Source organism: Somniosus microcephalus, chromosome 6, assembly GCF_052327205.1.
Source record: "Somniosus microcephalus isolate GS21.2 chromosome 6, FLI_Smic_1.0, whole genome shotgun sequence".
Lineage (NCBI taxonomy): Eukaryota > Metazoa > Chordata > Chondrichthyes > Squaliformes > Somniosidae > Somniosus > Somniosus microcephalus.
In genome coordinates, this window is record NC_140992.1 from 127,121,036 (window position 1) to 127,193,124 (window position 72,089).

A 72,089-nucleotide genomic window follows, 5' to 3' on the forward strand; every position below is an offset into this window, starting at 1 on the left:
AAAGAAAGCTTTTTGGGACCAGCGTCCCGCCCCGGGGAAGACCATCGGGAGATCGACGACCCAGGCTGGAGAAGAAGACACTCAGGGCCCGGCACTCCAGTGTCTCAACATCACATCGGTAATGGATTCACCCATGTGCATCCAGTTCTTAAAGTCACGTCGGTAACGGATTCATCCGTGGCGAGCGCTCACCAAGGCTGTATCGGCTGCCTCATCGCAGGAGAACCAAGAGGAAAACAAGCTGCGCCAGAACTTTCCAAACCCACGTGACGACGGAAAGCTGTGTCGAAAGGCTGCAAACCCCTTTTCGCAATTCTTAAAGTGGTGAGCATGATCCTGAGTTCCCCAAATCGAAACGTAGTTAGGTCTAGGGGAGGGGGTTAAGGGTGGTTGTAATGTGTTACCCCTTTTACGATGTGCCGTGTGTTCCCCATTTCCCTAGAGTTAAGTTTATAGATGTGTGCATGCTTGTAGTTGCTTTAATCTGTGCATATGACATGTATTTTATAATGCTGCAAACTGTTCAATAAAGGCATCCATTTCGTGCTATTCGACCTGGTCTATTGAGTTTTTCTGCACAACAGCTCCCTGCACCTAAGTCCAAGGTCGAGAACCGTAGGGGCGAGTGGGTCGAACCACTCACGGGTAATTATTGCAAGAAGCCTGGCAGGAGACCAGAGCAAGCAAGAGAAACCCCCTACAAGATCATTAATATATATTGTGAACAGCTGGGGTCCTAGGACCGATCCTTGCGGTACCCCACTAGTCACTGCCTGCCACTCGGAAAACGACCCGTTTATTCCAACTCTTTGCTTTCTGTCCGCCAACCAGTTCTCTATCCAAGTCAATACCTTGCCCCCAATCCCATGTGCCTTAATTTTGCATGCTAATCTCTTATGTGGGACCTTATCGAAAGCCTTCTGAAAGTCCAAATACACCACATCCACTGGTTCTCCCTTATCTATTTTACCAGTTACATCCTCAAAAAATTCCAGTAGATTAGTCAAGCATGATTTATCTTTTTTAAATCCCTGTTGACTTTGTCCGATCCTGTCACTGCTTTCCAAGTGCTCTACTATTACATCTTTTATAATAGACTCTAGCATTTTCCCCACTACCAATTTCAGGCTTACCGGTCTATAATTCCCCGCTTTTTCTCTACCACCTTTTTTGAATAGTGGGGTAACATTAGCTACCCTCTAATCCATGGGTACTGTTCCAGAGTCTATCGAGTTCTGGAAGATGACCAGCAATGCATCTACTATTTCTAGGGCCACTTCCTTAATACCCTGGGATGTAGATTATCAGGCCCTGGGGATTTATCGGCCTTCAGTCCCATCAATTTTCCTAACACCATTTCCCTACAAATACTGATTTATTTCAGTTCCACCCTTTCATCAGACCCTATGTTCCCCGACATCTCTGGGAGGTTATTTGTGTCCTCCTTTGTGAAGACAGAACCAAAGTATGAATTTAGTTGGTCTGCCATTTCTTTGTTTCCCATTATAATTTCCCCTGATTCTGATTGCAAGGGACCTACGCTTGACTTCACCAATCTTTTTCTCTTCACATATCTATAAAAGCTTTTACAGTCAGTTTTTACGTTCCCAGCTAGCTTACTCTCATGTTCTATATTCCCTTTCTTAATTAATCCCTTTGTCCTCCTTTGTTGAATCCTAAACTGCTCCCAATCCTCAGGATTATTGCTTTTTTCTGGCCAATTTATATGTCCCCTCCTTGGATCTTATGCTATCCCTAATTTCCCTTGTTAGCCACGGTTGAGTCACCTTTTTTGTTTTATTTTTATGCCAAACTGGGATGAACAAATTCTGTAGCTCATCCATTCAGTCTTTGAATGTTTGCCATTGCCTATCCACCGTCAACCCTTTGAGTGCCATTCCCCAATCAATCCTACCCAACACGCTCCTCAGACCATCGTAGTTTCCTTTATTTAAATTGAGGACCCTAGTCTCTGAGTCAACTATTTCATTCTCCATCTTAATGAAGAATTCTATCATATTATGATCGCTCCGACCCAAGGGGCCTCGTATAACAAGATTGCTAATTAATCCTTTCTCATTACATAATACCCAGTCTAAGATGGCCTGATCTCTGGTTGGTTCCTCGACATATTGGTCCAGGAAACCATCCCGTAAACACTCCAGGAATTCTTCCTCCACAGTATTGTTACTAATTTGGTTGGCCCAATCTATATGTAGATTAAAGTCACCCATGATGACTGCTGTGCCCTTATTGCACGCTTCTTTAATTTCCCTTTTAATGCCATCCCCAACCTCCGCCTTACTGTTGGGAGGTCTATATACCACTCCCACAAAAAAAAATTTCCCCTTAGTATTTCTCAATTCTACCCATACAGATTCCACCTCATCAGAGCTAATATCCTTCATTACAATTGTATTAATCCCTTCTTTAACCAGTAATGCTACCTCACCTCCCTTTCCTTTTTGCCTATCTTTCCTGAATATCGAATACCCCTGGATTTTGAGTTCCCAGTCTTGGCCATCCTTGAGCCACGTTTCCGTAATCCCAACCAAATCATATTCGTTTACCTCTATTTGCGCAGCCAATTCGTCCACCTTATTACAAATGCTCCTCGCATTAAGACACAAAGCCTTCAGGCTTGTTTTTTTAACGCTCTTAGACCTATTAGAATTATTATTTACTGTGGCCACGTTTGATTTAAACCGTTGATTCCTCTGACTGCCACTTTTGTTTTTCTCCTTCCTATCTTTTGCTTTTATCCCTGTTTCCCTTTCCTCTGTCTCCCTGCTCAGGTTCCCAACCCCCTGCCATTTTAGTTTAAAACTCCCCGAACAGTGCTAGCAAACCTCCCCGCTAGGATATTTGTCCCGTTCTGGTTCAGGTGCAACCCGTCCGACTTGTACAAGTCCCACCTTCCCCAGAAGCAGGCCGAGTGATCCAGGAAACTAAAGCCCTTCCTCCTGCACCAACTCTTTAGCCACGCATTCATCTGCTCTATCCTCCTATTCCTATACTCTCTAGCATGTGGCACCAGGAGAAATCCAGAGATTACAACCTTTGAGGTCCTGCTCTTTAATCTGCCACCTAGCTCCCTAAATTCTTGCTGCAGGACCTCATCCCTCTTCCTACCCATGTCATTCATCCCAATGTGAACCACGACCTCTGACTGTTCACCCTCCCCCTTCAGAATGCCCTGAGTGACAGGGTGAGGGAGCTCGATTGACATCAGTAGAGATACAGTCAATTACATAGGGTGCTGGAGAAGTGTTACTGAGTGACAGTATGAGGGAGGTGGATTAAATTCAGTAGAAATACAGGCAGTAACACAGGATGCTGGGGGGAAGGTTACTGATCAACAGTGTGAGGGAGTGGGATTAACACCAGCAGAGATACAGTGAGTAACACAGGGCGCTGGGGAGTGGTTACTGAGTGACAGTGTGAGGGAGCTGGATTAACATCAGCAGAGCTATGGTCAGTGGCACAGAGCGCTAGGCAAAGGGGATACTGAGTGACAGTTTGTGGGAGCTGGATTAACATCAGTAGAGACAGTCAGTAACACAGGGTGCTGGGGGGAGGGTTACTGAGTGACAGCGTGAGGGAGCTGGATTTACATTAGTAGAGATACAGTCAAAAACACCGGGCGATGGTGGAAGGATTTCCTGAGTGACAGTGTGAGGGAGCTGGATTAACATCAATAGAGGTACAGTCAGTAACACAGGGTGCTGCGGGAGGGGTTACTGTGTGAGAGTGTCAGGGAGCTGGATTAACATCGGTAGAGATACAGTCAGTAACACAGGTTGCTGCGGAAGGGGTTACTGAGTGACAGTGTGTAAGAATTTGCAATAATTTACAGCTCCGAATATTAATTTCTTTGATTAAAGAATCCCTGGGTGATACACCTTTAAAAATTTCAGGGATCAACAAATTGGCCGTCAGACCTCATGGCCAAAGACAAAGGACTTGGAAAAGAGCTTTCAATGGAGATGCCAATCAAAGGGGAGTCCACCCGCCCCCCCACCGGCAGCAGATAATCAATTTCTTTACAGAAACTGCTGCAAGAATGTTTGCACAAGGGATTAACCACTTGACTGCCGTTTAGCCTGACCACAGAATAATGGCCTTCTGTTTACACTCCTCCCAAGCTGTTTACATAATAATACAGCTCCATTCAAAACCCATCAGGATGAATGGAAATGGTTCAATAGCCCATCACACACAATGAAGACACATTTAAACTGCAGCTTTACATTCAAAGCTCAGCACAGTAGAGACATTTGAACTGAGAAAAGGAACAGTTTAAAATGAATGGGTTTGGATGAATCACCCATTACTGGACAATGGGGCAGTTGGATCCCTTTTGTTTTAGCCCAGAAACATCCGGAGCTGGGCGGGCCCCAAAAGGGTGTATAAAAGATAGCTTCCCAGAAGCTCTCTCTCTCTCTGGCCTCGCCTCTGTGTGCCTCTACAGTGTGGGAGTCTGCCTGTAGAAGCGAAACACCAGCAGTTTACTTTTAAAACACTGGGGTGTTTTTCACTTCGGGGCAGTGAAGATCTAAGTTCACAGGACACGGAGCAGGCATTTCCAGTGGTGAGCATACACTTTTCTGGCCTTCCACAAGGCAACTTAGGATAGGTATAGGGGTGGGAGTAAAGTGGGAATTTCATTAGAATTGTGAATTCAGTCAATTTCCTTCATTGTGTCCATTTCTCCTCCCCTATTTAAGCAAGACAGTGTTGCACCTAGCAGAGAAGTGCTAGAGTGAACATTGAATTCAGTATTTAAAACTGTATTAAAAAGGAGTACCTGTTTTAAGGTACTGTATGTAAAACTGTATTAAAAGGGGTGTTGCATCAAGCTGTAGTGCTGTGGTGAACGCTGTGTAGCTATTTTTTTAAGTCTATATTAAAGTGCTGTATTTGAAATAAGGTAGTGTTGCACTGGGCAGGGAGCGCTCTAGTGGACACTGAGCATACTGCGTGTATTAAATAAGGTAGTGTTGCACTGGGCAGGGAGCCCTCTAGTGGACACTAAGTGTACCCTGTTTAAGCAAAAGTGTTGTACCAGGCATAAGAGCCATTTCGATTTTTCTTTCTTTTTTTTGTTTTCAATAAATACTGGTCTGTTTTGCACCCAAACCAAGAGTCATGTTGTTATCTGTCTACATCGCCACCGAATAAGTCTGGGGGTCAGAACTCAGGAATAGGGGAGTGCTTCGAAACTGCAAGCGGGGTCCCTGGAGCAGCTCAGAGGCTTCTGACTGGCCAGAGACAAATAACCCCAGCCCCGCTAGTGTGTGTGCTAATTCCGTACGAAATGGCGACCACGGCAGGACCCTTGGCAATGGTGTGCGATGTGGCAGACAGTGGTTTGAGTCTGGAAAGAGCAGCAGTTATTGGTTTCCTTTTTATCCCACTAGTTTGTCTGTGGTTAGGTTCCCGCAGGCTTGGGGAAGTCACCTGCAGGCTTAGGGAAGCCAGAGCATAGAGTTGAGATAGGGAAAGGGAGGTTGAGGAATACCAGGCCAAGGTAGAGCGCCTGGTGTTCCAGTTTAGTGAGGGCGAAAGCCACACGAGGTACGAGTCAGTGTACCTGAAGTGCCTAGTTGCAGAGGCTAGTTGCAAGGAGATGAGGGTGCGGGAAGAAAACACTCGCCTCATGCAAGAAATAAAAGAGCAGGAGGAGAAGGTTAGGGAGGTAAAGGCAGCATATAAGCTGGCCTGCGAGCAAGGGTTTGAGGAAGCAGATCATGGCCCCTGTAGGGCAGAGATAGAAAGCCTGAGTATGGCTTTAAAAAGAGCAAAGGGGATGATATGTCTGATCAGCCCGGAGGCAGGTCCGAGCTTTCAGGAGCTCCAGCAGCAAAGGGGGGTGGAGGATGAGGTGGTAGAGACAGAAATTGCCCCCCCCCTGGGTTGAGTCACTATTGGAGGCAGTGCGGTCTCTTCTGACTGGCCAGGGGAGCGTAGCAGTCACCACCGGTGCTTTGACCCCATCCCACTCCCAGCAATGGCTAGAGCCAGCGCAGCCTGTTGACCTGTGTCCCCGCGAAAATGCTGAGGGGAGCAGGCCCTATGTTGAGATGGGGGAGGAGATGGTGCAGGGGAGATATTCGGTGTACACTGGAGCCTCCAGCATGGTGGTCCACTCGGAGGACCTGACCCAATCACCCCGGTCTAACAAGGTCCCATTTAGCTTAATGGGACCCACAGGGAAACAGGCAGCTGGGAGTGAACCTGAGAATAGTAATCCCCAGCCCACAGCAGGTCCAAGTTCACAGGCAGGTGCTGTGACTTGTGTGGGGGGAGGAGCCATTCATGATTTTGAACAGGATTACTGGCAGGCAGCCAGTTATATCAAACAATGCGGTTTGTTTAAACAGGGGGCAGGGGAACAAGCAGCTGGGATTGTAGAAGCTCCCCAGCACTTGGCCCGAGCGATTCCCCCTCTCTTGTGGGACTCCGGGGAGGAGACTGAACCAGGTTTTAGACCTGAAGGGGAAGGCTCTCAGCCACCGGTAGCCGGTGGCAAGGGATTGCCTGTCCCCAGCCCAGGTTTGGGGAGGGAGGGACCCGAAGGAAGAGGTCCCCAGCCAGCAGGGAGTGTGACCCGAGCTAAGGGTCTGCTTGCCAGGGTAGCCCCCCCAGCAACACTCCCTAGGAGATCTCTTCGGGTGCCCCAGCCCAAGAAAGTATGGTCACCCACTTTACAGTGGAGTAGGGCGGACTCCAGAACCAGAGAGAAGCCAAAGAGCAGAGGTCCCCAACCAGCAGCCATAAGCTGCGACGGACCAGAAGCTGCAATCAGTCCAGCCATGCCACAGGGAGCAGCCTGTGGCAGCCCAACCAGGGACTGAGCTGGCCGCCCGGAGACGGGCGGCGCTTGTATATAGTTTTGTTCAGTTAATGTGTGATTAACGAATTAAGGTAGGACATGCTATTAAGGTAGAACATGTATTAAGGTAGGACATGTTATTAAGGTAGAACATGTTCAGGTAGAACGTGTTATTAAGGTAGAACTTGTGTTAAGGTAGAACGTGTTAATTTTAATTTCAGTAACATATTAGTGTATAAGTTTTGAGTGTGGTATGGTTCCAGGATTGTACTGTGGATCCATGTCACGGGACCTGATTACACTTCCCCAAGCCAGGGGACCTGGCGAGATGTTTTGTTTTGTTTTCCAGAGTTCCGGAAGGTACCAGGGACCAACGAGTCATGGGATTAGTGAGAGGAAGCACCCCTAGTCCACGAAGGAAGGGGTCTGCAGGAATCAGATGCCCACAACATTTAAAAATGCTGCTGGAAATACAATTTAAGACAAAGAATTTATAGAACTGGTTAATTATTTCACTGATTGTTTGTAGTTAAAGGAAGCTCATTTGTCTTCCATCTATTGAGCAGAAATGTTGGCTGGATGACAATCCCTTTAAAGATGTTGAAATTATGTTACAAGCAGTGCAGGGGCGTAGCGCCCCCTCCATGCTTGACTTATTGTGAATATAAGTGGTGCAGGGGCACTGGACCCCCTCCATGTATTGATTATTTAATTAATTTTGGGTTTTCTGTCAATAGATGCCTGCCGTACTATGAATCTCTGGGCAGGGGAGATGGAGGTGCCGGGGGAGCAAAGATAGATTTAGTTAAGTATAAGGGAAGGTTGTTTGTAGGGGGGTCAGAAATTATTGCTCACTTTTGGCAAAGATAATACAAGCAAGTTTTAGTGTCCGATGGGGGACTGTAAGAATTCGCAATAATTTACAGCTCCGAAGATTAATTTCTTTGATTAAAGAATCCCTGGGTGATACACCTTTAAAAATTTCAGGGATCAAAAAAATGGCTGTCAGACCACATGGCCGAAGACAAAGGACTTGGAAAAGAGCTTTCAATGGAGATGCCAATAAAAGGGGAGTCCCCACCCCCTCCCCCCCGCAGCAGATAATCGATTTGTTTACAGAAACTGCTACAAGAATGTTTGCACAAGGGATTAACCACTTGACTGCCGTTTAGCCTGACCACAGAACAATGGCCTTCTGTTTACACTCCTCCCAAGCTGTTTACATAGTAATACAGCTCCATTCAAAACCCATCAGGATGAATGGAAATGGTTCAATAGCCCATCATACACAATGAAGACACATTTAAACTGCAGCTTTACATTCAAAGCTCAGCACAGAAGAGACATTTCAACTGAGAAAAGGAACAGTTTAAAATGAATGGGTTTGGATGAATCACCCATTACTGGACAATGGGGCAGTTGGATCCCTTTTGTTTTAGCCCAGAAACATCCGGAGCTGGGCAGGCCCCAAAAGGGTGTATAAAAGATAGCTTCCCAGAAGCTCTCTCTCTCTCTGGCCTCGCCTTCATGTGCCTCTACAGCATGGGAGTCTGCCTGTAGAAGCAAAACACCAGCAGTTTACTTTTAAAACACTGGGGTGTTTTTCACTTCAGGGCAGTGAAGATCTAAGTTCACAGGACACGGAGCAGGCATTTCCAGTGGTGAGCATATATTTTTCTGGCCTTCCACAAGGCAATTTAGGATAGGTATAGGGGTGGGAGTAAAGTGGGAATTTGGTTAGAATTGTGATTTTAATCAATTTCCTTCATCATGTCCGTTTCTCCTCCCCTATTTAAGCAAGACAGTGTTGCACCTAGCAGAGAAGTGCTATAGTGAACATTGAATTTGGTATTTAAAACTGTATTAAAAAGGAGTAGCTGTTTTAAAGTACTGTAGGTAAAACTGTATTAAAAGGGGTGTTGCATCAAGCTGTAGTGCTGTGGTGAACGCTGTGTAGCTATTTTTTTTAAGTCTATATTAAAGTGCTGTATTTAAAATAAGGTAGTGTTGCACTGGGCAGGGAGCGCTCTAGTGGACACTGAGCGTACTGCGTGTATTAAATAAGGTAGTGTTGCACTGGGCAGGGAGCCCTCTAGTGGACACTAACTGTACTGCGTTTAAGCAAAAGTTTTGTACCAGGCATAAGAGCGATTTTGAATTTTCTTTCTTTTTTTGTTTTCAATAAATACTGGTCTGTTTTGCACCCAAACCATGAGTCACGTTGTTTTCCATCTACATCGCCACCGAATAAGTCCGGGGGTCATAACTCAGGAATAGGGGAGCGATTTGAAACTGCAAGGGTGTCCCTGGAAGAGCTGAGAGGCTTCCGACTGGCCAGAGACAAATAACCCCAGCCCCGCTAGCGTGTGTGCTAATTCCGTAAAAGTGTTTGGGATCTGGATTAACTTCAGTAGAGGTAGAGTCAGTAACACAGAGCGCTGGGGAGGGATTACTTAGTGACAGCGTGAGGGAGCTGGATTAACATCAGTAGAGCTACAGCCACTCTGACAGGTTGCTGGGGGAGGGGTTACTGAGTGACAGGGTGAGGGAACTGGATTAACATCCGTAGAGATAAAGTGAGTAACAGAGGGCGCTGGGTGGAAGGGTTACTGAGTGACAGTGTGAGGGGGCTGGATTATCATCAGCGGAGATAGAGTCAGTAACACAGGGTGCTGGGGGAGGGGTTACTGAGTGACAGCATGAGGCAGCTGGATTAACATCAGTAGAGATACAGTCATTAACACAGGGTAATATGGGAGGTGTTACTGAGTGACAGTGTGAGGGAGCCGGATTAACATCAGTAGAAATACAGTCAGTAACACAGCATGCTGGGGGGAGGGGTTACTGAGTGACAGCGTGAGGCAGCTGGATTAACATCGGTAGAGATACAGTCAGTAACACAGGGTGCTGGGGAGGGTTTACTGAGTGACAGTTTGAGGGAGCCGGATTAACATCAGTAGAAATACAGTCAGTAACACAGCATGCTGGGAGGAGGGGTTACTGAGTGACAGTGTGAGGGAACTGGATTAACATCAGTAGAGATAGAGTGTGTAATAAAGTGTGCTGGGAGAGGGGTTACTGAGTGTCAGTGTGAGGGAGCTGGATTAACATCAGTAGAGATACAGTCAGTAATACAGGGCGCTGTGGGATGAGATACTGAATGACAGTGTGAGGGAGCTGGAATAACATCAGTGGAGATACATTCAGTAACACAGGGCACTGCCGGAGGGGTTACTGAGTGAAAGTGTGAGAGAGCTCGATTAACATCAGAAGAGATACAGTCAGTGACACAGTGCGCTTTGGGAGGGGTTACTGAGTGACAATGTGAGGGTGCTGGATTAACATCAGTAGAGATACAGTCAGTATCAGAGAACGCAGGAGGAGGGGTTATAGAGTGACAGGGTGAGGGAGCTGGATTAACATCAGTAGAGATACAGTCAGTATCAGAGAACGCAGGAGGAGGGGTTATAGAGTGACAGGGTGAGGGAGCTGGATTAACATCAGTAGAGATACATTCAGTGAAACAGGGCGTTGGGGGAGGGGTTACTGAGTGTCAGTGTGAGGGAGCTGGATTATCATCAGTAGAGATAGTCAGTAACTCAGGGCGCTGTGGAGGGGTTACTGAGTGCCAGTGTGAGGGAGCTGGATTAATATCAGTAAAGATAAAGCCGGTAACACAGGGTGCTGGGGGAGGTGTTACTGAGTGTCAGTGTGAGGGAGCTGGATTAACATCAGTAGAGAATCAGTCAATATCACTGGGCACTGGGGGGAGGGTTACTGAGTGACAGTGTGACGGAGCTGGATTAAAATCAGTAGAGATACAGTCAGTAACACAGGGTGCTGGGGGAGGGGTTACTGAGTGACAGCATGAGGCAGCTGGATTAACATCAGTAGAGATACAGTCATTAACACAGGGTAATATGGGAGGTGTTACTGAGTGACAGTGTGAGGGAGCCGGATTAACATCAGTAGAAATACAGTCAGTAACACAGCATGCTGGGGGGAGGGGTTACTGAGTGACAGCGTGAGGCAGCTGGATTAACATCGGTAGAGATACAGTCAGTAACACAGGGTGCTGGGGAGGGTTTACTGAGTGACAGTTTGAGGGAGCCGGATTAACATCAGTAGAAATACAGTCAGTAACACAGCATGCTGGGGGGAGGGGTTACTGAGTGGCAGCGTGAGGCTGCTGGATTAACATCAGTAGATATAAAGTCAGAAACACAGGGCTTTTTTGGAGAGTTTACTGAGTGACAGTGTGAGGGAGCTGGATTAACATCAGTAGAGATACAGTCAGTAACACAGGGTGCTGGAGTTGGGTGTTACTGAGTGACAGCATGAGGCTGCTGGATTAACATCAGTAGATATACAGTCAGAAACACAGGGTGCTGGGGAGGGATTACTGAGTGCCAGTGTGAGGGGGCTGGATTAATATCAGTAAAGATAAAGCTGGTAACACAGGGTGCTGGGGGAGGTGTTACTGAGTGACAGTGTGAGGGAGCTGGATTAACATCAGTAGAGAATCAGTCAATATCACTGGGCACTGGGGAAGCGTTACTGAGTGACAGTGTGACGAAGCTGGATTAACATCAGTAGAGATACAGTCAGTAACACAGGGTGCTGGGGGAGGGGTTTCTGAGTGACAGCGTGAGGCAGCTGGATTAACATCATTAGAGATGCAGTCATTAACACAGGGTAATGTGGGAGGTGTTACTGAGTGACAGTGTGAGGAAGCTGGATTAACATCAGTAGAGATACAGCCAGTTACCCTGTGGGAGGGTTACTGAGTGACAGTGTGATAGAGCTGGATTAACATCAGTAGAGATACAGTCAGTAACACAGGGCGCTGGGGGTGGGGGTTACTACGTGACAGTCTGATGGAGCTGGATTATTATCAATAGAGATACAGCCAGTTACACAGGGTGCTGGGGAAGGGGTTACTGAGTGACAGTGTGAGGGAGCTGGATTAACATCAGTAGAGCTACATTCAGTAACATAGGGTGCTGGGGTTGGGGGTTACTAAGTGACAGTCTGATGGAGCTGGATTAACATCAGTAGAGATACATTCAGTAACATAGAGTGCTGGGGGTAGGGTTACTGAGTGACAGCATGAGGCAGCTGGATTAACATCAGTAGAGATACAGTCATTAACACAGGGTAATATGGGAGGTGTTACTGAGTGACAGTGTGAGGGAGCCGGATTAACATCAGTAGAAATACAGTCAGTAACACAGCATGCTGGGGGGGGGGTTACTGAGTGACAGCGTGAGGCAGCTGGATTAACATCGGTAGAGATACAGTCAGTAACACAGGGTGCTGGGGAGGGTTTACTGAGTGACAGTTTGAGGGAGCCGGATTAACATCAGTAGAAATACAGTCAGTAACACAGCATGCTGGGAGGAGGGGTTACTGAGTGACAGTGTGAGGGAACTGGATTAACATCAGTAGAGATAGAGTGAGTAATAAAGTGTGCTGGGAGAGGGGTTACTGAGTGTCAGTGTGAGGGAGCTGGATTAACATCAGTAGAGATACAGTCAGTAATACAGGGCGCTGTGGGATGAGATACTGAATGACAGTGTGAGGGAGCTGGAATAACATCAGTGGAGATACATTCAGTAACACAGGGCACTGCCGGAGGGGTTACTGAGTGAAAGTGTGAGCGAGCTCGATTAACATCAGAAGAGATACAGTCAGTGACACAGTGCGCTTTGGGAGGGGTTACTGAGTGACAATGTGAGGGTGCTGGATTAACATCAGTAGAGATACAGTCAGTATCAGAGAACGCAGGAGGAGGGGTTATAGAGTGACAGGGTGAGGGAGCTGGATTAACATCAGTAGAGATACATTCAGTGACACAGGGCGTTGGGGGAGGGGTTACTGAGTGTCAGTGTGAGGGAGCTGGATTATCATCAGTAGAGATAGTCAGTAACTCAGGGCGCTGTGGAGGGGTTACTGAGTGCCAGTGTGAGGGAGCTGGATTAATATCAGTAAAGATAAAGCCGGTAACACAGGGTGCTGGGGGAGGTGTTACTGAGTGTCAGTGTGAGGGAGCTGGATTAACATCAGTAGAGAATCAGTCAATATCACTGGGCACTGGGGGGAGGGTTACTGAGTGACAGTGTGACGGAGCTGGATTAAAATCAGTAGAGATACAGTCAGTAACACAGGGTGCTGGGGGAGGGGTTACTGAGTGACAGCATGAGGCAGCTGGATTAACATCAGTAGAGATACAGTCATTAACACAGGGTAATATGGGAGGTGTTACTGAGTGACAGTGTGAGGGAGCCGGATTAACATCAGTAGAAATACAGTCAGTAACACAGCATGCTGGGGGGAGGGGTTACTGAGTGACAGCGTGAGGCAGCTGGATTAACATCGGTAGAGATACAGTCAGTAACACAGGGTGCTGGGGAGGGTTTACTGAGTGACAGTTTGAGGGAGCCGGATTAACATCAGTAGAAATACAGTCAGTAACACAGCATGCTGGGGGGAGGGGTTACTGAGTGGCAGCGTGAGGCTGCTGGATTAACATCAGTAGATATAAAGTCAGAAACACAGGGCTTTTTTGGAGAGTTTACTGAGTGACAGTGTGAGGGAGCTGGATTAACATCAGTAGAGATACAGTCAGTAACACAGGGTGCTGGAGTTGGGTGTTACTGAGTGACAGCATGAGGCTGCTGGATTAACATCAGTGGATATACAGTCAGAAACACAGGGTGCTGGGGAGGGATTACTGAGTGCCAGTGTGAGGGGGCTGGATTAATATCAGTAAAGATAAAGCTGGTAACACAGGGTGCTGGGGGAGGTGTTACTGAGTGACAGTGTGAGGGAGCTGGATTAACATCAGTAGAGAATCAGTCAATATCACTGGGCACTGGGGAAGCGTTACTGAGTGACAGTGTGACGAAGCTGGATTAACATCAGTAGAGATACAGTCAGTAACACAGGGTGCTGGGGGAGGGGTTTCTGAGTGACAGCGTGAGGCAGCTGGATTAACATCATTAGAGATGCAGTCATTAACACAGGGTAATGTGGGAGGTGTTACTGAGTGACAGTGTGAGGAAGCTGGATTAACATCAGTAGAGATACAGCCAGTTACCCTGTGGGAGGGTTACTGAGTGACAGTGTGATAGAGCTGGATTAACATCAGTAGAGATACAGTCAGTAACACAGGGCGCTGGGGGTGGGGGTTACTACGTGACAGTCTGATGGAGCTGGATTATTATCAATAGAGATACATTCAGTAACATAGAGTGCTGGGGGTAGGGTTTACTGAGTGACAGTGTGATGGAGCTGGATTAACATCAGTAGAGATACATTCAGTAACACAGGATGCTGGGGGGAGGGGTTACTGAGTGACATGTGAGGGAGCTGGATTAATATCAGTAGTGAATGCAGCCAGTATCACAGGGTGCTGGGGGAGGGGATACTGAGTGACAGTGTGAGGGAGCTGGATTAACATCAGTAGAGATACCTTCAGTAACGCAGGGTGCTGGAGGGAGGGGTTATAAGTATATAAGAACATAAAAACATAAGAAGTAGGAGCAGGAGTAGGCCATACGGCACCTCGGGCCTGCTCCGCCATTCAATAGGATCATGGCTGATCCGAATCTAGACTCACGTCCACTTCCCTGCCCTCTCCCCGTAACCCCTAATTCCCTTATCTGCTAGGAAACTGTCTATCTCCATTTTAAATGTATTTAATGTTGCAGCTTCCACAGCTCTCTGGGGTAGCAAATTCCATAGATTTACTACCCTCTGAGTGAAGAAGTTTCTCCTCTTCTCAGTTTTGAAAGGGCAGCCACTTATTCTTAAATTATGCCCCCTAGTTCTAGTCTCACCCATCAGTGGAAACATCCTCACCGCATCCACCCGATCAAGCCCCCTCACAATCTTATATGGCCCAGTAATTCCGGGCACAACGCGTGAGTAAGGACGGGGTACTCACGCGTGTGCCCGGATGAATTGCCGGTTTTCAGCATGCACAGCGCATGCGCTGAAAACCGGCATTTCCTGTCCTCTGACCCAAGGGGTTAAGAGGCTCAACGCATGCGCGGTATCGGGCAGCGCGTGTGACTTGGATTTCCTATGTTTTTAGAGAGTTGCGCATGTGTAAAGGCCTCCGGTCTTTACGCATTGAAAAACCACACGTAAGTACTTAGTTTTTCAGGTAAGTGGTCTATTAATGCAATTGAGATTTTTTTTTCCACAGGTTTGTTATTTTTTAAAGAATTTACAGTAAGGTAAGTTTAGTTTTAGCCCCGATTTTTTATATAATTTTTTTTTTCAAATTTTAAAATTATTGTTTAACATAGTTTTTCAGAGTTCTTTATGGTTCATTTAAGTAGTGCAAAGTTTTTTTTAATTTTCTTTCAGGTTTAAGTGGTGTTTTGGGGCCAGGAGTTTTCATGAGTTTGACAGCTCTTACTGTCAAACTCATGAATGAACTTTTGCAACCTTCCATTGGTTGGCCTGTGCTCACGTGATCCCAGCTGGCTCATCGCACTAAGTACGCCGCTGGGTCACGCACGCACAACGTGGCAGCACCTCAAGCGGGCCAGTCAGAGGAAATGCAATGCAGGCCAGAATTAAAATATCAGCGCGCTGGGTAAGTGAACATCGGGGGCTTGCACACGCGGCAAGCTCCCGATCCTAATTTCAGGGCCTATATGTTTCAATAAGATCGCCTCTCATTCTTCTGAACTCCAATGAGTAGAGTCCCAACCTACTCAACCTTTCCTCATACGTCAACCCCTCATCTCCGGATTCAACCAAGTGAACCTTCTGTGAACCGCCTCGAGAGCAAGTACATCTTTTCTAAAACATGGAAACCAAAACTGAGTGACAGTGTGAGGGAGCTGGATTAACATCAGTAGAGATACAACCATTAACACAGGGTGCTGGGGGAGGGGTTACTGAGTGACAGTGTGAGGGAGCTGGAATAACATCAGTAGAGATACAATCAGTACCACAGGGCGCTAGGGGAATGGTTTACTGAGTGGCAGTGTGAGGGAGCTGCTTTAACATCAGTAGAGATAAAATCAGTAACACAGCGCGTTGGGGGAGGGTTACTAAGTGTCATTGTGAGGGAGCTGGATTAACTTCAGTAGAGATACAGTCAGTAACACAGAGCGCTGGGGGAGGGTTACTGAGTGACAGTGTGAGTGAGCTGGATTAACATCAGTAAAAATACAGTCAGTAACACAGGGCGCTGTGGGAGGGGTTACTCTGTGACAGGGTGAGGGAGCTGGATTAACATCAGCAGAGATAAAGTAAGTAAAACAGGGTGTTGGGGAAGGGGTTACTGAGTGACAGTGTGAGGGAGCTGGATTAAAATCAGTAGAGATACAGTCAGTAACACGGTGCTGTGTGGAGCGGTTACTGAGTGACAGCGTGAGGGAGCTGGAGTATCATCACTAGAAATACAGTCAGTAAAACAGGGCGCTGTGGGAGGGGTTACTCTGTGACAGGGTGAGGGAGCTGGATTAACATCAGCAGAGATAAAGTAAGTAAAACAGGGTGCTGGGGAAGGGGTTACTGAGTGACAGTGTGAGGGAGCTGGATTAAAATCAGTAGAGATACAGTCAGTAACACAACGTGCTGGGTGAGCGGTTACTGAGTGACAGTGTGAGGCAGCTGGAATAACATCAGTAGAGATTCAGTCAGAAACACAGGGCGCTGGGGGGAGGGTTTACTGAGTGACAGTGTGAGGGAGCTGGATTAACACCTGTAGAGAGACAGTCAGTAACACAGGGCGCTGGGGAAGGGGCTACTGAGTGACAAGGTTTGGGAGCTGGATTAATATCAGTAGAGATACAGTCAGTAACACAGGTGCTGGGGAGAGGTTACTGAATGACAGTGTGAGGGAGCTGGATTAATATCAGTAGAGATACAGCCAGTAACACAGGGTGCTGGGAAAGGGGTTACTGAGTGACAAGGTGAGGGAGCTGGATTAACATCAGTAGAGTTACAGTCAGTAACTCAGGGCTCTAAGGGGAGGTGTTAATGAGTGACAGTGTGAGGGATCTGGATTAACATCAGTAGAGATACAGTCAGTAACACAGGGTGCTAGGGGAATGGTTTACTGAGTGACAGTGTGAGAGAGCTGGATTAATATCAGTAGAGAACCAGCCAGTAGAAAAGGGTGCTGGGGGAGGGTTTACTGTGTGACAGTGTGAGGGAGCTGGATTAACATCAGCAGAGATAAAGTCAGTAAGACAGGGTGCTGGGGCAGGGGTTATTGAGTGACAGTGTGAGGGAGATTGATTAACTTTGTAAGATTCGCAAAATTTCTGCATTTCCCCGAAGGCTGTTATTAATAAACGGGACCCTGCGTGGACATTTTAAATTGAAAAGGGTACCCAAGATGGCGCCCGTGCCTCATGGCAGAAGGCCTGTGGGATTTTAAAATGTATCCTGCAATGCAGACAGCTTGGGAGAAATCGAAACTAAAGCTGCAGGTTTTCTGTGAAGAGAACTTTGTATTTTGGAACCAGACAGGACTCTGAATTATGCATTAGACCGAATTGGAGACAAAATCTAAATTCAGTTTAGGCCTATAGTTAAGGCCATTAAATGGTCTGCATCTATTATCGGAAACAGATTAACACAGCCATCGAGGCTGGACAAGCCAATCAAGGAACTTTCATGACAATACAAGTCAATTATCGGGCAGGTAGATGTGATTACCGGCCATCTAAAAACCAGTTAGTATGAATTGCTACCATTATTTTAAACTAGCCCACCAAAAGTAAAATGAAGAACTAACCTGATTTGGTGCGCAGATAAGGGTTTTCAACGAAAGTATAATTGAAGGCCCCGGGTAGCATTGGGCTGGTAGGTTCGTGTGGAGAGTTCGTGAGTTGGTGTCCAAGATCGTCAGGCGCTTTCGTTGGTTGGTGTGCTTGTGCTGCTCTTCGGCCCCTCGCCCTTGGGGCTGCTGCTCTTTCCCCGTCCCGCGCTTACCCCCTGGCCTTTGCCCATGCCCTTTTCCCACTCCATCTGGAACCGCCCCAGCACCGGGTCGGGCAGACACGGGCAATTCAGGCCAGGCGAGGCGGGACGTGACGAGGGGAGGAGGGAAGACCACCGAGGGGCAGACCGGCTGAAGGAGACCAAACGAGGGGAGGCTTTGAATCATCGGGCCTTCAGCCTCGGCCGACCTTTGAATATCTGCACACCAACTCAAACTGGCGGCTGTCGATGAAGAATCATCCCTGCAAGGTAAAGTACCCAAACAGAGACTTTAACTTTGGGGTACGCGAACCTGGACAATGCCCTTGCAGCGCCCTAAAACCACGTGATGACGGCAGACTCCAGAGAACACCAAGAGCGAACCCCGAACCCAACCGCTGTTTTGAGTCTAACAAACCTTTTGATTGGTGAGCATGAAGTTCTGACCCCTCATAGCTTAATCTAGTTAGGTATAGGAGGTGGGATAAGGATAAGGGGATTGTTAAGATAGTTGTTTCCCCTCGATGTGCCTTGTGTTCCCCATTCCCTGTATATGTATATTATTATGATTCTCTTGTAATTTTTGCCTGTAGAATTGTACACTAGCAATTTTTTCCACAAGATTGTATCAAGTTTTCCTCTTCAATAAAATCTTGGTTTTGCTTGCATCCAACCATCTGTCTACTCGAGTCTCCTCTGTACCGCCACCTTGTACCTAAGTCTGGTGTCAAGAACCCAGGGGCGTGGGAGCGATTCGAACCGCTCACAGAACAGTCAGAGGCATAGCTGGCTGGGCGTACGTACGCGCCAAACACCAGCACCCGCCACCCCCTACAGAAATGGCGCCCACGGCGGACACCGGCAACAAGTTTGCGATACAGTAGACAATGGTTCGGATGAGCGACCCATGATGGAGGAAAGGATTTCTGATTATGTGCTTAGCAAGGTGAATATCACTAAGAAGTGGATCGCCACTCTGTTAAGGGCTGGGCGTCCGATAGATGCAGCAGCCAAGTGGACAGAGGGAAAGGAACACAAGAAGTCCTTAGAGAAGGCAGTTGGGCTGATGAGCTTTAAAAAGCAGGTCCAGCTCTTGGACGGGCTCGTTGTAGCACAGGCAGTTGAGTTAAGGGAGTCAGCCCTGGAGATCCGGGATAAGGCTCTCACAGGGGAAAAGTTATTAGTAGCTTTGCAGGCTTTAAACCAAGAGAGAGTACATTCAGTAGGAGAACACAAGGCCCAGTTGGAATACCTACGGTGCCAAGTCACCGAGGCCAAGGGAAATGAGTTAAGGTTGCGGGAGAAAAACGCCCGCTTGGCAAGGCAGATCAGGGAACAGGAAGAGAGAGTACAGGAGGTAAAAGCCACTTATAAGCTAGCGAATGAACAGGGGTTTGAGGAGGCAGAACACGGCCCCTGTAAAGAGAGGATAGAAAATCTGAGCCAGGCCCTCCGGAGGGCAAAAGGCATGGCATGCCTCATAAGCCCAAAGGCAGGCCAGGCAGATTTTATGGGGAACGAGGGGAGGACAGTTCCAACATCACCAGAGGTGCCTAGGGACGACCCGGTTGAGAGAGAGAAGACCTCACTGCCACCACCCGTCGCGCCAAGTTTCAGTGAGGTTTGGCAGCAAGTGGGGGTGGAACCGGTGGTGGAACCCGAAGTGGAGCCAGAGGTGGAGGCGGAGGTAGAGCAAGCCCCACCCGAGAGGCCAGAGCCAGGACCGATGTGCCCAGCACGGCATCGGAGGTTCGGTCCACCCGCCGATGGCGACAATGAGGGAGCCCTCCAAAACCAGTTCGTATTACCCTTTAACATCCAACAGCTCAGGGTTATGGTCAAACATATCCCGAAGCTCTCCGCCAAGGGAGACCCGCCGATCTACTTCAGGGAAATAGAGCAGACCGCCAGCGTCAATGACTGCGATGACGCTGAGAAGGCCAAAATACTGCTATTTTCCCTGGAGAGTAATCTCCTCCAATCCCTCTCTGACGAGTGTAAAAGGGGGCAGAGCGGGTACGAGGAGCTTAGAGATGGAGTTCTAGAGGCCATGGGGATGGATGAGGGAAGTCCCTTCTCCCGCGTGGAGAAGACGATCCAGCTTTCTGGGGAAACCCTGCAGGCTTTTGCGGACCGGCTGTGGCCGGTGTACCGGAAAGCTTGCCCGGGGACGCCAGGCCGGACGTTCCTGAACGGGGATTCCCTGATGCATTGGCTCCGTTGCCTGGTGACGAACAGCTTGCCACAGGTCCGGGCCAAGGCAGAAGCCTGGTTCGACCCCAAAGATCCCCAGACCACAGAGCTCACGGTAATTAGGCAGCTCACCCTAGCCTACAAAAACGGCAGGGGAACCGATGCACATCCACCCAAGGGGAAGGTGCATGAGATAAAACCAGGAGTGCAGAGTAGAAAGGAATGGCACCAGGAAGGGAGTAACCCCCCCAACACAAAGACCAATTGTTACAGGTGTGGGAAGGATGGTCACTGGCGGAAGGAGTGTAAGAACCCTTGGAAGGATAACAAGGGAAAGCATCCCTCAGCCCCAGCCCAAAAGGCGGGGGTAGGGACACCTTCCGCAGAGGTTGAGTCACTTTTGGACGCCATGAGGTCCTTACTGACTGGCCAGGGGAGAGTAGCAGCCGCCACCAGTGCTCTCACCCCGTCAGCCCCATCCAACACACAGCCGTGACTAGAACCAGCACAGCCTGTTTATCTGTGTTCGCTCCGATATGATGAGTGGAGGAGACCCCTTTTGGAGATGGAGGTGGACACGGGGGCATCGCGCACCGTGATCTACTCAGCTAACCCCATCACCTCACCTCTCTCCAGCGGGGTCCCATACAGTCTACCAGGGTTCACGGGTAGGGATCAGGCTGGCTCGGTTTCCATCCCGCTCGCCATTCGGGTAGGACCGCTCCGCTCCAAGTGGACGTGTGTCCTGATGAAATGGGACGTGGAGGATGGAAGAGGGTTCCTGGGGGCCGACTTTATCGTAGGTCATGGGATCCTGGTGGATTTGAGGAATCACTGCCTTTGGGGGGCAGGAAAAGTAAAGAACGGTGAGATCGTAGTTATCCCAGGTAAGGAAGGGTAGGGGACCCTCTGCACCATGTAGCCTAAAGAGGATTATAACCTCGGGCTCATGGTCAGCAACACCCCACCAGAGTTCCAGGCATTTGTGCAGGCCCACCTGGCTACATTTGCCACTCACAAACACGACTGCGGGAGGGTCACAGGGTTTGAGGTCAGAGTAGACGGGAACCCCATGGCCCGACCACAGAAACAGTATAACTTCCCCAGGGAAGCAGAGCCGGACATGGAAGCAGCCATGTCCTCGTTAGTGCAGCAGGGAGTTCTGAGACCGATAGCGACCCACGTGAATTCTCCGTTATGGCCGGTCAGAAAGCCGGACAATTCCTGGAGGGCCACGGTGGACTATCGGGTGCTCAATTCCAACATCCCAGCCTGCACACCCACAGTAGCAGCAGTTGCCGACCTGATCAGGAGTATTCCAGCATCCGCGACCACTTTCACAGTGCTGGATATTTCAAATGGGTTTTGGTCCATCCCTGTAAGGAGGGAGGATCAGTACAAGTTTGCCTTTACGTTTAAAGGGCAACAATACACGTGGAACTGTTTGCCACAGGGCTTCCACAACAGCCCCAGCATTTTCCATCAGTGTATGGCCGACAATTTGAAGGATTTTAGCCAGCCTAGACAGTTGGTTCAATATGTGGATGACCTGCTCCTGTTCACCGATTCGAAAGAGGAGCATGGCCCGTTATTGGCCAAACTGCTGGAGCTGTTAGAACAGAAGGGTTTCAAAGTGAATCCCAAGAAGGCGCAGATCGGCCAGCAGGAGGTGAAGTTCCTCGGTCTGACCGTGCGCACTGGAGAAAGGGCCATAGATAAGGCTGGGGAGGGAGAATCCCGGGACCCCTATCGGGTGGGTCCGGAAGCCGCAGTCCAGGACAAGGGAGGCACACGGGAGGTAGTTTTGGCCCCGGACCTAAAGCAGGTCCGAGCCCAAGATCCCGCCCGTAAGACCGTCCCGGTGAGGAAAAGGAAAGGGGAACCCCTAGAAGGTCCGTTTGGGGCAGCGGGCGAGCCTTCAGCACAGGTTTTAAAACAGGCCGCTGGTTACATCAACCAGTGTAAGCTGTTTACACCTGAAAGGGGAAAGCAGCCAGTTAGGAAAAGGTCTGAGGATAAAGATCCTCAGCCCGCAGCAGGAGTGAGTTCACAGACTGTTCAGGCAGGCACTGTGGCTTGCTTGAAGGGAGGGACCATCCCGCCCATCAATTGGGGCACTCCCCCACTCTTCTGGGATCCAGACGAGGGGGAGGGACCTGAGGGCGAAAACCCGGCCCCTAACCCAGGTGTAGAGAGGAAGGGACCTGAGGTCGAAAACCCCACCCCGGACCCAGCCATGGGACCTGGGGGCAGAGACTCTCAGCTCGCAGCAGCAGGCTGTGAAAAGTTACCTGCCCTCAGCCCAGGTTCGGGAGGGGTCAAGCCTGGGGGAGCAGCAGTTCAGGTAAAAGGCCCGGCGGCCAAGAAAGCCCCAACCATCAAAGCCCCCAGAAGGTCCCCACGGATGCCCCAGCTGAGAAAGCCATGGTCACCAGCCCTCCAGTTACCAAGGGCCGCCCCGCGAGCCAGGGAGAGGTCCAAGGACAGAGGTCCTCAGCCAGCAGCCACGGGCTGTGAGGGAACAACAGTGAAGGACGGTGCGGTCACGCCGGTGGTAGCGGCGAGCCGCAGTCCGACCAGGAATTAGCCTGGCTGCCCGGAGACAGGTGGCGGATGTATATAGTTTTGGTTTAAGTTTAAGTTTTAAGTAAGGTGTAATTATTTTGCTTAAATTTGGGTGTTTATAATTTAAGTTAAATAAGGTGATGGGTAGTTTTATGTCAGTAGTCTGTTAAGAGTGTATATTTGGGTCGAGGTCGCGGGACCCAACCATGCCTCACCAAGCCAGAGAATCTCTTTGGGACCTGGCTGCATGTTCTTTTACAACTTTTGCAGAAAGATTTTTGGGATGGAATGGATCGTGATCCTATTCGCCCTGATCGGGATGAGTGCGGAGAGGAGGGGCGACGTCCAAGACTCCCACATCTACGGGTGTTCGGGAGACAAGGCACCCCTGGTGATCGATGGGAACGGTGAACGGGATGCAGAGGAGACCGGCGTCTACTTCCACGAGGGAAGGTGGCCAGGATGGTTGGGGTCCAATTCGTCTCAGTACTCCAGCCAAACCGGATTCACGTACGGGGAAGCCTCCCTCCTGTGCCCCCGGGTGCGAGTCGTTACCACGAAGGTCAGCATCACCGTTGGAAAGCGAATATGTTTGTCGTGTAAAGGAAACATTCCATTGGATAGGTGGTGGTGGCTCAGGAAGTTGAGCAAGGACATGAGGAACCCCGAAGTCGAATGGGAACATTTGGGAAACAACACCCATCGGACAATTGCCGGGACTCATGGAGGACAAAGCGTGTGTTGGGACAAGTGGTGGGAGCCGGACCAAGGGATTTACATCTATATGTGAGGATCAGAGAAGGTCTGCCCCGCAGGCATATCCATCATGTTCCACCGGCAGTGGCACAATTCCGGGAAGGGGATAAGGTGGGATGCCAGCCGCAAGGTATGTGCGGTCCCGTATTCCCAGATTCCAGTCAACGCCACTGAGCTGGTAACCCGCCCCGTAAGCCCCTGCCCACGGCGCAGGCGGCGAGGTTATCCAGGAAAGATCGCCCCACCGCCACCAAGGGACCAGGGAATGGGTTGGTACTAGTTCCCACCGATCAGATGCTGTACCAGGGGGTACACTACGCGGTAGCCTCCGTGATTTTAAATCTCACGGAGGTACATTTACCGGAGTGGTGCCCCAAAGAAACAGAGCAGTTATACCAGGCCCTATTGAAGGACATGTTCAAGAAATTTTCCGAGTTCAATTTTGCCCACGTGGACAAGACCGAACTCTACACCACACACCGAGAAATTTTGAGTAATGCAGGGAGACAAAGAAGGGGTGTATGGAATGATGTTTTTACTGCATTTAATACTGGGTCCTCTGTCATCAACAGCTTGGATGACATAGAGCTGCAGACCCAGATAAACGGTTTAAAAACACAGTTAAAGAGGATATTGCTGGATGAGAACAAGGTAGTGGGCTCGGAGTTGCATGAGGACCAGGCCATGACGGTCCATTTAAAAGAGATCATAGCCGAGTTGGAAAAGCATGCAAAGATGGTAAATGCTCTCATAAGGGAGGACAGAAATGCTTCTGACCAAGCTGCGCAGAAAGAGGTGTGCGTGTTATACGGGGCATGGTTACTGGGCGAGGGCCGCAGTAATCTGGAGGATTTAAAACAAGGTTTGGTCCCCTCCTGGTTTAGCAACAAGCACCTCGCAGCCCTCCACCCTTTTGAGAATGCATTGAGCCCGTGCCAACTCCGGCTAGCCTCCGAAGCCTATCCAGTCCCCATGGATTGTGGGCGGTCCAACCACACAATCATGGGAGTAGTAGTTAGGATGCCGGTCATGGGTAGGACAGCCCGACCCGCACCGGTGTACAGGGTTGAGAACATTGGACTCATTCAAGGGCGTGCACACATTCGTTTCACTGCAGTCCCGCCTTACGTCATTAAGTGGGAGCACGCTATGACAGGTATCGGCCTCTCAGGGTGCCGGAGCCGGGGAGCACACATAATCCTGTGTTCCCAGCACTTGAATGCCTATTCAAAACCGCAGTGTGGGTCCAAAGCTGCTGGCGCGAAGCCTATAAATTGTACCATGGAGGCAATGGCACAAGGCCATGTTCCCCCGCAGGTAGCATATATAGGAGATGGGACATATTGGGCCAGAAATTCCAGGCCAGAAGCGTGAGTACGGTCGGCTTACTCACGCTTCTGGCCGTTGGAAATGCCGGCGTTCAGCATGAACAGCGCATGCGGGGAACGCCGGCATTTCCAGACCTCGAGCGCGTGCGACTGCACAGGCAGCGCTTGCGCAGTTAACTTCGTGGATTTCATTCATGAAATCCGCGAGGTTAAGTCCTTAGAAGTTACACTTGAAAAAAGCAAGTGTAAAGTTGTTCATTGGCTGCGGAGGAAGATATATTTTATCGTGGAGCTTTTGAAATGCAATATTTTTGTTTGGGAAAGGGAGGGAAGTTATTTTAAGAAATTTTAAGTAAGTTTAAAAGTTTAAATTTTTTTTTTAAAAGGGTTTTCAGAACGGTAGGTAGAAGGAGCAATTGTGGCTGTGTGAATGGAATGTGAGAATGAGTTATGTATGTATGTCCACATATATTCCTTTACGTATATGTATGTATGTTTTATATTCCTTTACTAATGTGTATGAATGTATGTTTTTAATTATGATTTTCCAATAAGTTACTTTCTCTGAAAGTCATAATTAAATAATACATTCATACACATAAGTAAAGGAATATATACATAACACGCAAAGGAATATATACAGACATACATACTTTCAGAAGCTCCACGATAAGAAATATCTTCCTCTGCAGCCTCTGTAGCAACTGTACCCATGCTTTTTTCATGTGTAAGTTGTAATGACTGGACCTCACTGAAAGCATTAATGAAAGCGGCGAATTATACTGCGCACGCGCTGCCTGTGCAGTCGCACGCGTTCTGCCTCTGAACCCCTTCATTCAGAGGACAGGAAATGCCGGTTTTCCCCACATGCACTGTGCATGCTGAAAACCGGCATTTCATCCGGCCAGATGCGTAAGTACCCCGACCGTACAAGCGCATTTGGAAGGGAATTATTGGGCCAACATTTTACATGTCAATAAAATAAAAAATTTAACAATTGCACGACTTGCCCCCTCGCATCTGCGACTGAGGGTCCAAGGAGGTGCATTGCGCAAGAGGTCATCATCGGACGTATCCTCACACTGTTCCCTTTGGGGAACTGTATGAAGTGGTGGAAGGATTTATGGCCGTGATTAACGCTCATTCCGTGACCGTAACCATCTTTGAACCAACCATTAGGGTGGTTAGTCCTATGGCGGGAGGGTTTTACGGGCTCCCACAACCCATCTGAGGAGGGGGGGGCCACCAACACCCACGGACGCAAGTATCCCGCTGGATGTCCACCCAGAATTTAAAGTTGGATCTCCGACTCCACTTGCCGGGACTGTCTGGAGTGGGGTTCAAAACCCTACTCCTTCTGGCCCAGCGGCGGGGATGCTTACTGCTACGCAAAAGGCCCACTCCGCACAAAAGGTGACACCCATACGTTTCCTGCGCCTTTTCCCTCCCCGTGACTGGAGCCCTATGCTGCCATTTCACGTTGCTAATCGGATTGGTCCTTTGTCATAGCGGTAGGATCCCCGCCGCTGGGCCAGATCAGGGTAGGGTTTCGAACCCCGCTCCAGACAGTCCCGGCAAGTGGAGTCGGAGCTCCGGCTCTAAATTCTGGGTTGACATCCAGTGGGATATTTGCGTCCGTGGGTGTGGGTGGCCCCCCCTCCTTGTATAGCTTGTGGGAGCCCGTAAAACCCTCCCGCCATAGGACTAACCGCCCTAATGGCTGGTTCAAAGATGGTTACGGTCACGGAATGAGCGTTAATCACGGCCATAAATCCTTCCACCACTTCATACAGTTCCCCAAAGGGAACAGTGTGAAGACACGTATGACGACGACATTGCTAAATAAATAAATGGAATTTAAAAAATTCTTTTAGGGCTTTTAAAAGTCTTTAAATTGCTTTAATTCTCTTTAAAACTACTTCAGATTACTCAAAATAATGTAAACATTTTAAAAAGTTTATAAAAGTTACCAAAATCTTCAAAAAACTTCCAAAAACTTATTTAAACTGCTGCTTTGCATGTAAAAAAGCAAAGCAGCTTGACAGAAACATTGGGGGCGTGTCCAGTGAAACTGAGACCTCAAGGGGCGTGTCTCACTTACACTGCACGCTCCTGGCTCCGCGCTGGCTGCACTCCTGGGCGGCGTGACGTCATACGCTGCCCGGGATTCTTCTTTCAGTTTCTGCAAGTGCAGGCGTCCCTGGAGCTGATCGGCAGGAGCGCGGGGTAAGTGCAAATACGGGGCTTGCACACGCTGCAAGCCCATTGTGTCACCACCGGCGCGTCCCACTACCAGCATGGACAGCGTAGCTGGTGTCCGGTTAGTGACAGCAGTTTCTCTTTCAAACTCAAGGCAGAAGTTCAAGTGGCCCAGGAGCGAATTATCCCCACTGTTCACCTCACTGTGCAGGAGAATTTTACGAACTTGCAAAAGTACATAGCGCACTTTGGCTATGAAACTCCCCCTCTCCCTGAACATCTGACCAAAATACTCAAAGCCGTTATAGTTTCGCAGAAACATTTTTATACACTCGAACAGAAAACAGTAGAGATAGGGACGAAGATATTGGATAATTTGACTCCACCCTGGTGGAACCTTTTCTGTAATATAGAGGTCCCTTCGTGGATCAGACTGGCTTCCCACATTCTCGTGGTTTGCCAGTTAGGGATAGTGTTGTATTTAGTTTGTTTTCAGTGTAAGGGAAAAGGTCAGTGGTCAGAATTCTGAAACCAGAGGTTTTGGAAAGAGCATTATGTAAAGGTGGAGGAAGATACGCCGGTTTAAGTCTTTTTCCCTGTATTTTGATTAAAGAATTGTTGTTTCTTTGTGTTTGTTATTTTTAATTAAAGGTTTTTCATTTGTTTTTTTTTGCAACGCGGTTTAATAAAGATATGTGTACCAAGTGGTGCAGGGGTGTTAGACCCCCTCCATGCTTGGATGAGTGTGAAAAGTCTGTAATTTTACTCTCTGTATGCTGATGTACACTACATTTTCGCGGAATGGGAAGTGCATGTGTCGTGGGTATATTAGATAGATAATTACAGGTGAAGGTTGACTATGGAGGGTCAGAAAAATTTTGCTCACTTTAAAGTTTGATACTTCAAGCAAGCTTTAGTATCACAGGGGGGAATGTAAGATTCGCAACATTTCTGCATTTCCCCGAAGGCTGTTATTAATAAACGGGACCCTGCGTGGACATTTTAAATTGAAAAGGGCACCCAAGATGGTGTCCGTGCCTCGTGGCAGAAAGACTGTGGGATTTTAAAATGGATCCTGCAACGCAGACAGCTTGGGAGAAATCAAAACTAAAGCTGCAGGGTTTCTGTGAAGAGAAACTTTATATTTTGGAACCAGGCAGGGCTCTGAATTATGCATTAGGCCGAATTGGAGACAAAATCTAAATTCAGTTTAGGCCTATAGTTAAGGCCATCAAACAGTCTGCATATATTATCGGAAACAGATTAACACAGCCATCGAGGCTGGACAAGCCCATCAAGGAACTTTCATGACAATACAAGTCAATTATCGGGCCAGTAGATGTGATTACTGGCCATCTAAAAATTCAGTTAGTATGAATTGCTACCATTATTTTAAACTAGCCTGCCAAAATTAAAACAAAGAACTAACCTGATTTGGCGTGCAGATAAGTGTTTTCGATGAAAGTATAATTGAAGGCCCCGGGTAGCATTGGGCTGGTAGGTTCGTGTGGAGAGTTCGTGAGTTGGTGTCCAAGATCGTCAGGCGCGTTCGTTGGTTGGTGTGCTGGTGTTGCTCCTCAGCCCCTTGCCCTCGTGGCTGCCGCTCTTTCCCCGTCCCGCGCTTACCCCTGGCATTTGCCCGTGCCCTTTTCCCACTCCATCTGGAACCGCCCCAGCACCGGGTCGGGCGGACATGGACAATTCAGGCAAGGCGAGGCGGGATACGACGAGGGGAGGAGGGAAGACCACCGAGGGGCAGACCGGCTGGAGAAGGCCAAATGAGGGGAGGCTTCGAATCATCAGGCCTTCAGCCTCGGCCGACCTTTGAATATCTGCACACAACTCAAACTGGCGGCTGTCGACGAAGAATCATCCCTGTAAGGTAAAGTACCCAGACAGAGACTTTACCTTTGGGGTACGCGAACCTGGACAACGCCCTTGCAGCGCCCAAAAACCACGTGATGACAGCAGGCTCCGGAGAGCACCAAGAGCGAACGCCGAACCCAACCGCTGTTTTGAGTCTAACAAACCTTTTGATTGGTGAGCATGAAGTTCTGACCCCTCATAGCTTAATCTAGTTAGGTATAGGAGGTGGGATAAGGATAAGGAGATTGTTAAGATAGTTGTTTTCCCTTGATGTGCCGTGTGTTCCCCATTCCCTGTATAAGTATATAAGTATTATTATGATTCTCTTGTCATTTTTGCCTGTAGAAGTGTACACTAGTAATTTTTTCCACAAGATTGTATCAAGTTTTCCTCTTCAATAAAATCTTGGTTTTGTTTGCATCCAACAATTGTCTACTCGAGTCTCCTCTGTACCGCCGCCTCGTACCTAAGTCCGGTGTCTAGAAACCAGGGGCGTGGGAGCGATTCGAACCGCTCACAGAACAGTCAGAGGCATAACTGGCTGGGAGTACATATGCGCCAAACAACAGCACCCGCCACCAACTACAACTTCAGTAGAGATACAGTCAGTAACACAGAGCGCTGGGGGAGGGTTACTGAGTGACAGTGTGAGTGAGCTGGATTATCATCAATAGAGATACAGTCAGTAACACAGGGTGCTGGGGGAGGGATTATTGAGTGACAGGGCGAGGGAGCTGGATTAAGATCAGTAGAGATTCTGTCAGTAACACAGGGTGCTGTGTGGAGCGGTTACTGAGTGACAGTATGAGGGAGCTGGATTAACATCAGTAGAAATACAGTCAGTAAAACAGGGTGCTGTGTGAGTGGTTACTCTGTGACAGGGTGAGGGAGCTGCATTAACATCAGTAGATATACAGTCAGAAACACAAGGCACTGGGGGAAGGGGTTACTGATTGAGAGTGTGAGGGAGCTGGATTAATATCAGTAGAGATACAGCCCGTAACACAGGGTGCTGGGGAAGGGGTTACTGAGTGAAAGTGTGAGGGAGCTGGAGTAACATCAGTAGAGATACAGTCAGTAACAGAGGATGCTAGGGGAAGGGGTTACTGAGTGACAGTGTGAGGGAGCTGGATTAACATCAGTAGAGATACATTCAGTAACTCAGGGCTCTAAGGGGAGGTGTTACTGAGTGACAATGTGAGGGAGCTGGATTAACATCTGTAGAGAGACAGTCAGTAACACAGGGCGCTGGGGAAGGGGTTACTGAGTGACAAGGTTTGGGACCTGGATTAATATCAGTAGAGATACAGTCAGTAACACATTGTGCTGGGGAGGGGTTACTGAGTGACTGTGTGAGGGAGCTGGATTAATATCAGTAAAGATACAGCCAGTAACAGAGGGTGCTGGGGAGTTGTCACTGAGTGACAGTGTGAGGGAGCGGAATTAACATCAGTAGAGATACAGTCAGTAACAGAGGGCGCTAGGGGTAGGGGTTACTGATTGACAAGGTGAGGGAGCTGGATTAACATCAGTAGAGATACAATCAGTAACTCAGGGCTCTAAGGGGAGGTGTTACTGAGTGACAATGTGAGGGAGCTGGATTAACATCTGTAGAGAGACAGTCAGTAACACAGGGCGCTGGGGAAGGGGTTACTGAGTGACAAGGTTTGGGAGCTGGATTAATATCAGTAGAGATACAGTCAGTAACACATTGTGCTGGGAGGGGTTACTGAGTGACTGTGTGAGGGAGCTGGATTAATATCAGTAAAAATACAGCCAGTAACAGAGGGTGCTGTGGAGTTGTCACTGAGTGACTGTGTGAGGGAGCTGGAGTAACATCAGTAGAGATGATGCGCCTCAATAACTTCAAGGCTCAAAGTTAACTGGATAAAACAAGGCTTTTATTAGCAAAGAAAGATGCCTGTGTCTTCACCTAGCTTCACCTAGCATTCTGCTGTTCTGCTGCAAGACAAGCCTGGGCTTGTCTTAAGTAGGGCCAGGTATGGGCGGAGCCGACACATCCAATGGGGAGAAAGGGGGCGGTGCACTATATACAATACAAGGTAAAACACAGGAGCAGGCAATACAAACACAGGAGCAGGCAATACAATATATGTAGTTAAATATATACAGAGTCTGATGAATGACATATTTCATCACATTCACCCCTTCTACAGATTTAGTCTGTCCGGGGCTGTGATAGTCCTCTGTGACCGACGTAATGGTTGCGGTGCCGCGGGTGCCGGCTGGGTGTCCCAGGTGACCTCCTGGGTCTCTGCCGGGGGCGCCACCGGGGTTGTTGAAGGAGTAGGTGGTGGGGGTACCGTTGGCTGGTGTTCTTCCGGGGGTGATGAAAGAATATTGGGTGGAGTGGGTGGGTAATAGTTGTTGTGGTTGTTGTCGTTGTTGCTGTTGTTGTTGTAGTCATTGTCGTTGTTGCTGTTGTTACCGGCTGGGGCGAGGTCTTTTATGGACACAGTGTCCTCCCGTCCGTCGGCGTGCCGGACATACGCATATTGTGGGTTGGCGTGGAGCAGGTGCACTGGCTCCACGAGAGGGTCCGTCTTGTGGCCCCTCACATGCTTCCACAAAAGTGCCGGACCTGGGGTGGAGAGCCATGACGGTATCGATACGCCTGAGGTGGATTTCTGGAGAAACACAAACATTAGCTCATGAGGCGTGGCATTAGTGGCGGTACACAATAGTGACCGTATTGAGTGGAGCACATCTGGGAGGACTTCCTGCCAGCGGGAGATAGGGAGGCCCTTGGTCCTTAGAGTTAGAGTGACTGCCCTCCATACTGTCCCATTCTCTCGCTCCACCTGACCGTTACCCCGGGGGTTGTAGCTGGTGGTACGACTCGTGGCAATCCCCTTGGACAGCATGTACTAGCGTAGCTCTTCACTCATGAAGGACGCCCCCCTATCCGTATGGATGTAGCTCGGCATACCGAACAGGCAGAACAGGCTGTTGAGGCATTTAATGACCGTGGCGCTGGTCATGTCTGGGCAGGGGAAGGCGAATGGGAAACGGGAGTATTCGTCCACAATGTTCAGGAAGTAAACATTGCGGTCGACGGACGGGAGGGGGCCCTTGAAATCTAAGCTAAGCCGCTCAAAGGGACATGTAGCTTTGATTAGGTGGGCTCTATCAGGGCGGTAGAACCGAGGCTTGCACTCAGCGCAAGTGCGGCAGTTCCTGGTCAGAGGCCGAACTTCCTCAATCGAGTAGGGTAAGTTGCGGGACTTTATGAAGTGGAACAGCCGTGTGACCCCTGGGTGGCAGAGGTTATTGTGGAGGGTCTGTAGCTGATCCCCGGTGGCGTTGGCACACATCCCTCGTGAGAGGGCGTCGGGGGATTCGTTAAGGGCCCCCGGCCGGCATATGATGTCGTACTCGAAGGTGGCGAGCTCGATCCGCCACCTAAGAATCTTATCATTTTTAATCTTCCCCCTCTGTTTATTATTGAACATAAATGCTACCGACTGCTGGTCGGTAAGTAGGGTGAAGCGTTTGCCGGTTAGGTAGTGCCGCCAGTGGCGCACTGCCTCCACGATGGCTTGGGCCTCCTTTTCCAGGGAGGAGTGTCTGATCTCGGGCCCCTGGAGGGTCCTCGAGAAGAAAGCTACGGGCCGCCCCGCCTGGTTGAGGGTGGCCGCCAAGGCAAAGTCAGACGCATCACTTTCCACTTGAAAGGGAGTGTTCTCGTCCACTGCCTGTAGCGTGGCCCGCTCAATATCCTGCTTAATGCTTTTGAAGGCAGCATGGGCCTCAGCAGAGAGCGGGAAAGAGGATGCTTTCAAGAGGGGGCAGGCTTTATCGGAGTAGTTAGGGACCCATTGGGCATAATACGAGAATAACCCCAGGCACCTTTTCAGGGCTTTGGGAGTGTTGGGCAGGGGCAGCTCCCGTAGGGGGCGCAATCGGTCAGGGTCTGGTCCGATTTCCCCATTCTCCACCACGCTGCCTAGTATGCAGAGGCGCGTGGTGTTGAAAACGCACTTGTCCTCATTGTAAGTGAGGTTGAGTTTTTGTGCGGTTTTCAGAAACCTCGCGAGGTTTGAGTCGTGGTCCTGTTGGTTGTGGCCGCAGATGGTGACGTTGTCGAGATAGGGGAAGGTTGCCTGCAAGTGGTGGTCATCGACCATGCGGTCCATCTCCCTCTGAAAGACCGAGACCCCATTCGTCACCCCAAAGGGGACTCTGAGGAACTGGTAGAGGCGTCCGTTTGCCTTGAAGGCGGTGTACGAACGGTCCTCTGGTCTGATAGGGAGCTGGTGGTACGCTGACTTGAGGTCGATAGTGGAGAACACCCGGTATTGGGCAATTTGGTTCACCATCTCGGATATGCGGGGTAGCGGGTAGGCGTCTAGTTGGGTATAGATGTTGACTGTTTGACTATAGTCAATCACCATCCATTTCTTCTCGCTACCCCTCACCACCACCATTTGGGCGCGCCACGGGCTGTTGCTGCGTTCAATAATGCGCTCCCTCAGGAGCCTGTCTACTTCGGTCGCGATAAACCGCCTGTCCTCCCAGCTGTACCTCTTGCTTTTGGTCGCTATTGGCCGGCAGTTAGGGGTAAGGTTCGCGAATAGCGAAGGCGGCTTTACCTTCAGGGTAGCCAGACCGCACACTGTGAGGGGCGGCTGGGACCCACCGAAATTGAGCGTGATGCTTTGGTGGTGGCACTGAAAATCCAGGCCCAAGATCACGCTCACACATAAATCCTTCATAATTAACAGTTTAAAATTATTATATACAGTGCCTTTAACGGACAATCGTACCGCGCAGTAACCCGCAATAGTCGATATCTGGGCTTTGTCGGCCATAGAGATCGTGCCCTGAGTAGGGACTATAGTTAGAGAGAGTCGTTGTACCAGACCAGGGTGAATGAAGCTCTCCGTGCTCCCGCTGTCAATTAAACATTTAACCTTGCACCCGTTTACCTCGATGTCCACCATCGATTTGGATAGTGGGTGCGGTCTGGACTGGTCCACTGTGATCGACGCCACTGTAGGGCCCTGATCGGGACAAGATGGTGGGCCACACGAGGCCGGGTAAGATGGCGTCCACGATGTCTGCTCGCGAGATGGCGGACCCCACGAGGTCGGACAAGATGGCGTCCAAGATGGCCGCTCCCACGGCGCGCACGCGGCGGTGGCGGGTTTGCCTGCGGGGTTCCCTCTGCACACCTTCCCAAAGTGCCCCTTCTTACCACACTTACAGCAGGTGGTGCCTTTCGCCGGGCACAGGTTCCTGGTGTGCTTCGGCTGCCCGCAGAAGTAGCATTTGGGGCCCCGATGTGTCGCGGCGGTCGTAGGGCTTCTGGGGGGAGAGCAGGGCCCCGACGGTGTTGGGCTACCAGGCGGGGAAGATGTCTTCCAACATGTCGGTGCCCTTGGTGCGTACGAGGTGGCGTGGGCCGCGCGGCCTGAAGAGTAGGAGTCAGAGTTCTTCTGAGCCACATCCAGCGATCGCGCTGTGTCCACAGTCTGTGTCAGATCTAGGCCCGTTTTCTCTAACAGTCTCTGCCGGATGTAATTAGAGCTAAGGCCTGCGATAAAGGCATCCTGAATAAGCTCGTCTGTGTATACCGTGGCCTTCACGTCTTTGCATTTGCAGTCTTTGCCAAGCACTTTTAGGGTGACTAGAAAGTCCTCTAGCGACTCTCCGGGTCGCTGTGTGCAGGTAGCAAGCAGATGCCTGGCGTACACCTCGTTGGTAGGCCGCTGATAGTGGGCCTTTAGAATGTTGCAGGCATCCAGGTAGGTGGCGGCGTCTTGGATGAGTGGAAAAACCCGGTGGCTTACCCGATTCTGCAGGATCCCGAGTTTCACATCTCCGGTGGCTTTAGAGGCTGTGGCGGCTTCGGAGTTGGCCATAAAAAATTCCAAGCACTGGAACCAGTGTCCAAACCGTGCCGATGCATCCGAAGCATGCGGGTCCAAATCCAAGCGTTCCGGTTTCAAAAGTTGATCCATCGTTGAAAGTTTGCTAATAAAATTGATGCGCCTCAATAACTTCAAGGCTCAAAGTTAACTGGATAAAACAAGGCTTTTATTAGGAAAGAAAGATGCCTGTGTCTTCACCTAGCTTCACCTCGCATTCTGCTATTCTGCTGCAAGACAAGCCTGGGCTTGTCTTAAGTAGGGCCAGGTATGGGCGGAGCCGACACACCCAATGTGGAGAAAGGGGGTGGTGCACTATATACAATACAAGGTAAAACACAGGAGCAGGCAACACAAACACAGGAGCAGGCAATACAATATATGTAGTTAAATACAGAGTCTGATGAATGACATATTTCATCACAAGAGATAAAGTCAGTAACACAGGGCGCTGGGGGAAGGGGTTAATGATTTACAGTGTGTGGGAGCTGGTTTAATATCAGTAGAGATACAGTCAGTAGCAAAGGGTGCTGGGGGAGTGCTAACTGCGTAACAGTGTGAGGGAGCTGGATTAACACCAGTAGAGACACTGTCAGTAAAACACGGTGCTGGGGGAGGGTTAGTGAGTGACAGTGTGAGGGAGCTGGATTAATATCAGTAGAGATACAGCCAGTTAAACAAGGTGCTGGGTAAGTGCTAACTGTGTGACAGTGTAAGGGAGCTGGATTAACACCAGTAGAGACACTGTCAGTAAAACACGGTGCTGGGGGAGGGTTTACTGTGTTGCAGTGTGAGGGAGCTGCTTCAACATCAGTAGAGATACAGTCAGTAACACAGAGCGTTGGGGGAGGGCTACTGAGTGACATTGTGAGGGAGCTGAATTAGCATCAGTAGAGATTCAGTCAGTTACACCGGGTGCTGGGGCAGGGGTTATTGAGTGACACTGTGAGGGAGCTGGATTAACTTCAGTCGAGGTAAAGTCAGTAACACAAAGTGCTGGGTGAGGGTTACTGAGTGGCATTGTGAGTGAGCTGGATTAACATCAGTAGAAATACAGTCAGTAAAACAGGGTGCTGTGGGTGGGGTTACTGAGTGACAGTGTGAGGGAGCTGGATTAACATCAGTAGAGATACAGTCAGTAACACAGGGCATTGGGGGAGTGATTACTGGGTAACAGTGTGATGGAGCTGGATTAACATCAGTAGAGATACATTCAGTAACACAGGGTGCTAGGGGAGGGGTTACTGAATGACAGTGTGAGGGATCTGGATTAATATCAGTAGAGATACAGCCAGTAACACAGGGTGCTGGGGAAGGGGTTACTGAGTGACAAGGTGAGGGAGCTGGATTAACATCAGTAGAGATACAATCAGTAACAGAGGGCGCTAGGGGAATGGTTTACTGAGTGACAGTGTGAGGGAGCTGCTTTAACATCAGTAGAGGTACAGTCAGTAACACAGAGCACTGGGGGAGGGTTACTGAGTGATATTGTGAGGGAGCTGGATTAACTTCAGTAGAGATACAGTCAGTAACACAGAGCACTGGGGGAGGGTTACTGAGTGATATTGTGAGGGAGCTGGATTAACATCAGTAGAGATTCAGTCAGTAACACAGGGTGCTGGGGGAGGGATTATTGAGTGGCAGTGTGAGGGAGCTGGATTAACTTCAGTAGAGATACAGTCAGTAACACAGGGTGCTGGGGGAGGGATTATTGAGTGGCAGTGTGAGGGAGCTGGATTATCATCAGTAGAGATACAGTCAGTAACACAGGGTGCTGTGTGGAGCGGTTACTGAGTGACAGAGTGAGGGTGCTGAATTTACATCAGTAGAAATGCAGTCAGTAACACAGGGCGCTGGGGACGGGGTTACATGTGTGAGTGTGAGGGAGCTGGATTAACATCAGTAGAGATATAGTCAGTGTAAGATTTCCAAAATTTGTGCATTTCCCCGAAGGTTATTATCGATAAAAGGGACCCTGCATGGACAATTCTTTTGAAACTAAAAATGGTACCCAAGATGGCATCTGTGCCTCGTGGCAAAACGCCTACCGGTCTCCCAAAATGGATTCTGCAGCCCAGGCAGTTTGAGGTAAATCGAGACTAAGGCTGCAGGTTTCCTGTCAAAAAAACTTTGTGTTTGGGACCCAGACAAACTGTGAATTATGTTAGGCCGAATTAGAGGCAGATCCAAATTCAATGAGGCCTACAGTTAAAGCCATCAAACAGTCTGCATACATAATCGGAAACAGGTTAAACACATCCATCGAGGCTGGACAAACCCATCAAGGACCTTCAGGACAATACGAGTCAATTATCGGGCTGGTAGATAGATGCAATTACCGGCCATCTAAAAACCGTCAGTATAGATTGCTACCATTATTTTAACTGGCCCGCCAAAATTAAAATAAAGAATTAACCTGATTTGGCGGGCAGATAAGGGTTTTCGACGAAGTTATAACTGAAGGCCCCCAAGTAGCAATCGGAAGAAGAAGAAGGAACTCCTGCTCGGCTGCTCTGCTGCTGTTGGTATTGCCGCTCCCCGATTCTTTGGCCCCTCGCCATCGTGGCTGCCGCCCTTCCCCCCTCCTGCGCTCACCACCTGGCCTTTGCCCGTGCCCTCTCCAACTCCATCTGGACTCGCCCCGACACCGGGTCGGGCGAACACGGGCAATTCAGGCCAGGCGAAGTGGGACGCGGCGAGGGGAGGAGGAGGGAAGACCACCCGGGGAAGGCCAACTAAGGGTAGGCTTCGAATCATCGGGCCTTCAGCCTCAGCCGACCTGCGAGTATCTTCATGCAAACTCAAGTTGTCGGCGAAGAATCATCCCTGCAAGGTAAAGTACCGAAGCAGAGACTGTAACTTTGGGGTACTCGAACCTGGACAATGCCCTTGCAGCACCCGGAGCCCACGTGACGATGGCAGGCTCCAGAGAGCACCAAGAGCGAACCCCGAACCCAGCCGCTGTTTTGAGTCTAACAAACCCTTTTTTTTTGATTGGTGAGCATGAATTATGACCCCTCATAGATTAACCTAGTTAGGTATAGGAGGTGGGATAAGGATAAGGGGATTGTTAAGATAGTTGTTTTCCCTCGATGTGCCGTGTGTTCCCCATTCCCTGTTTTAGTATAGTGTTATTATGACTCTCTTGTAATTTTTGCCTTTAGAAGTGTACACTAATAATTTTCCATAAGATTGTATCAAGTTTTCCTCGTCAATAAAATCTTGGTTTTGTTTGCATCCAACCACCTGTCTTCTCGAGTCTTCTCTGTATCGCTGCCTGTATTTAAGTCCGTTGTCCAGAACCCAGGGGGCGAGTGATTCGAACCGCTCAAGGAAGGTAGACAGAAGCAAAGCTGACTGACTCGAACACGCCTGTGCAAAACCCCCTACAGGAATGGCGACCGCGGCAGGACACCGGCAACAAGGTTGCGATATGGTAGACAGTGGTTCAGATGAGCGAACCGTGATGGAGGAAATGATTCCTGATTATGTTTCTAGCAAGGTGAATATCACTAAGAAGTGGATCACCACTCTGTTAAAGGCTGGGCATCTGGTAGATGCAGCAGCCAAGTGGACAGAGGGAAAGGAACACAAGAAGTCCTTAGAGAAAGCACTTTGCCTGATGTGCTTTAAAAAGCAGATCCAGCTTCTGGATGGGCTCGTTGCCGCACAGGCAATCGAGTTAAGGGAGTCAGTCCTGGAGATCCAGGATAAGGCTCTCGCGGGGGAAAAGTTGTTAGTAGCTCTGCAGGCTTTGAACCAAGAAAGAGTACATCTAGTAAGGGAACACAAGGCCCAGTCGGAATACCTACGGTGTCAAGTCACCGAGGCCAAGGGAAATGAGTCAACGTTGCGGGAGAAAAACGCCTGCTTGGCAAGGCAGGTTAGTGAACAGGAAGAGAAAGTCCAGGAGGTAAAAGCCGCTTACTAGCTAGCTAATGAACAGGGTTTGAGGAGGCAGACCACGGCCCCTGCCAAGAGAAAATAGAAAATCTGAGCTGGGCCCTCCGGAAGGCAAAAGGCATGGTATGCCTCATAAGCCCAAAGGCAGGTCAGGCAGATTTTATGGGGAACGAGGGGAGAACAGTTCCAGTGTCACCGGTAGTGTCTAGGGACGACCCAGTTGAAAGACAGGAGACTTCACAACCACCACCCATAGCGCCAAGTTTCAGTGAGGTTTGGCAGCAAGTGGGGGTGGAGCCCAGAGTGGAGCCAGAGGTGGAGGCGGAGGTCGAGCAACCCCCGCCCGAAAAGTCGGAACCGGAGCCGATGTGCCCAGCATGGCGTCGGAGGTTCGGCCCACCCGCCAATGGCGAAGATGAGGGACCCCTCCAAAACCAGTTCGTATTACCCTTTAACACCCAACAGCTTAGGGTTATGGTCAACCATGTCCCGAAGCTCTCCGCCAAGGGAGAACCCTCGATGCACTTCAGGGAAATAGAGCAGGCCGCCAGCGTCAATGATTGCGATGACGCTGAAAAGGCCAAGATGCTGCTATTCTCCCTGGAGAGTAATCTCCTCCAATCCCTCTCTGAAGAGTGTAAGAGGGGACAGAGTGGGAACGAGGAGCTTAGAGACGCGGTTCTGGAGGCCATGGGGATGGATGAGGGAAGTCCTTTCTCCCGCGTGGAGAAGACGGTACAGCTCTCAGGGGAGACCCCGCAAGCTTTTGCGGACCGGTTGTAGCCGGTATACCGGAAAGCCTGCCCGGGGACGCGGGACCGGGGATTCCTGAACGGGGATCCTCTGACGCATTGGCTCTGTTGTCTAGTGGCGAATAGCTTGCCACAGATCTGGGCCAAGGCAGAAGCCTGGTTCGACCTCAAAGATCCCCAGACCACAGAGATCACGGTAATTAGACAGCTCACTCTGGCCTATAAAAACGGTAGGGGAGCCGATGCACACCCACCCAAGGGTAAGCTGCATGAGGGAAAGAGTGGCACCAGGAAGGGACTAACCCCCCCAACACAAAGACCAATTGTTACGGGTGTGGGAAGGATGGTCACTGGCAGATGGAGTGTAAGAACCCTTGGAAGGATAGCAAGGGAAAGCATCCCACAGCCCCGGCCCAAAAGGCGGGGGTAGGGGCCCCTTCCGCAGATGTTGAGTCGCTTTTGGACGCCATGAGGTCCTTACTGACTGGCCAGGGGAGAGTAGCAGCCGCCACCGGTGCTCTCACCCCGTCAGCCCCATCCCACCCACAACAGTGACTAGAGCCGGCGCAGCCTGTGTATCTGTGCTCGCTCTGATATGATGAGTGGAGGAGACCCATGATGGAGATGGAGGTGGAAAAGGTAACGGGGACCTAACTGTTGGACACGGGGGCATCACGCACCGTGATCTACTCAGCTAACCCCACCACCTCACCTCTCTCTAGCGGGGTCCCATAAAGTCTATCGGGGTTCACGGGTAAGGAACAGGTTGGCTCGGTTTCCATCCCACTTGCCATTCGGATAGGACCGCTCCACTCCACGTGGACGTGCGTCCTGATGAATTGGGAAGTGGAGGGTGGAAGAGGGGTCTTGGGGTCCGATTTTATCGTAGGTCACAGGATCCTGGTGGATTTAAGGAATCACTGCCTCTGGGGGGCAGGAAAGGTAAAGAACGGTGAGATCGTAGTCATCCCGGGTAAGGAAGGGAAGGGGACCCTCTACACCATGAAGCCCAAAGATGATTATAACCTCGGGCTCATGGTCAGCAACACCCCACCAGGGTTCCAGGCATTTGTACAGGCCCACCTGGCCGCATTAGCCACTCACAAACACGACTTCGGGAGGGTCACAGGGTTTGATGTCAGAGTAGACGGGGACCCCATGGTCCGACCACAGAAACAGTATAACTTCCCCAGGGAAGCAGAGCCGGACATGGAAGCAGCCATGTCCTCGTTAGTATGGCAGGGAGTTCTGAGGCCGATAGCCACCCATGTGAACTCTCCGTTGTGGCCGGTTAGAAAACCGGACAATTCCTGGAGGGCCACGGTGGACTATCGGGTGCTCAATAGTAACATCGCAGCCTGTACACCCACAGTGGCAGCAGTTGCCGACCTGATCGGGAGTATTCCAGCATCTGCGACCACTTTCACGGTGCTGGATATTTCCAATGGGTTTTGGTCCATCCCTGTAAGGAGGGAGGATCAGTACAAGTTTGCCTTTACGTTTAAAGGGCAACAGTACACGTGGAACTGCTTGCCTCAGGGCTTTCATAATAGCCCCAGCATCTTCCATCAGTGCATGGCAGACAGTTTGAAGGATTTTAGTCAGCCCGGACAGTTGGTACAATATGTGGATGACCTGCTCATATTCACCGATTCGAAAGAGGAGCATGGCCCACTATTGGCCAAACTGCTGGAGTTGTTAGAACAGAAGGGTTTCAAAGTGAATCCCAAGAAGGCGCAGATCGGCCAGCAGGAGGTGAAATTTCTCGGTCTGACCGTACGCGCTGGAGATAGGTGGTGCAAGAACTACCGGTCCCCAACACAGTAACGGGTGTGAGGTCTTTCCTGGGGCTCACCGGGTACTGTAGAGACTTCTTTGAGGACTATGCAGCTACCGCAGCCCCTCTGCTCCGACTCCTACACAAGGGAGTGATGTGGTTGTGGGATGAGGGTTGCCAGGCAGCATTTGTCAGGCTCAAGGAAGACTTGCAGACCGCGCCAGCTTTAGGAGCCATAGATGGAGGGAAAGAGTTTTTCCTGGAGGTAGCAACCAGCGGGGACAGCTTGAGTGCTGTGGTGCTCCAAGAGCGGCATGGCCGGCTGCGGCCGGTGGTCTACTCCTCCAGAATACTCACAGATGTGGAAAGGAGCTATTCCAATTGTGAACGGCATCTTCTGGCCACACATTGGGCTGTGAAAAGATCTTTGATCTTCACAGGCACCTCTCCCATCAACCTCCTCACCCATCACACACCCACCCAGATGCTTCTGGACGGGAGGATCAAGGATGGGACAGAGAGCAGTGCCCGCATTACCCGCTGGACCTTGCTCCTTTCACAGGTGGATCTGAAGGTGAAGGGTCTCTGTGAGCCAAAGCTCGCAGCCAACATGGTATATCCTGGAACAGCCCATCGGTGTTCCGTAGAAGGGGTTTGGGAAGTGAACATAGGTTTACGGGCCGGGATACATCCCACAGGCCGGGAGATTTATGTAGACTGTTCTAGCACGGTATCGGCTGGCAAGTGTCTCACGGGGTGTGGAGTTTACGACCTGTAATGATATCAGCAAATAGTGATGTTATTTGCCTGTTTGATTATCATGCCTTACCAGCATAGTTGCAGGCATTGATTACTTATGCCTGACCAGCAGAGGTCATGTGACCAAGACAAGCAAGGCAGTTTAGTTTAGTTTCAGTTTCGTTCTAGATGCATCACTAGCATGGTGTCTCCTGAAATGCTGTATAAAGAGTTGAACAGACTTTAGATTGAAAGACATTCTCTTTCATAAATGTCTCGTCATTGAACTCACAAAGAAATCAATACATTGCGTCAGAAGTGATTGAAAGAGATGAAGAGAAAAAAATCTGAAGTTAAATCAGCTCTCCACAAATTAGCAAGCCAAAAGTGAACATCGTTGCTTACCATTGGAGAATAGCTAACGAAGTGAAAAATGGAAGGTTTACACCCACCGGCGACGCTTCAGTTGACAGGTAATGTGGCTGAAAATTGGAGGAGATTCAAACAACGTGTAGAGTTGTATTTAGCGGCAATCGGAGCTGACGAGAAAAGTAATAAAAGGAAATCGTCACTGTTCTTACATGTCGTGGGTGATGAAGCGCTGGAGGTGTATAATAATTTCACATTCGCTGCTAATGGAGACAAAATGAAGCTAGATAAAATAATGGAACAGTTTGAGGCCTACTGCATACCTAAACGTAACGTGACGTTTGAGAGGCACAGATTTTACACATGTGTACAGAAAACGGGAGAGACTATTGATCAGTATGTGACTGAACTGAGAAACAGAAGCAAATCGTGTGAATTTGGGGGACTGACAGACTCGCTGATAAAAGACAGACTGGTGTGTGGTATTCCAGATAATGGTCTAAGGGAAAGACTGCTAAGAGAGCAAGATCTAGACCTGGGAAAAGCCACAGCACTGTGTAGGGCTACAGAGACTGTGAAGTTGCAGGCAAAGGAGCTGTTCAGTGACAATAGCTGCAACGTGGATGCAGTGAGAATGAACGGACACAAACCGGTTAACAAAAAGAGCGCCAATGTGAAAAAAGAGGCGTGGCCAGCGAACGAAAATGTAAGGGACAATCGAAAGTCATGTAGTCGATGTGGTACACAGCATCCACCAAGAAAGTGTCCAGCATATGGTAAAACATGCAATAGTTGCAACAAGAACAACCATTATGCCCGTTGCTGTAAGAACCAAGCGCAACAAAGCAAGGTCCATACAGTAGATGAAAGCGAGATAGAGGAGTTCAATGTAGATGTTGTGTCTGAAAACAAAAAAGAAGAAAGAGACTGGATGTTGACACTAAAAGTGAATGACATACACATTCCATTTAAATTGGATACTGGAGCACAAGTTAATGTGATATCAGAGACCGATTTTAAGAAAATTAGACCCAGGCCAAAGATACATGGAATAAAAGTGAAAGTGACAGGATACACAGGTACTGAAATACCAGTGAAAGGAAGATGCATTGTCAAAGTAACACACAAGGACAGAGAGCACACGCTAGCATTAATCATGGTGCCAAATGATGTGCAAGCCATACTAGGTTTAAAAGCCTGTGAGAGACTGAACCTGGTAAAGAGAGTCCTCGTTGTGGAAAGCGAAGGAGAGACAGTCTATGATGAACTGAATGTTGCGTACACACTGGGTAAGCTGATGTATACAGCAGACACGTTGTCCAGAGCTGTTGACCCAGGAGAGCCCGCAAACACAGTGAAAAGACTGATGTACAAGGTAAAAGACAGTGGAACTGACTTCTACCAGAGCATGCTTGTATACCGCACAATGCCGCTCGAGTGTGGTAAGTCACCAGCCCAACTCCTGATGGGATGTCGGCTAAGGTCAAACCTACCCATCCCGGAGAACCTCCTGAAAACAAAAGAGGGGGAGAAAGTGAGGAAGTTCAAAGAACAACAGAAAGAAAAGCAAAAGTACTACTATGACAGAGGAACACAAAACCTACCTGAACTCCACACTGGTGACCAAGTAAGGTTCAAAGACAAAACAAACACATGGACTCAGAAGGGAACTGTCCTGAGTGAAGTTCAACCAAGATCATACACCATTCAGACAGATGGGGTGCTGTTCTGAGACGAAATCGTCGAGATCTTCTCATGGGACCAGACACAGCAGGTCAAGAGACTGATACTGTTGAACAACCTGATCACACAGCTGAGAACCAATCATCTGAGGCAACAACTCAGATTCAAGGACAATCAATCAGAAAATCCTCAAGACATGTGAAGCCTCCTGAGAGACTCATTGAGCAAATTTAAGGACTATTGTTATAGAAGGAAGTAATGTTATCTTATTCTTTCTGCAAGTTCTAGTGTATTTACATATTTCATGTGAACACACAAAGCAAGGTTAAAAAACCTTGATCATGATAATGATAATGTAAGTTCATTAAGTGTTACAGTTAAAATGCAGATTAATACAAAGAAAACATGTTGTTAGTTAAAAGTAAAATACTTTTGTTTTAAGAAAAGGAGATGTAACGATATCAGCAAATAGTGATGTTATTTGCCTGTTTGATTATCATGCCTTACCAGCATAGTTGCAGGTATTGATTACTTATGCCTGACCAGCAGAGGTCATGTGACCAAGACAAGCAAGGCAGTTTAGTTTAGTTTCAGTTTCGTTCTAGATGCATCACTAGCATGGTGTCTCCTGAAATGCTGTATAAAGAGTTGAACAGGCGGGATGTGAGCCGGGACTCAGGGACGATGTCCGCGAGTTCTGCACAGGCTGTCTTGTGTGCGCCGCAAACAACCCTGACCCCCACAAAAGGAAGGTCCCCATGGGACACGTCAGGAGGGTAGAGGGACCGTGGCAGTCGATACAAGTCGGCTACATCGGGCCCCTGCCCACCGCCCAGGGAGGCTATAAGTACTGCCTAGTCCTGGTGGACGTGTTTACCAAGTGGGTAGAGGCTTTTCCCTGCAGAACTGCCACAGCTCTGGGCACTGCCAGGATCCTGGTCCAGGAAGTGTTCTCGAGGTGGGGACTGCCACAATTCGTGGAGTCCGACCAAGGGAGTCACTTCACCGGACAGGTGATGCAGAACACCCTGATGCTGCAGGGCATCGAGGGGAAATGGCACGTAGCCCACAAACCCCAGTCATCGGGGATCGTAGAGCGTATGATCCGGACCCTAAAGGAAAGGTTAAGAAAGGAAACGGTGGACTCGCCCCGTAAATGGGCCGAAGTCCTACCGTTGGTTTTGATGGGGATCCGAGCCAGCCAGTCTAAAAGCACTGGGTATTCCCCGTACGAGCTGATGACTGGCAGAGTTATGCGGACCCCCACCCATGTACTAGCCCCGGTGATCATGGAGGGTCAGCTCAGGGAGGTAAACCGGGACAAGTTCGCCCGAAACCTTTTTGAGCACCTGAAGCAGGTCCATGAGCAGGCGGCCGGGAACATGGGAAGGCAGCAGCGGAGCAACCGATTGCTGCTCGAGCCAAGGAAGCACCACGAGTGGGAGATAGGAGATCAGATCATGGAAAGAAACTAGGCCCGAGTGGGTAGTTTGGAACCATTGTTTATGGGGCCGTACAGTATTGTAGACAAAGCCAGCCCCATGGTGTACGCCGTGAAGATGCCCCGGCGTACAAAATGGTTTCACATCAACCAGTGCAAACTGTTTCAGCCTGAAAGGGGGAAACAGTCAGTTGGGGAAAGGTCTGAGGATAAAGATCCTCAGCCTGCAGCACGAGAGAGTTCACAGACCACACAGGCAGGCGCTGTGGCTTTCTTGAAGGGAGGGGCCATCCAGCCCATCGATTGGGACACGCCCCCACACTTCTGGGATCCAGACGAGAGGGAGGGACTTGAGGGTGAAAACCCCGCCCCTAACCCAGGTGTAGAAAGGGAGGGAGCTGAGGTCGAAAACCCCGCCCCGGACCCAGCCATGGGACCTGGGGGCAGAGACTCTCAGTTTGCAGCAGCAGGCTGCAAAAAGTTACCTACCCTCAGCCCAGGTTCGGGAGGGGGTGAAGCCTGGGGGAGCAACGGTTCGGGTAAAAGGCCCAGCGGCCAAGAAAGCTGTTGAGTCTGTGTTTCCAAATGTAGTTATGCTGAATAACTGAACACAGACTGCAGAAATAATTAAACAGGTCTTTAGTAATTGAGGGTCAGGGCTGAACTGGAATACACTTTGCTCCACAGGGTTTATATACCGGTGTGGTCACCACCGGTACTACAATGTACAGGAGCCATCAAAAAGTAGTCCATCACCTTAAGGTATCCTCTTAAGGTGGTACAGGTTACATACACTACAAAAGCCCCACCCCCAAAGCCCCCAGAAAGTCCCCGCGGACGCCCCAGCCGAGAAAGCCATGGTCACCAGCCCTCCAGTTCCCAAGGGCCGCCCCTCGAGCCAGGGAGAGGTTCAAGGACAGAGGTCCTCAGCCGGCAGCCTCGGGCTGCGAGGGTCCAACATTGAAGGACGGTGTGGTCACGCCGAGGGTAGCGGCGGGCCACAGTCCGGCCAGGGATTAGCCTGGCTGCCCGGAGGCGGGCGGCGGATGTATATAGTTAAGTTTAAGTTTTAAGTAGGTGTTGTGGCGGAGCCACCAAAGGACTCAGAGCGGTTGTACATAATTCCTTTAACAGCAATGTAGTTACTGTCTGTGCCTGTACCTTTAATTACACTGTTTGACTGTACAATGTCTAGTTACCTTTACAGCGCGGTTTCAACGTGATGACGTCATGCCGTTAGTCACGTGATGCCCCAATGGCGGGAAGAACGTGATGACGTCATGACGTCAGTCTTGTGACCAGGGGATCAGTCCTCGTGGAGCCCTCAAGGAGAGTAGACCTGTAGTTGATGTATTCCAGCAGTTTCCAGTTAAAACCTGTTTTGATCCATTAAAGTTCATTGTTTTAATTGCCTGAGTCGAACTCAGTCTTTTCGATAGGAACCCCTGTTCCTACATTGGTGACCCCGAATTCTACGAACAATTTTCGTGGAAGATTCATCATGGACACGAGCGCCGTCACGCTGAAACTGCCACAATTCTGGGAGCAACAGCCAGACGCCTGGTTTATCCAGGCTGAAGCCCAGTTCACCATTAGGAACATCGTCGCGGATCAGGCCCATTATTATTAAGTGGTCTCCGCCCTCGACAGCGCAACTGCCTCACGGATCATCAGCCCCCTCGGTAGTCCTCCTACTGACAGCAAGTATGATGCGATTAAGGCGCGGCTGCTTCAGGTTTTCGGGCTCTCAAAGTCGGAGCGCGCTCACCGGCTCATCACGCTGCCCGGCCTCGGGGACTCCAAACCGTCTAAGCTCATGAGCCAAATGCTCACGCTCTTGGGTGCCGAACCGGAATGTTTCCTCTTCCGGGAGCTTTTCCTCTATCAAATGCCTGAACAGGCTCAGGCTGCCCTAGCCAGATCCGACATTACAGACTGCGCTGAGCTTGCTGCCGAAGCCGATAAGATTTTCACGGTAACCCAGCAGTGCTGCGCAGCCACGAGGCGCCCATCCCCCACAGACGCGGTTCCAGCTCCTCCTACAGCGGGCTGGTGCTCCTACCACACCCGTTTTGGCGCGAAAGCACGATGCTGCCATTCCCCCTGCAGTTTTTCACCCCAAAAAAAACAACAAAGCTCCTGCGGCATCCCTGGCAAAGGAGGACCGGGTCTAACGGGCGCGCCGCGGTGGCGATGGCCGTCGGATCTACAGGGAAACTCCTTTATATCACCGATTGCCTATCAGGCCGACGTTTTCTTTGTGACACCGGGGCGCAGTGTAGCATTCTACCTGCGTCGAAGCTCGACATGCAGATTGGGAACCTCGGTTTTTCCCTCATGGCGGCTAATGGCGCAGCAATTCAAACTTTGCGAAAGCGGCGGGTCGAAGTCTGTTTCGGCGGTCAGCGCTTCTTTTGGGAATTCGTCACGGCCACAGTCTCACAGGCCATCCTAGGGGCGGATTTTCTGTGTGCCAACAGCCTCCTCGTCGATGTCCGGCACCGCCGGCTGATCAACGCAGCCACCTTCCACTCGATTCCATGCTACCACGGTACCTCCGTGTCGCGCTCTATTGCCTGCGCTTTCCCTCCGCCGGATGACTTCACTCGGCTCCTCGGGGAGTTTCTGGAGCTGACAAGGCCCACTTTCTCCTCTTCGGCAATGAAGCATGGTGTTGAATATCATATCACCACTACTGGCTCCCCGGTTTATGCGCGGGCTAGAAGGCTCGAACCCGGCAAGCTCGTGGCTGCGAAGGCGGAGTTCAACACGATGGAGCGGCTCGGGATCATTCGGCGAGCCAATAGTCCCTGGTCCTCGCCTTTCCACATTGTGCCGAAACCGGGCGGCGGCTGGCGGCCATGCGGTGACTACCGATGCCTGAACGGCGCCACTACTCCTGATCGGTACCCGATTCCGCATATCCAGGATTTGCCGGCCCATTTGGCGGGAAATTCTATCTTCTCTAAAGTCGACCTCGTCCGTGGATATCACCAGGTTCCCGTGCACCCGCAAGACGTCCCAAAAACCGCAGTCATCACCCCTTTTGGCCTCTTTGAGTTCCTGTGGATGCCGTTTGGCTTAAAGAATGCAGCACAGGCGTTCCAGCATTTAATGGACTCCGTTCTTCGAGACCTACGTTCACCTTCGTCTACCTTGACGACATTCTCATCGCCAGTGCCAGCAAGGAGGAGCACATCTCCCATTTGCGTTCCCTCTTTACGCGCCTCAGCCAGCACGGTTTAATCATCAACCCGGCCAAGTGCCAGTTCGGCCTGCAGCAGATCGATTTCTTGGGACACCGCATAACATCGGACGGCGCCGTCCCTTTAATGACAAAGGTGGAAGCGGTTACCTCTTTCCCGCAGCCGCCGACAGTCAAGGCCTTGCAGGAGTTCCTGGGGATGGTCAACTTCTACCACCGTTTTGTCCCTAAGGCGGCTCAGCTTATGCAACCCTTGTTCGGGGCCCGCAAGGGCAAGTCCGGTAAGGATCCAATCAGCTGGACAGCTGAGATGGTCCAGGCGTTCGGCAACACCAAGAGCGCTTTGGCCAACGCAACCATGCTGGCGCACCCATTTCCAGGTGCCACCATCGCCCTTACCACCGACGCGTCAGACTATGCCATCGGTGCAGTGCAAGAACAGTGGGTCAACGGCACGTGGCAACCGTTGGCATTTTTCAGCCGTCAACTACGGAAAAATGAAAAAAAATACAGCACCTTCGATCGGGAGCTACTGGCTCTTTTCCTCGCCATTCACCATTTTCGGTTCTTACTGGAAGGGCGTCCCTTCACGGCTTTTGTCGACCACAAACCTCTTACGTTCGCCATGGCCAAGACCGCCAAACCATGGTCCGCTCGTCAACAACGTCACTTGATGTTCATTTCCGAATTTACCACGGACATTCAACATGTGTCTGGTAAGGACAACCTGGTGGCGGATTGCCTCTCCCGTGCAACGGTCCACGCGGTGCACCTGGGGATCAACTACGCCCTCATGGCTGCAGATCAGGCCTCGGACTCGGAGGTCCAATCATATAGAACTGTTCCCTCTAGATTCCAAGCGACCGACGTCACTTTCCAGGCCGCAGGAGCCACACTCCTTTGCGACGTCTCCATGGGCTTTCCACGACCTATCGTGCCAGCCGCTTGGCGCCGGAAGGTGTTTGATGCCATACACGGGTTGTCGCACCCTGGGATGAAGGCTTCACTTATGTCGGCGAAGTTCGTCTGGAAAGGTATGCACCTCGATGTCCGTGACTGGGCTAACACCTGCGTCGTCTGCCAGAAGGCCAAAGTCCAGCATCATGTTAAAGCTCCAGTGGCTGCGTTCGCTGTTCCGGAGCGTCGTTTCGACCACGTGCATGTGGACCTTGTGGGGCCGCTTCTGCCTTCTCAGGGTTATACTCATCTCCTCACCATGGTGGACCGCACCACTAGGTGGCCAGAGGCAATTCCTTTGCTTTCCACCACTTCGGCAGACGTCGCTGGAGCTTTCATCTCCTGTTGGGTTGCCCGTTTTGGGGTACCGGCGGACATCTCTTCTGACCGCGGGCCACAATTTTCCTCGGAGCTTTGGAACGCTGTAGCTCAGGGGCTCAGCACCAAACTTCATCGCACCACCGCCTATCATCCACAGGCGAACGGCCTTTGTGAGCGATTCCACAGGTCACTTAAAGCTTCTCTTCGGGCCAGTCTTCAAGGTGCAGGATGGGTGGACAGACTTCCATGGGTCCTTTTGGGTCTTCGTACGGGGCCCAAAGAAGACCAGCAATCGTCCTCAGCTGAACTCGTCTATGGCCAGCCACTCCGAGGACCAGGGGATTTCCTCCCTTCTCCCACAGAGCCATGGTCTGCCTCCCAGCAACTCGTTAGCCACCAGGAAGCGGCGAGATGTTTCGCTCCGGTGCCTACATCGAATCACGGTTTGCAGAACTCCCACGTGCCACCGGGACTGAAGAATGCGGAGTATTTATTCATTCGCCACGATGCTCACCGGGATCCGCTCAAGCCCCCTTACACTGGGCCTTTCCACGTCATCGAACCAGGTGACAAATCCTTTTCGGTCGACGTCGGTGGAAAGCCGGATCACATCTCGGTGGACCGATTGAAGCCAGCTCACCTGCACCTGGACCACCCTGTTGTAGCCGCTCAACCACCCAAATGTGGCCGACCGCCCGCAGCCACCGCACCAGATCAACCAAAGCCGCCCGCCAGCTCGACCGCGCTCACCGCGCCTGCTCAACCACAACCGACTGCCAACTCGACCACCGGTCATCAACTTCCTCTCCCAGGATATCGAAGTCGATCGGACAGACTTTTCAGATCTCCTCCTCGTCTTACTTTTTCTGCTAAAGACAATTCTGGGGGGGCGCATGTGGCAGAGCCACCAAAGGACTCAGAGCGGTTGTACATAATTCCTTTAACAGCAATGTCGTTACTATCTGTGCCTGTACCTTTAATTACACTGTTTGACTGTACAATGTCTAGTTACCTTTACAGCGCGGTTTCAACGTGATGACGTCATGCCGTTAATCGCGTGATGCCCCAATGGCGGGAAGAACGTGATGACGTCATGACATCAGTCTTGTGACCAGGGGATCAGTCCTCGTGGAGCCCTCAAGGAGAGTAGACCTGTAGTTGATGTATTCCAGCAGTTTCCAGTTAAAACCTGTTTTGTTCCATTAAAGTTCATTGTTTTAATTGCCTGAGTCGAACTCAGTCTTTTCGATAGGAACCCCCGTTCCTTCAGTGTAATTATTTAGCTTAAGTTTGGGTGTTTAGCTTAGGTTAAATAAGGTGATGGGTAGTTTGAATAAGAAATGTGCCGAGAGTGTGTATATTTGGGTCGAGGTCGCGGGGCCCGACCATGCCTCACCAAGCCAGAGAATCTCTTGGGACCTGGCTGCGTGTTTCTTTACATCTTTTTGCAGAAAGATGTTCGGGATGGATTGGATCGTGGTCCTATTCGCCCTAATCGGGATGAATGAGGAGAGGAGGGGCGACGTCCAAGACTCCCACATCTATGGGTGTTCGGGAGACAAGGCGCCTTGGCGATCGATGGGAGCGGCGAACGGGGTGCGGAGGAGACCGCTGTCTACTTCCACGAGGGAAGGTGGCCAGGATGGTTGGGGTCCAATTCGTCTCAGTACTCCAGCCAAACCGGATTCACGTACGGGGAAGCTTCCCTCCTGTGCCCCCGGGTGCGAGTCGTTTCCACAAGGGTCAGCGTCATCGTTGGAAAGCGTATATATTTAACATGTAAAAGACACATTCCACTGGACTGATGGTGGTGGCTCCGAAAGTTGAGCAAGGACATGAGGAACCCCGAAGTCGAATGGGAGCGCTTGGGTAATAACATCCATCGGGCAATTACCGAGACTCATGGTGGACTGAGTGTATGCTGGGACAAGTGGTGGGAACCGGACCAAGGGATTTACATCTGTATGTGGGGGTCAGAGAAGGTCTGCCCCACAGGCATATCAATTGTTTTCCACCGGCAGTGGCAAGACGCCGGGGAGGGGATAAGGTGTGACACCAGCCTGGAGGCGTGCGCAGCCCCATTCTCCCCGATCCCAGTCAATGCCACTGAGCTGGTAACCTGCCCCCGTAAGCCCCCGCCCACAGTGCAGGCGACGAGGTTATCCAGGGAAGATTGCCCCACCACCACCAAGGGACCAGGGAATGGATTGGTACTAGTCCCCACCGATCAGATGCTGTACCAGGGGGTACACTACGCGGCAGCCTCCGTGATTTTAAATCTCACGGAGGTACATTTACCAGAGTGGTGCCCCAAAGAAACAGAGCAGTTATACCAGGCCCTATTAAAGGAAATGTTCAAGAAATTTTACGGGTTCGATTTTGCCCACGTGGACAAGACCGAACTCTACACCACACGCCGGGAATTTTTGGGTAACCCAGGGAGACAAAGAAGGGGTGAATGGAATTATGTTTTTACTGCGTTTAATACTGGGTCCTCTGTCATCAACAGCTTGGATGACATAGAGCTGCAGACCCAGATAAACGGTTTAAAGACACAGTTAAAAGGGATATTACTGGATGAGAACAAGGTAGTGGGCCATGACGGTCCATTTAAAAGAGATCATAGCTGAGTTGGAAAAGCATGCAAAGATGGTAAATGCTCTCATAAGGGAGGACAGAAATGCTTCTGACCAAGCTGCGCAGAATGAGGTGTGCGTGTTATACGGGGCGTGGTTACTGGGCGAGGGCCGCAGTAACCTGGAGGATTTAAACCAAGGTTTGGTCCCCTCCTGGATTAGCAACAAGCACCTCGCAGCCCTCCACCCTTTTGAGAACACATTGAGCCCGTGCCAACTCCGGCTAGCCTCCGAAGCCTTTCCAGTCCCCATGGATTGTGGGCGGTCCAACCACACAATCATGGGAGTAGTAGTTAGGATGCTGGTCATGGGTAGGACAGCCCGCCGCACCCCGGTATACAGGGTAGAGAACATTGGAGTCATTCAGGGGGGTGCACACATTCGGTTCACAGCGGTCCCGCGTTACGTCATTAAGTGGGAGCAATTGTGACAGGCACTGACCTCTCAGGGTGCCAGAGCTGGGGAGCACACATAATCCTGTGCCCCCAGCTCTTGAATGCCTTCTCAAGACCGCAGTGTGGGTTCAGAGCTGCTGACGCGAAGCCTATAAATTGCACCATGGAGGCAATGGCACAAGGCCATGTTCCCCCGCAGGTAGCATATATAGGGGGTGGGACATAATGTGTCACCACCGGCGCGTCCCACTACCAGCACGGACAGCACAGCTGGTGCCTGGTTAGTGACAACAGTTTCTGTTTTAAACCCAAGGCAGAAGTTCAAGTGGCCCAGGAGCGAATCGACCCCATCCCTGAACCCTCCACTGTTCACCTCACTGTGAAGGAGAATTTTACTAACTTGCAGAAGTACGTAGCGCACTTTGGCTATGAAATTCCCCCTCTCCCTGAACATTTGACCAAAATTCTAAAAGCCGTTATAGTTTCACAGAAACATTTCTACACTCTCGAGCAGAAAACAGTAGAGATAGGGACTAAGATGTTGGATATTGTGACTCCACCCTGGTGGAACCTTTTCAATAACATAGAGGTCCCTTCGTGGATCAGACTGGCTTCTCACATTCTTGTGGTTTGCCAGTTAGGAATAGTGCTGTATTTAGTTTGCATCCAGTGTAAGGGAAGAGGTCGGTGGTCAGAATTCTGAAACCAGAGCTTTTGGAACGAACATTATGTAAAGGTGGAGTAAGATACGCCGGTTTAAGTCCTGTTCCCTGTATTTTCGACTAAAGAATTGTTGTTTCTTTGTGTTTGTTACTTTCAATTAAAGGTTTTTTTCTTTTGTTGTTTTCCTTTGCGACGCGGTTTTAATAAAGATATGTGTACCAAGTGGTGCAGGGGTGTAGGACCCCTCCATGCTTGGATGTGTGTGTAAAGCCTGTAATTTTACTCTTTTTATGCTGATGTACACTACATTTTCGCGGAATGGGAAGTGCATGTGTCGTGGGTATATTAGACAGATAATTACAGGGGAAGGCTGACTATGGAGGGTCAGAAAAATTTTGCTCAACTTGAAAAGTATGATACTTCAAGCAAGTTTTAGTATCACAGGGCAAATGTAAGATTTGCAAAATTTGTGCATTTCCCCAAAGGTTATTATCGATAAAAGGGACCCTGCATGGACAGTTCTTTTGAAATTAGAAAGGGTACCCAAGATGGCATCTGTGCCTCGTGGCAGAAAGCCTACGAGTCTAGCAAAATGGATTCTGCAGCCCAGGCAGTTTGAGGCAAATCAAAACTAAGGCTGCAGGTCTCCTGTGAAAAGAACTTTGTGTAGGATTCGCAAAATTGAACTTTATTTTATAAAGGGTCGAATGGCAGAAGAGGCCATGATTTTAAAGACTGTTTTAAAAGCAGCCTAGGAAAAAGGGGCATTCAAAATGGCCACCAGACCCCGTGACCAACTTATTGGGACACTTTAAAATGGTTCCTGCAGTCCTCAGACAGCTTTGTGGATTCAGCCCACAGTAAGTTCTGGAAGCCGTTTCTGAGAGAAGGAAATCAGACACCCACATATACATATAGATTGGATGCAGATCCAGTCAAGATCGGCCTGTAGATAAAGACCATCTAAATGTTTACCCAGACAAAAGGGAACAGTTTCATATTCATGAGAAGAGCATCAAGGACCCGGTAAGGACATCACCAGGACATTAAAAACAATAAAGGTCATTCCAGACCAGAGATGGCCCGTTACCGGCCATCCAAGAACAGTTAAAAATATAATAACTAGCCCGTTGTGCTCCCAGCCCGCCAAAATTAAAACAAAAGACTAACCTGATTTGGCGCGAGATAAGGGCTTCTGTTGAGAAGTATATCTGGGAACCCAGGGGTAGAAAGAAAAGCAGCAATCGTGGTGCTACCGTCGTATTGGTGGCATCATCGCTAGAAGAAGGAGAAGAAGACGGTTCAAGCCGGCGTCCCGCCCCGGGGTAAAACATCGGGAGATCATCGACCAACCCCGGGCCGTTGACGAAACGGGAGGCCATCGGCCCATTCCAGCTCGGGAGAAGAGACAATAAAAAACTACAGAAGAAACTATGGGGGCCAGCCCGAGGCTCCTCTTACCGGGGTCGAGCAGGCAATCCATGACCCCGCCGACATCCAGGCCAGCCAGTGTTCAGCCGTCCCCGACCCCCACCTCAGGAGAAAGATGTGGTGCAGCTTGCTGGGGCTCCACTAACCATGTGGAGACAGGACGCCTGAATGGATCAAACGCAGACCTGTTTTCAAAACCTTACACTTCCTAGTTGGATTGGTGAGCATGTTTCTGGCCCTTCATAATCAGATCTAGATAGGTTTAAGGGGGTGGACATTTAAGGGTATAATTAACATGAGTTGTTCACCCTCAATGTTCTGTGTGTTTTCCCCATTTCATGATGATCTTTGTAGAGTATAATCTGCCTGTATTTGCCTTAGTTAGTATTTTGTCGTTATGATTTGTTTGTGTTTTTTTTCCTCCCATGTACCCTCTTATTTGCTTGCATTTGATTTGTTTTACATTATGCAATAAAATTCCATTTCGTTTCATCAAACTTGGTCAATAAGAGTTTTCTCTACATTGTAGTTCCTGCCCCAAATCCAGAGTACAGAATCTAAGGGGCAAGTGGGTTGAATCACTCACGGTTTTACTGTACAAGAGAGAGAGGCCTCTAGAGAGAGAAACCTCTGTGATCTAAAACCCCTTACAGAAAATGGCGACTGCGGCAGGACTCTGGCAGCAGGATTGCAATGTACTAGATCCAAGTTTGAATGGACGAAATGGTATGGATGAGAGGATAGCGGATTATGTCTTTGGCAAGGTAAATCTCACTAAGCAGTGGGTTTCCGATCTCTTACTGGATGGGCGTCCAGTGGACGCAGCCATCAGGTGGACAGAGAGCAAAGAGCATAAGAAGTCAGTGGAGAAGGCAGTGAGGCTGATGTGTTACAAGAAGCAAGTCCAGATCTTGGACCGAGTCGTTGCAGCACAGGCAGCCAGGATCACAACCCAGGCAGCAAAGATAGAGGAAAAGGCCATGGGTGGGGAAAAACTCATCACAGCGCTTCACGCGCTGAATCAGGAACACCAAGTGGTAGCTAGTCAACATCAGGCTAGGATAGAGTACCTGGAGTGCCAGGTTACTGAGGCAAAGATCAATGAAATGAGGATACGGGAGAAAAACGCCCGCCTCACACAACAGCTAAGAGTGCAGGAGGAGAGAGTAGTGGAGGTTAAGACAGCTTACAAGCTAGTCCTCGAGCACGGGTTCAAGAGCACAGACCACGGCCCCTGCCAAAAGACCATAGAGGACCTAAGAACGGCCCTGGTTAAGGCAAAAGGCATGGTGTGTCTCGTCAGCCCGAAAGCCAGTCACATGGACTTTTTAAAGGAATCGAAACAGCCGATTCCAGCCGAAGTAGTTGTGGCACCAGCCACCAAGCCATCAGCACCGCCGAGCTATAGTGAGGCTTGGCCGGAAAAACGGGGTGGTAAAAGAGGAGGTAGCCGAGGTGGAATGTGAGGAAGAACAGCCACTGGTAGCAAAGCCGGGACCGGCACCAATGTGTCCCGCTCGGCACCAGAGGTTCGGTCCCAACGCCGACAATGTCGATGTCGGACAACACATGAACCAGCTCGTGGTGCCCTACAGTGCCCAACAAATAAGATCCATGGTGACCCACCTCCCAAGACTCACAGTAAAGGGAGATCCATCAGTTCATTTCAGGGAGATAGAGGAGACAGCCGCCATTAATGATTGTGACGATCAAGAACAGGCAAAAATGTTGCTCTTCTCCCTGGATTGCACAATCCTTCAGTGCCTCTCAGATGAGAGTAAGAGGGGACGGAAAGGGTATGTGGATCTCAGGGAGGAAGTTTTAGAAGTAATGGGAGTGGACGACGGTAGTCCGTTCGACCGTGTGGAAGGGACCGTGCAGCTATCTGGAGAACCCCCACGGGTTTTCGCAGAAAGGCTGTGGCCAGTGTATCGGCGCAATTGTCCGGGTGTGCCTGAACGGGTTGCAATGAGCACCAAACAGCAGGTTCATTGGCTCCGTTGCTTGGTTACCAACAGCTTGCCACAGATACGGTCCCTAGCCAGATCTTGGTTTGATCCCCAAGGTCCCGGTGTCACAGAGGAGACGGTGCTCCGCCAGCTCAACGTTGCGTATAAGAATTGTAGAGGTCAGGAAACACCTCCCCAGAAGGGAAAGGTGCATGAGGCAAAACCCGCAGCCCCAAGCAAGAAGGAGTGGCGTCAGGAGGGGAATCGTCCTGCCCAAGCCAAGCTCGATTGCAACGGGTGTGGGAAGGATGGACATTGGCGCAAGGACTGTAGAAATCCGTGGAAGGATAATAAGGGAAAATTTCCCGCAGCCCAAGCCCAAGCCCAGACCGCCGCCCTAGCACCAGCCCAAACCCAAGCCATAGCTCCTGCCCCAGCACAAGGAGTTGGCGCAGCTATGAACCCCGCTGCGATTGAAGCAATTTTAGAGACAATGCGGTCTCTTATGATTTTGCAGGGGAAGATAGCCGTCACCACCGGTCCTGTCGTTCCCACAGCCCCGACCGCCGCACCCAATTGACTAGAGCCAGCGCAGCCTATCGACCTGTGTCCTCTAGAAAGACATGCACAGGAAGAGACCTCCTGTAAAACGGAGGAATACCTGCGGTGCCAGGTTGCAGAGGCTAAGTTAGTTGAGCAGGCTTTAAGGGAGGAGAACGCTAGGTTAACAGCGAGGGCTGGCAGCTTAGAGGGTCAGCTAAGGGCTTGTAAATGGTTTCACATCAATCAGTGCAAACTGTTTAAGTCGGGTGCAAAAGAGCCAGCAACTGAAGCAAGGTCCGAGGGTGAAAACCTTCAGCCTGAGGCGTGCAAAAAGTCACAGACCCCACAGGCTGGAACTGCAGCCTGCTTGAGCGGAGAAACTGTCCCGCCCACCTGGGAGGTTTCCCCAATGGCCTGGGACTCAGACGAGGAGGAGCCCGAAGATCAAGGCCTTCCCCCTGATCCAAACGCTATCGGAGCCGAGGAGACCGAACAGCTGGGCCACGCCCTTGATACGATTCTGGAGGAGGTGGAGGAGGTGGAGTCGGAGGACGGAGATCCCGCCCTCGACTCAAGTTTTGGGGAGGTAGAAATTGGGGGCGGAGATCCTCCACCTGTAGGGACAGGTGAGGAGGAGTTGTCTGCCACAGAACCAAATCTCAAAGGGGCGAAGCCTGAGGGAAGGGAGCCGAAGCCGGCAGTCATGGAGGAGCCACGGGCTGTGAGAGCCAAGGTCCCACCCAAAGGTCCACTCGTTATGGGAGCCTCACCAAAGGCACCCCCTTGCAGGTCGCCTTGGGCGCCCCAGCCAAGGAAGTCCTGGCCCGATTCCCCCACCTTCAGTAAACGCAGACTTGGGAAACCCCTGGCAGAACGCAGTCCCCAGTTTACAGCAAAAGGCTGCGATGAACGCTAGCCACAGGTCACTGCAGCCCCACCACAGGGAGCGGCAAGCTGCAGTGCAATCAGGGATTAGGCAAGCCGCCCGTGGACGGGCGGCGCTGTACATAAGCTTAAGTTTTAAGTTTAAGTTGTGTAAATATTAAAGTGAGTAGTGTTAAGTAGTTTTGGAATCTGCCCAGTATGTGTGTTGTTTTGGATCGAGGTCGAAAGACCCGATCATGCCTTCACCTAAGCCAGAATCTCTCGGGAGCCTGGCTATATCGTTTAATTTTGTTGCAGGAACCAAAAAGATGACGAGAGGAATTCTCGTCGTGGTCGTGGTAATCGGGTGGAGCTGGGCCTATCGGGGCTGCACCAAGGACTCCACGATCTATGGATGCTCTGGCAACAGAGGCCCCATCGCGATCGACGGAACCGGCCCGCGGGACGCTGAAGAGACTGCTGCCTACTTCCATGAAGGAAGATGGCCAGGCTGGCTGGGGTCGAACTCTACTGAATACTCCAGCCAGACGGGGTTTGCATACAGAGAGACATCTCTGATGTGCCCCAGGGTGCGGATCATTGCACCCAAAATAAGCGTCACCGTCGGGAAGAAGATTTGCCTGGTTTGCAATGGACATGTACCTTTGAATCGTTGGTGGTGGCTGCACAAGTTGAGCAGCACCATGAAGAACTCCACGGTCAAGTGGGAGAGATTGGGTAACAACACCCATCGGACTATTACGGGGACTCAAGGGGGGTTGAGTGTCTGTTGGAACAAATGGTGGGAACCAGATGAGGGGATTTACATCTGTATGTGGGGTTCAGAAAGCGCCTGCCCCACAGGCGTCTCCATCTTTTTCCAAAGGCAGTGGCAGGATGCTGGGAAAGGAATGAGGTGGGACATCAGCACACGGGCGTGCATAGTCCCATACTCTCAGATCCCAGTAAACGCCACTGAGCTCATCACCGGCCCCCGCAAGACCCTGCCCACGATTCCGGTAGTCAAAGCCCGCAAGGAAGGGTGCCCCACCACTACCAAGGGACCCGGGAACGGATTGGTATTAGTACCCACAGGTCAGGTGCTGTACCAAGGAGTGCACTACGCGGTGGCCTCGGTGATTTTAAACCTCACCGAGGTGCGATTGCCAGAGTGGTGCCCCAAGGAAACGGAGCAATTGTACCAGGTCCTGTTAACAAACATGTTCAGACAGTTTTATGAATTCGACTTTGCTGATGTAGACAGAGCCAAATTGTACACCACACCACATGAGGTCTTGGACAGGGCAGGGAGACAAAGAAGGGGTACAGTAAATGATATTTTTACAGCTTTTAATACAGGGACTTCCATCATCAACACTCTGGATGACGTGGAGCTGCAGACCCAGATTAATGGTTTGAAAACACAGTTACGATAGATACTGACTGATGAGAATAAGGTAGTGGGTTCTGAGTTACATGAGGACCAGGCCATGACACTACACTTAAAAGAAATTATTGCTGAGCTGGAGAAACACGCTAAAACGGTAAATGCTCTTATCAGGGAGGATCGGAATGCGTCCGATCAGGCTGCGCAGAACGAAGCTTGCGTGCTGTACGGGGCGTGGTTACTGGGCGAGGGCCGCAGTAATCTGGAGGATTTAAAGCAAGGTTTAGTCCCCTCCTGGATCAGCAACAAGCACCTCGCAGCCCTCCACCCTTTTGAGAACGCATTGAGTCCGTGCCAGCTCAGACTAGCTTCAGAAGCCTACCCAGTCCCAGTGGACTGTGGACGGTCTAATCACACCATTATGGGTATAGTGGTCAGAATGCCGGTGATGGGAAAGACAGCTAAACCTGCCCCGGTATACAGGGTGGAGAACATTGGAGTCATTCAGGGGGGTGCGCACATTCGCTACACAGGGGTCCCACCTTATGTCATTCGATGGGAGCATGCAATGACGGGTACCGACCTCTCGGGGTGCCGGAGCCGGGGAGCACACATCATCCTGTGTCCCCAGCACTTGAATGCCCATTCAAAACCACAGTGCGGGTTCAGGACTGCTGGCGCGGAGCCTATAAATTGCACCATGGAGGCAATGGCACAAGGACATGTGCCCCCGCAGGTGGCATATATAGGAGGTGGGACATACTGTGTCACCACTGCAGCGCCCCTCTACCAACATGGACAGCACGGTTGGTGTCCGGTTAGTGACAGCAGCTTCTGTTTCAAGCCCAGGGCAGAAGTTCAAGCAGCCCAAGAGCAAATTGTCCCCATTCCTGAACCTTCCACTGTTCACATCACTGTTAAAGAGAATTTCACCGATCTCCAGCGATTCGTTGCACATTTTGGATATATCATTCCCCCCTCTCCCTGAACACCTCACCAAGATATTAAAAGCCGTTGTTGTTTCACAGAAACATTTCTATAAACTGGAGCCGAAGACTTTAGAGATAGGGGCAGACATATTGGATATAGTGACCCCACCATGGTGGGACCTGTTCACTAATATAGAAGTCCCTTCTTGGATTAGGATAGCCTCCCACATTCTTGTAGTGTGCCAGGTTATCATTGTAGTTTATTTACTGTTTGTACACTGTAAAAAGGTCAAACATTCGCAAAAGTATGAGAACAGAGGGGAATGGAGGGAGCATTATGTGCGGGTAGAAGAAGAGACACCCGTTTAGATTTTTGATAAAGTTAAAGTTTTCCCTCCCTCCTCTGTATTATTTTGATATGTATTCATGTGCATTTGATTCTTTTGTGAGTGTATTTTATTTTTATTCTTGAATTTTATTAGATGTGTTGTTATTATTAAAAGATAGTGTGTATGCACCAGGTGATGTAAGGGTATTAGGCCCCCCTCCACACCTGGAAGTGAGTATGTCAAATTTCACATCTGAACTATTGCCATCTATAGGTGCTTAATGTACACTAGGTTTTTCTGAAATGGGAAATGCATGTGTCGTGGGGTCATAGATAGGTAAATACTGGGGATGGTTTGATTATGGAAAGTCAGAAATTTTTGCTCACCCAGAATTATGATACTTCAAGCAAGTTACAGTATCATCAGGGGGTGTGTAGGATTCGCAAAATTTAACTTTATTTTATAAAGGGTCGAATGGCAGAAGAGGCCATGATTTTAAAGACTGTTTTAAAAGAAGCCTAGGAAAAAGGGGCATTCAAAATGGCCACCAGACCCCGTGACCAACTTATTGGGACACTTTAAAATGGTTCCTGCAGTCCTCAGACAGCTTTGTGGATTCAGCCCACAGTAAGTTCTGGAAGCCGTTTCTGAGAGAACGAAACCAGACACCCACATATACATATAGATTGGATGCAGATCCAGTCAAGAACGGCCTGTCGATAAAGACCATCTAAATGTTTACCCAGACAAAAGGGAACAGTTTCATATTCATGAGAAGAGCATCAAGGACCCGGTAAGGACATCACCAGGACATTAAAAACAATGAAGGTCATTCCAGACCAGAGTGGCCCGTTACCGGCCATCCAAGAACAGTTAAAAATATAATAACTACCCCGTTGTGCTCCCTATTATGTCCATGTATAATTGAGACATGGACTGCAGGAGTTGATTATAACAAGTCTTTACTGAATGGAGACAACCTGGAAACTGAAACTACAGAATGCTAGGGCCTTTTATACAGGGGTGGTCACTGCCGGTACTGCAGTCTGAGACCAGTTATACCCTTAAAGGTACATACACAACAATTCCTCCCTTTTTAGATAAGCAGTACATAACATTCATTTAACAACTAAATAATAACTAATTACAATTACAATTACGGTTGCTAGATACATTGGTTGAAGTTAAGCAATTATAAGTTCAATCTTTGAGGAGGCTTCCTGATTCTGTCTGGATAACGCCTCTTTGGGATATCAGGCTCTTCTGGCAAGGTTGCGTCGGGATCAATGTTGTTGTTTGGTTCGTCTGCTTCCAATATCACCGATTCTGCGGTAGATGCAATTGGTACTTCGGTTTCATCGCCAGGTGAATCAGATCGTGGTGTGGAGTTGACGTTTTCCAGTGACTCTAGAATCTGGTCAGCATGGCGTCTTACAATGCTCTCTCCAATGTCCACGGTATACATTAGAGGTCCTTGCCGTGTACAGATCGTTCCTGGCTGCCATTTCTCTGTGCGGTAGTCCCGGGCCAAAACTGGTTGACCTATCTTAAAACTCCTGGTCGGCCTTTCATTCATATTCTGAAACTGCCTGTTCTCCACATCTCTTCTGATGTTTGGCTTAACCAAATCCAAGCGGCATCGTAGTCTTCGATTGAAGAACATCATGGCTGGAGTTTGGTTGGTAACCGCATGTGTCGCATTCCGGTAGGCAAACAAGAAGTTATCCACCTTGTGTTGTAGGGGTATATCTTCATTACACATTGCCTTGATAGCCTTCTTGAATGTTTGAATAAACCTCTCGGCCAATCCATTAGTGGCTGGATGATATGGGGCGGATGTGTAATGCTTAACACCATTGTTCTTTAAGAACCTCCGGAACTCTTCAGACACAAACTGTGGTCCATTGTCAGAGCAAATCTGTTCAGGCAGCCCATTCCTGGCGAATATGGTTCGTAAGACTGTGATAGTTTTTTCTCTGGTGGTTGAGGACATTTTTATTACCTCTGGCGACTTTGAATGTGCATCCACCGCAATTAAAAACATTGAGTCCATAAAGGGACCAGCAAAATCAATGTGCACCCTTTGCCATGGAGATGAGGGCCACTCCCATGGATGTAGAGGGGCTTGTGGTGGGGCGTTTTGGACCTTCTGGCACCCTGTACAGCTCTTGGTCATCTCTTCGATTTCTCTATCGATTCCCGGCCACCACACAAACACTCTGGCTAAGTTCTTCATTTTTACCCCCCCCAGATGACCCTCATGAAGCTCATTGAGCAGTCTATCCTTCAATTTGGGTGGAATTACTAATCTGGATCCACACATCAAGGTTCCTCTGCACACTGACAGCTGTTCTCTTCTCGGCGAGAATGCTGGCAGCAGTGGTTCGCCATGTGCTGGCCATCCCTTCACCGTTAAATCATAGACCCAGGAGAGTGTCGGGTCATTTCGTGTTTCCTTTTCTATGTTTGCATTTATCACAGGGAGACATTCGACTATAGTCGAGTGGAATAACTCCACTGGATCCACTGCCAGTTCTTCTTCCACCGTCAGCAATGGTAGGCATGACAGTCCATCAGCATTCCCATGCTGTTTAGTTCCTTTGTACTCGATGTCATATTGGTGTGCCCCTAGGAAAGGGGACCACCTCTGTAGCCGTTGTGCCGTCATTATCGGTACGCCCTTCTGAGGGTTGAAAATGGAAACGAGAGGTTGATGATCAGTTAGTAGAGTAAATTTCTGACCGTGCAGGTAGTAATTGAACTTCTTCACCCCCCACACCAGGCTGAGGGCCTCTCTGTCAATCTGGGCGTAGTTACGCTCGGCTGAAGTTAACAAGCGTGACGCAAAAGCTATCGGCCTCTCTGAACTTATGTGACAGTACCGCCCCAACACCGTAGGGGGACGCATCACACGCCAGTCTTATCGGTAGTGATGGGTTGTCGTGAGCCAATACTTATCTTGAAGTGATTAGGTCCTTACTCTTCTGAAAGGCCCGCTTACATTCATCGCTCCATTTCCATGCTACTCCCGTTTGTAGTAGGGTGTTCAGTGGATGCAGAATTGTGGACAAATTCGGCAAAAACTTATGGTAGTAATTCACCAATCCGAGGAATGACCTCAGTTGCGACACATTTTCAGGCGCTGGAGCCTTAACTACTGCTTCAATTTTGTCAGGGGACTTATGCAACCCCTCTTCATCAATCACGTGGCCACAGTACGATAGCTTTTTCTTAAAAAACTCACACTTAGCGCGATTGGCTCGTAGCCCATGTTCACGTAGTCTAGTGAGCACCTGCTCTAGGTTGGCAAGGTGTTCACTGTCATCTTCACCTGTCACTAGGATGTCGTCCAAGTAACACTGAGTCCCCGGAATCCCTTGCAGGACTTGTTCCATCAGTCTTTGCCATATCGCCGGAGCTGATGCTACTCCGAATACTAGTCGATTATACTGGTAAAGACATTTGTGAGTGTTTATCGTGAGATACTTCCTAAAGGATTCTTCAACCTCCAACTGCAAATATGCTTGTGCTAGGTCAATTTTTGTAAAACGCTTCCCTCCAGAAAGTGAGGCGAAGATATCTTCTATCCTTGGAAGAGGATATTTTACTGTGTGAAGGACTGGGTTCACCGTCACCTTGAAGACCCCACAGATGCGAACCTTCCTTGGCTCCTCAGACTTATTGTTTAACGTTTTCTTCATGACAGGAACGATGGGTGTCGCCCACTCGCTCCAGTCTACCTTAGATAACATGCCTGCCTTCTCCAGATTCTCCAGATTCTCCAGCTCTGCCTCGACGGCTGGGCGAATTGCATATGGTACCGGTCTTGCTTTGAAAAACTTGGGAATTGCATTCTCCTCTATTTTTATCGAGGCGGTTACGCCTTTAAGAGTGCCCAGTTCTTGTTGAAATACCTCTTTGGCGTCAGCTAAGATTGTTGACAATCGTCCAGGAGAGACGTCGTCATCCTTTTTACCAGCCACCGTCAGTGCCTGAATGGAATGCCAGTCTAAACTTATCTTTCTGATCCATTCACGTCCCAATAACGGTGGTCCACCATCTTGCAGAATGTAGAGATACAATTTCCGTATTTTCTTGCCGTTGTATTCGATAGGCACCCTTATTTTTCCTCTGGGGTATACTTTTTGCCCCGTATACGTCCTCAAGACAATGGATGTCTCTCTCAAGGGTATGTGTGAGAATAGCCGCTCGTAGTCTCGTCGATTCATGACGGTTAGAGCTGATCCTGTATCCAATTCCATTTTGACTTGGGACCCTGCTATCGTGAGGGTGACCCAAATGGTTCGGTGATCCTCTTTTGCGATTACGTTGTGAAGTTTGAGACAGCTTAGTCTCTTGTTCCCGGATTCACTATCGCTCATCTGGTCTTCGGAACTACTGTCCGTCATCTTTTGTACTTTCCTGTACGGTTCCTTAGTAGCCTTTTTGTTGTCGTTGGTCTTCTTCCCAGACCTGCAAACTCGTGCAATGTGTCCCATCTTTCCGCATTGCCGACATATTTTGTCCTTGGACCAGCAGTCCTTCTGGTCATGGTTTGCTCTGCCGCAGCGATAACATTTGGCAAATCCCTGTGTCATTTCGTGGGTGCCGTATTCCTGTGGCTTTTGTTGTATTTCCACAGCTCCCCTTACTGCTGCTTCGTACGATACTGCCATGCTGAAAGCCTTATCTAGCGTCAGCTCTTTCTCTGAGAGTAACCTCTTCTGGGTTCCTTCACTCAGGAGTCCACAGACAAATTTGTCCCGTAAGGTATCTGCCAGTCCTGCTCCGAACTGGCAGTGCTTTGATAGCTTGCGTAGTTCCGTAAGGTAATCAGCATTGCTCTCATTTTTATGCTGATTTCTCCTGTGGTATTTAAATCTTTCTGCTATCAGCAGCGGTGTAGGATTTAGGTGTTCCTGTAGGATAGCAACAATTTCGTTAAAACTGTTCACCTTCGGTTTGGCTGGAGTAATCAGGTCCCGCAATAAGCCGTACGTTCTTGCGCCCATTAAATTTAGCAATACTGATGCCTTTTTCTCATCGGCTATTTTGTTTGCCTCGCAATATACCTCGACTCTTTCCACATACGTGGTCCAGTCTTCTATTGCATTATCGAAGGCAGTGATATCGCCAGTCTTTGGCATCTTGAAAATCTAAGATGGCTCCTCCCGCGCTTTGCCTTCGTCCCCGATGGATCAAAATGGCTCCTCCCGCGCTTTTCCTTCTTCCCCGCCGAGTTAAGATGGCGCCTCCCGCGCTTTCCCGCCGCTGCCGCTGCTGCCAACGCTGTTGCTGGCGATTATATTTATTTTACTATCCTGTAATGGCGACGCCCTATGGTCTTCGTGCCTCCCCGATCGCTGCTGCCAACGCCGCTCTCCGCGGTATTTTTATTTTTCTATCGCGCTTCAATATTTGCTCCGTTAATTGAAGAACTGTTCCCGTCGTGGAGCGGACCCTCTGGGACACTTCCCTCCCTCTTCTTAGTTCCGAACGCTACCCGGCTATGAAGCACCGGCCGCGCCCTGTGTGCTCCACCCTCTCTTTCTCTCTTTGCTTCCCGACTCGCTGCCCGGCCCCGTTGCAGAGCCACCCGATCGAGCTCTAGCCCGGCACAGCCCAGGAAGGAACAGTGCACTACCTGCCACCAGCCCGATTAGCTGGGAAACCACAGACTGGAGACCAAGCCTGGCTCTCGACAGTCTCTCCTGCACTTTTCAATTCGATGATTTGGAGGGCGGTTGCCCATGGTCGACGCCCATTTCTCGAGTTTCTTTGGATTATTTTTTTTTCCTTCTTCTGGCTTCGACCTTCAATAACGTCGTCTGAGATGCTGCCAAGTTGCAGGTAAGTTTGTTTCTTACTCGTCGCCAGTATTATGTCCGTGTATAATTGAGACACGGACTGCAGGAGTTGATTATAACAAGTCTTTACTGAATGGAGACAACCTGGAAACTGAAACTACAGAATGCTAGGGCCTTTTATACAGGGGTGGTCACTGCCGGTACTGCAGTCTGAGACCAGTTATTCCCTTAAAGGTACATACACAACACTCCCAGCCCACCAAAATTAAAACAAAAGACTAACCTGATTTGGCGCGAGATAAGGGCTTCTGATGAGAAGTATATCTGGGAACCCAGGGGTAGAAAAAAAAGCAGCCATCGTGGTGCTACCATCGTATCGGTGGCATCATCGCTAGAAGAAGGAGAAGAAGACGGTTCGAGCCGGCGTCCCACCCCGGGGTAAAACATTGGGAGATCATCGACCAACCCTGGGCCATTGACGAAACGGGAGGCCATCGACCCATTCCGGCTCGGGAGAAGAGACAATAAAAAACTACAGAAGAAACTATGGGGGCCAGCCCGAGGCTCCTCTGACCGGGGTCGAGCAGACGATCCCTGACCTCGCCGACATCCAGGCCAGCCGGTGTCCAGCCGTCCCCGACCCCACCTCAGGAGAGAGATGTGGCGCAGCTCGCTGGGGCTCCACTAATCACGTGGAGACAGGACGCCTGAAAGGATCAAACGCAGACCTGTTTTCAAAACCTTACACTTCCTAGTTGGATTGGTGAGCATGTTTCTGGCCCTTCATAATCAGATCTAGGTAGGTTTAAGGGGGTGGACATTTAAGGGTACAATTAACATGAGTTGTTGTCCCTCGATGTTCCGTGTGTTTTCCCCATTTCATGATGATCTTTGTAGAGTATAATATGCCTGTATTTGCCTTAGTTAATATTTTGTCATTATGATTTGTTTGTGTTTTTTTTCCTCCCATGTACCCTCTTATTTGCTTGCATTTGATTTGTTTTACATTATGCAATAAAATTCCATTTCATTTCATCAAACTTGGTCTATAAGAGTTTTCTCTACATTGTAGTTCCTGCCCCAAAGTCCAGAGTACAGAATCTAAGGGGCGAGTGGGTCGAATCACTCACGGTTTTACTGTGCAAGAGAGAGAGGCCTCTAGAGAGAGAAACCTCTGTGATCTAAAACCCGTTACATTTGTGTTTGGGACCCAGACAAACTGTGAATTATGTATTAGGCCGAATTAGAGGTAGATCTAAATTCAATGATCTACATACCTAATCGGAAACAGATTAAACACATCCATTGAGGCTGGACAAGCCCATCAAGGACGTTCAGGACAATACGAGTCAATTATCGGGCCAGTAGATGCAATTACCGGCCATCTAAAAACCGTCAGTACAGCTTGCTACCATTATTTTAACTAGCCCGCCAAAATTAAAACAAAGAACTAACCTGATTTGGCAGGCAGATAAGGGTTTTCGACGAAGGTATAAATGAAGGCACCCAGGTAGCAATCGGAAGAAGAAGAAGGAACTCCTGCTCGGCTGCTCTGCTGCTGTCGGTATTGCCGCTCCCCGAATCTTCGGCCCCTCACCCTCGTGGATGCCGCTCTTCCCCCATCCCGCGCTCACCACCAGGCCTTTGCCCGTGCCCTCTCCAACTCCATCTGGACTCGCCCCGACACCGGGTCGGGCGAACACGGGCAATTCAGGCACGCGACGAGCGGAGGAGGAGGGAAGACCACCCGGGGAAGGCCAACTGAGGGTAGGCTTCGAATCATCGGGCCTTCAGCCTCAGCCGACCTGCGAGTATCTTCATGCAAACTTAAGCTGTCGGCGAACAACCATCCCTGCAAGGTAAAGTACCCAAGCAGAGACTGTAACTTTGGGGTACTCGAACCTGGTCAACGCCCTTGCAGCACCCGGGAGCCCACGTGACGATGGCAGGCTCCAGAGAGCACCAAGAGCGAACCCCGAACCCAACCGCTGTTTTGAGTCTAACAAAACCTTTTTTTTTCATTGGTGAGCATGAATTCTGACCCCTTATAGATTAACCTAGTTAGGTATAGGAGGTGGGTTAAGGATAAGGGGATTGTTGAGATAGTTGTTTTCCCTCGATGTGCCATGTGTTCCCCATTCCCTGTATAAGTATAGTATTATTATGACTCTCTTGTAATTCTTGCCTGTAGAAGTGTACACTAATAATTTTCCATAAGATTGTATCAAGTTTTCCTCTTCAATAAAATCTTGGTTTTGTTTGCATCCAACCACCTGTCTACTCGAGACTTCTCTGTATCGCTGCCTGTATTTAAGTCCGGTGTCCAGAACCCAGGGGGCGAGCGATTCGAACCGCTCAAGGAAGGTAGTCAGAGGGAAAGCTGGCTGACCCGAACAAGCCTGTGCAAAACCCCCTACAGTCAGTAACACAAGGCGTTGGGGGGAGGGGTTACTGAGTGACAGCGTGAGGGAGCTGGATTAAAATCAGTAGAGATACAGTCAGAAACACAGGGCGCTGGGGGGAGGGTTTACTGAGTGACAGTGTGAGGGAGCTGGATTAACATCAGTAGAGAGACAGCCAGTAACACTGGGCGCTGGGGAAAGGGTTACTGAGTGACAAGATGAGGGAGCTGGATTAATATCAGTAAAGATACAGCCAGTAACACAGGGTGCTGGGGGAGGGGTTACTGAGTGACAGTGTAAGGGAGCTGGATTAACATCAGTAGAGATACATTCAGTGACACATGGCGCTGGGGGAGGTATTACTGTGTGACAGTGTGAGGGAGCTGGATTAACATCAGTAGAGATGCAGCCAGTAACGCAGAGCGCTGGGGGGAGGGGTTAATGAGTGACAGTGTGAGGGAGCTGGATTGACATCAGTAGAGATACAGTCAGTAACTCAGGGCTCTAAGGGGAGGTGTTACTGAGTGACAGTGTGAGGGAGCTAGATTAACATCAGTGGAGATACATTCAGTGACACATGGCGCTGGGGGATGTATTACTGTGTGACAGTGTGAGGGAGCTGGATTAACATCAGTAGAGTTGCAGTCAGTAACGCAGGGCGCTGGGGGAGGAGTTACTGAGTGACAGCGTGCTGGAACTGGATAAACATCAGTACAGATACTGTTAGTAACACAGGGTGCTAGGGGAAGGGTTACTGAATGACAGTGTGAGGTGTATTGATTTCTTTGTGGGTTCAATGACAAGACATTTATGAAAGAGAATGAGTTTTAATCTAAAGTCTGTTCAACTCTTTGATACAGCTTTTACAGGAGACACGATGCTGTGATGCATCTAGAACGAAACCGAAACTAAACTCAACTGCCTTGCTTGTCTCGGTCACATGCCCTCTGCTGGTCAGGCACAAGCAATCAATACATGCAATCATGCAATTAAGGCATCATAATCGAACAGGCAAATACCATCTCTATTTGCTGATATCATTACATCTCCTTTTCTTAAAACAAAAGTATTTTACTTTTAACTAACAACATGTTTTCTTTGTATTAATCTGCATTTTAACTGTAACACTTAATGAACTTACATTATCATTATCATGATCAAAGTTTTTTAACCTTGCTTTGTGTGTTCACATGAAATATGTCAATACACTAGAACTTGAAGAAAGAATAAGATAACATTACTTCCTTCTATAACAATAGTCCTTAAATTTGCTCAATGAGTCTCTCAGGAGGCTTCACGTGTCTTGAGGATTTTCTGATTGATTGTCCTTGAATCTGAGTTGTTGCCTCAGATGATTGGTTCTCAGCTGTGTGATAAGGTTGTTCAACAGTATCAGCCTCTTGACCTGCTGTGGCTGGTCCCATGAGAAGACCTCAACGATTTCTTCTCAGAACAGCACCCTCATCTGTCTGAATGGTGTATGATCTTGGTTGAACTTCACTCAGGACAGTTCCCTTCTGAGTCCATGTGTTTGTTTTGTCTATCAACCTTACTTGGTCACCAGTGTGGAGTTCAGGTAGGTTTTGTGTTCCCCTGTCATAGTAATACTTTTGCTTATCTTTCTGTTGTTCTTTGAACTTCCTCACTTTCTCCACCTCTTTTGTATCAGGAGGTTCTCCGGGATGGGTAGGTTTGACCTTAGCCGACGTCCCATCAGGAGTTGGGCTGGTGACTTACCACACTCGAGCGGCATTGTGCGGTATACAAGCATGCTCTGGTAGAAGTCAGTTCCACTGTCTTTTGCCTTGTACATCAGTCTTTTCACTGTGTTTGTGGGCTCTCCTGGGTCAACAGCTCTGGACAACGTGTCTGCTGTATACATCAGCTTACCTGGTGTGTACGCAACATTCAGTTCATCATAGACTGTCTCTCCTTCGCTTTCCACAACGAGGACTCTCCTTACCAGGTTCAGTCTCTCACAGGCTTTTAAACCCAGTATGGCTTGCACATCCTTTGGCACCACGATTAATGCTAGCGTGTGCTCTCTGTCCTTGTGTGTTACTTTGACAATGCATCTTCCTTTCACTGATATATCAGTACCTGAGTATCCTGTCACTTTCACTTTGATTCCATGTATCTTTGGTCTGGGTCTAATTTTCTTAAAATCAGTCTCTGATATCACATTAACTTGTGCTCCAGTATCCAATTTAAATGGAATGTGTATGTCATTCACTTTTAGTGTCAACATCCAGTCTCTTTCTTCTTCTTTGTTTTCAGACACAACATCTACATTGAACTCCTCTATCTCGCTTTCATCTACTGTATGGACCTTGCTTTGTTGCGCTTGGTTCTTACAGCAACGGGCATAATGGTTGTTCTTGTTGCAACTATTGCATGTTTTACCATATGCTGGACACTTTCTTGGTGGATGCTGTGTACCACATCGACTACATGACTTTCGATTCCCCCTTTCATTTTCGTTCGCTGGCCACGCCTCTTTTTTCACATTGGCGCTCGTTTTGTTAAACGGTTTGTATCCGTTCTTTCTCACTGCATCCACGTTGCAGCTACTGTCACTGAACAGCTCCTTTGCCTGCAACTTCACAGTCTCTGTAGCCCTACACAGTGCTATGGCTTTTCCCAGGTCTAGATCTTGCTCTCTTAGCAGTCTTTCCCTTAGACCATTATCTGGAATACCACACACCAGTCTGTCTTTTATCAGCGAGTCTGTCAGTCCCCCAAATTCACACGATTTGCTTCTGTTTCTCAGTTCAGTCACATACTGATCAATAGTCTCACCCATTTTCTGTACACATGTGAAAAATCTGTGCCTCTCAAACGTCACGTTACTTTTAGGTATGCAGTAGGCCTCAAACTGTTCCATTATTTTATCTAGCTTCATTTTGTCTCCATTAGCAGCGAATGTGATGTTATTATACACCTCCAGCGCTTCATCACCCACGACATGTAAGAACAGTGACGATTTCCTTTCATTACCTTTCTCGTCAGCTCCGATTGCTGA